This window comes from Bos indicus x Bos taurus, chromosome 18 (genome assembly GCF_003369695.1).
Source record: "Bos indicus x Bos taurus breed Angus x Brahman F1 hybrid chromosome 18, Bos_hybrid_MaternalHap_v2.0, whole genome shotgun sequence".
Lineage (NCBI taxonomy): Eukaryota > Metazoa > Chordata > Mammalia > Artiodactyla > Bovidae > Bos > Bos indicus x Bos taurus.
The window spans coordinates 61,319,506-61,390,315 of record NC_040093.1 but is presented as its reverse complement, the minus strand read 5'-3'; the positions used below and the strand labels follow the sequence as shown (position 1 = coordinate 61,390,315).

General features: G+C 46.3%; 2 protein-coding genes across 8 annotated transcripts; both read left to right on the top strand.

Moving 5' to 3' along the window:
* The first annotated feature begins 29,926 nt into the window (after positions 1-29,926).
* On the top strand, positions 29,927-41,586 carry MON1B (MON1 homolog B, secretory trafficking associated). 2 transcript variants are annotated; one of them, XM_027513973.1, is made up of 6 exons: positions 29,927-30,171; positions 30,586-30,743; positions 32,813-33,133; positions 33,670-34,489; positions 34,861-35,008; positions 37,615-41,586. In XM_027513973.1, exons 2-6 carry the CDS (start codon positions 30,596-30,598, stop codon positions 37,822-37,824), a joined length of 1,647 nt encoding a protein of 548 aa, XP_027369774.1. In that variant the 5' UTR covers positions 29,927-30,171; positions 30,586-30,595; the 3' UTR covers positions 37,825-41,586. The 2 variants fall into 2 exon arrangements, with proteins under 2 accessions (XP_027369774.1, XP_027369775.1); XM_027513974.1 differs by lacking the exon at positions 29,927-30,171 and adding an exon at positions 30,229-30,369.
* A 2,249-nt stretch (positions 41,587-43,835) lies between these two features.
* Positions 43,836-69,093, top strand: SYCE1L (synaptonemal complex central element protein 1 like). Of its 6 annotated transcripts, none has more exons than XR_003506273.1 (12): positions 43,836-45,326; positions 46,979-47,038; positions 47,228-47,302; positions 47,860-47,907; positions 48,157-48,211; positions 49,374-49,457; positions 49,716-49,779; positions 50,613-50,682; positions 50,768-50,855; positions 51,248-51,408; positions 62,347-62,500; positions 68,018-69,092. XR_003506273.1 is itself a non-coding variant. In XM_027513971.1 (11 exons), the coding sequence occupies exons 1-11, from the start codon at positions 45,305-45,307 to the stop codon at positions 51,323-51,325; spliced, it is 729 nt and encodes a 242-aa protein (XP_027369772.1). In that variant the 5' UTR covers positions 43,836-45,304; the 3' UTR covers positions 51,326-51,389. The 6 variants fall into 6 exon arrangements, 3 of the variants coding, with proteins under 3 accessions (XP_027369772.1, XP_027369773.1, XP_027369771.1); XR_003506272.1 differs by having other exon boundaries at positions 51,245-51,408; XR_003506274.1 differs by lacking the exon at positions 51,248-51,408 and having other exon boundaries at positions 68,018-69,093.
* Positions 69,094-70,810: the final 1,717 nt, after the last annotated feature.

Genomic DNA, 70,810 nt, shown 5'->3' with positions numbered 1-70,810 from the left:
AAATAAATAAATAAATGCTGTCAGTTACAGATTTGCCCTCATTTTGTTGCTGAAGTTTCTCATCTAGTATCCACTAAGTTAATGCAAAAAAATTAATCTCAAAAATTGACTACCGGAGTGTAACCTTCTGGTGTTTCAGGATGTTTGATGAGAATGTGACCAAATGAGGTTCTTCCCTATGAGACTGCAATTCACACTGTTAATGACAGGAGATGAAGAGGTCTGAACCTTCATGATGCATATACATGTTGAAAAATATTCTCAGTAATTTTCAGACTTTCTTATAAGCATGTTCCAAATTTCCTTCACATGCTCTGAGCTCAGTTTTCATTTTTGCAAGCTAAGGCAGGAGTCCCTAACCTTAGGGCCACAACTGGTACCTCCTGTCAGATCAGCAGCAGCATGAGCTTAGAAATAAGGTGCACAGTGGGCTTCCCTGGTGGCTCAGCAATGAAGAAGCTGCCTACCAATGCAGGAGATGCAAATTTCCGCTCCCTGGGTTGGGAAGATCCCCTGGAGAAGGAAATGACAACCCATTCCAGTATTCTTGAAATCCCAAGGACAGAAGAGCCTGGCGGGCTATCATCCATAAGGTCGCAAAGAGTCAGACCTGACTTAGCAACAAAACGACAATAACAAAGTGCACAATAAGTGTGATGCTCTCGAATCATCCTGAACCACCCGCCCCGCCTGGTCTGTGGAAAAACTGTCTTCCGTGGACCTGGTCCCTGGTGCCGAAAAGGTGGGGGACCTCTGGGCGAAGGAGGTTTTAGGAATCTGTGTAGCACTTGGTGCATATCACCGCTGCTTGTCAGGGAGGCGAGCGAGGCACGCAGAGGATCGGGATCAGATCTACTAACCTAAGCCATCTGGGGCTACAGCTCAGTCCTGCTCCTGCCAGCACAACACTTCTGTGTGGACGTAACTATCCCTTGTTTCCACCTATGGTTCTGTATTTATGCTTCAGGAATGCCTAACGTTAGAGTGAAAAAATAAAACACAACAACAACAAAAAAGAGTGAAAGAAGTTTAGTGGGCTTTCCCCTCAAGCTAGGCAATTGCCTTTCTAAAGATTATTTCATGATCTTGGCCCTAAATGATTCACTTAAGAGAAAACAGACAGCAAGACAGCATCACTAAACCTGTGAATTCATTCATGATGCTGCACCAAATGTCACTAATCCCAGCGCCAGATGTGCGGCTACTTTGAAGGGTGATGAAGGGTGACCTTCTGGGGCTCTGTGGCTGGTGAGTTAGATGCTCTTCTTTGAAGATCTTTACAGATAAAATAAACAACTATTAATGAAATGATTAAATAGGGCCCGTGAAGATCCTCAGAGCCTGGGGTCTGGGTTTGGGCAAACAAACCAGTCCATTAGATTGTAAGTGACAGAAAACTAACTCGATGTAACTTAAGCAAAAGAGGAAGAATTTATGGGATCTCCCAATTGGGAAATCTGACACTGTCTCTGGCTTGAGACCTGGCTTGATGCAGAGACTGAGCAGCTCCAGGGCTCTGGTCCACCTCTTCACCTCACACTCTTCTTGAGTCTTCTGGTATCTTTCCTTAGATGGGCTCCCTCCCCTCTGTCAGCTCAGCCACCCCACTGACAGAAGGCAGTCTTTGCTCTCTGTTGGCATAGAAAGTTCCAAGGAGACTGCCCCCCAGGGTCACATGCCTTTCACTGATCAATCACTAAGGTCTGGGCTGAGATGCTCTGATTGGACTGGTTTGGCCCAAGCCTTGGCTCCTCTGTCCAGGGGAAGGTGGGACCAGGTGATTCAGGGACCAGAGGGGCCACATGGGTGAGGGAGGAGAAGTTCCCGAAAAGAGAAGGGGAGCACCACCTTCAGAAGACAGGGGATGGAAATCACAGCCTGGACAGCTCTCTGAAGTGACAGTGTTGTCTGAGCAGAGAAACCCGTGACCACAGGACGGCCATCCGCCAGAGCCTAACAGAAGACCCCAGGGAGGCCTCCTGTGCCATCCGTGGCCATGGTAACATTCTGAGCAAGGTCTCCCCAGGCACAGTTATGCAGAGACGCCTCTCTGTCTGTTGGAGCCTTGTGGATCTGACCCCTCAACCTGGAGCTCCTCTCTCTCGCTCGGTGGGGACAGGCTTCCAGAAGTGATGCGTGTACGTGACCCAGCCCTACAGTTGATTGGTAAGAGACAAGTCTCAGAACTGAACTTGTCAGACATCAGATGAGGAACCTCGACCTGGGGCCACCAAGGCAGCTGTTCCTATGTGGCTGAACACAAAACATAGGAATTTGAGAGCTTGCTGTGGCTCGGGTTTTCATTCAGAAACAAGAAAAGCTGGGGGCTCAGAAGTAAGTAACAGAGATACAGAGAGAGGTGTGGAGAGAGGTATAGAGACGTTTGGGGAGAGATGTAGGCAGAGGGAAAAGAAGGAGATCTCGGGATCTTTCCGGTTTCTGATTCCATTCCTCTTGAAGTTCAGCTGTTCTCCATCTGATGTGCCATGAGGTACGCTCTGATGTCTCCCCTCTCTTTTTAATGAGCTCACCAGGGTTCTCTTACTTTCAACCAGCGTCCTAACCACCACAGCAAGTGTGAGGAGACGGGCCAGTGAGCAGGGAGGCTGTTTTCTAGGCACAGGACTATGACACAACACATCTCTGCAACACCCAGTCGGTCCCAGGGATGCTGAGGCTGAGCAGTTTCACAAAACCCTTGAGCACCAAGCCAGACCACCACAGAAACATGTCAGATTGGAAGAACTGAGTGATGTTCTCCCTGCACAGGTGGGAAAAGATGAACTCAAGATGGTCCTTGGCCGCTGGGATGTGGGACTTATCCACTCCATCAAGCTTAAAGAGGGCTGGGTAACCTGCAGGCAGCAGGACAGTCCAGGTGGTTTTGCAAATCATCTTCAGTATTTCTTCAGATCTGTCTGGGGGCTATCTGTAAAACTAATGCAAGTCCCTCATTTCTGTTTCATCTAACTTGGAAGCCAGCACAGCAGAGCAGAGCAGAAAAGTGACGGGCATCCCTCAAAACCACTGCAAGGCCTATTAACAACCCTCAGATGCCTGAGGCAAAAATACTACCTTCAAAACATTCAGTAGATTGCTCAACGCCAGACAGCATTTCTAGGGGCCATCCTAAAGACAGGCTGATACCACCTAAAACAGCTCCTGCCCTGGTCTTAAATCCTGGATCCTTGGTGCTCCCATCCAAGTGGAATCTTCAATACCACCTGGCCAGAAACCTCAGATTCTAGTTCTGCGTCCATTCCCTGGCTCTTGATAGCACGTGACATCTAGGCACCTGCCATTGTATTGAGATATTGTCTCTATTTTCCTAGCAGGCTCAACCTGCCCCTAACTGGGACACATTATGACCTTTTCACTGGTATTGACTGGTGGCTCAGAGGTTAAAGTGTCTGCCTGCAATGCGGGAGACCTGGGTTCGATCCCTGGGTCAGGAAGATCCCCTGGAGAAGGAAATGGCAACCCACTCCAGTATTCTTGCCAGGAGAATCCCATGGATGGAGGAGCCTAGTGGGCTTCAGTCCATGGGGTCACAAAGAGTTGGACATGACTGAGCGACTTCACTTTCACTTTCACTTGGAAGACTCTGGGTTAGGATAAATATTTGGTAGAATGTGACAAAAAGCATAGCACCAGGGGGAAATGGCTGATTCCAGGACTGAAGCAGGGAACATGAAAAATGATCCCAGGGCATCGTCTTGTGCCACAAACCAAGGATGTAGTTTCTTCCAGCTTTATTGAGGTATAATTGATAAAAATGAAATATATTTAAGGTGTCTGACATGATGGTTTGATCACTGTGAAATGATAACCAAGTCAAACTAAATTAATACATCTATCATCTCACATAGCTGCATTTTCTTTAAACAATGATTCTGGTGCTGTGAGAACACTTAATATGTACTCTCAAGCAAGTTTCGAGTATACAATACAGTCACCATGCTGCACACTCTATCCTTAGAACTTATAACTAAAGTTTGTTCTCTTTAATCCAACTCTTCCCCATTTTCTCCACCCCTAGTGACCATGGCTGAAAAGAATGTACAATTTTTAAATGAACACATTAAAGTTACAGATATACTAAGAGGATATAGGAGTTGATCTCAAAGAACACTCAGTGGCTCAGTTCAGTTCAGTTACTCAGTCGTGTCCAACTCTTTGTAACCCCATGGACTGCAGCATGCCAAGCCTCCTTGTCCATCATGAGCTCCTGGAATTTATTCAAACTCATGTCCATTGAGTCCGTGATGCCATCCAACCATCTCATCCTCTGTCGTCCCCTTCTCCTCCCACCTTCAATCTTTCCCAGCATCAGGGTCTTTTCAAATGAGTCAGATCTTTGCATCAGGTGGCCAAAATATTGGAGTTTCAGCTTCAACATCAGTCCTTCCAATGAATGCTCAGGACTGATTTCCTTTAGGATGGACTGGTTGGATCTCCTTGCAGTCCAACGGACTCTCAAGAGTCTTCTCCAACACCACAGTTCAAAAGCATCAATTCTTCTGGACTCAGCTTTCTTTATAGTCCAACTCTCACATCCATACATGACCACTGGAAAAACCATAGCCTTGAGTAGACAGACCATTGTTGGCAAAGTAATGTCTCTGCTTTTAATATGCTGTCTAGGTTGGTCATAACTTTCCTTCCAAGGAGTAAGCATCTTTTAATTTCATGGCTTCAGTCACCATCTGCAGTGATTTTGGAGCCCAAAAAAATAAAGTCTGTCACTGTTTCCACTGTTTCCCCATCTATTTGCCATGAAGTGATGGGACCAGCTGCCATGATCTTAGTTTTCTGAATGTTGAGCTTTAGGCCAACTTTTTCACTCTACTCTTTCACGTTCATCAAAAGGCTCTTTAGCTCTTCTTCACTTTCTGCCATAAGGGTAATGTCATATGCATATCTGAGGTTATAGAATAATTTGCCCAAAATATATTGTGATAGTACAGGATTATGCCCCCAAAGAACAAAACAAGTATCAATAACTATATGGATATAAATTAAAGATTAAATATAAAGAAATAGATGAGGAAAAGAGGCAAATCTTCCATACAAAAAAATTCCATGTAACACATATAGATACCGCAAGAGGATTTCGCTTCCTTCTTCAAGTGCAGGCTGGACTTAGTGACTCACTCATTTTCAAAGAATAAAGTATGGAAAGGTAAAAGTAGTGACCTTACAATGCAGAAACCTGGTGACACCTTTGTAACCACATGATCAAGGTGAATATCACCAGTGATGATTCAAGTTGATGTCATGTATCACCTGATACGATACAGTGAGAAGGGGGAGACACCTCCCTGGTATTCTCTCAAAAACCCATTACCCAAATCTAAACAAGAGAAAACACCAGACAGACAACAATGAGGGACATGCTACAAAATGCCTGACTAGTGCTCTTCAACACTCTCAAGGCTATGGAAAACTAGGAAAGGCTGAAAACTGCAACATACCCTGGAAGACTACCGGCGCACAAGGAGACAATGTCATCCGTTATCCAGGATTTGAGCAGGGAAGTGAAAAAAGATGTGCGTGGCAAGACTGAGTAAACATGAATAAAGTTTACAGTTTAGCTCATAAGTACCAGTATTAATTTCAAGTTTTGACAAATGTACCATGGTTAAGTGCCACGTACTTCCCTTGTATCTATGTACTTTCCTTGGGGAAACTGGATGAAAGGTATATAGAAACTCCATACTAAATTTCCAAAATTAAAGTTCATTTAAAAAATTAAAGTGTAAAACCAAAATTGTAAAAAAGGCCCTTTTTAGGGATAACCAAAATAAAGCAAAGGAGTCCAGGGCAGGTAGAACTGGTGACGTGTATCAAGTAACCTAAGAAGAATGACTGCAGTTAATTCGTGCACCATCATCAGCCTTTATTTCTCTCACAGACATGCCCAAAAGACGAAAATAAAATACAGTTGACTATTTATCTCCTAAGGATCTCGAGAGCCCTGCAGCAACTGTGGAATGTCTCAGACATGAACACCAAAGGGGAAGCACTCTAGAATGGTGGCCTCAGCTAGGCATATCTCATCCATAGTGTGCAGGAGTACTGCTGCTGTGCTTAACCTGTTCGGAATTTGTTGAACTTCTTAAATGCACATATTTTCCTCAAACCTGAGGAGCTTTCAGCCATCAAATTTCTACTTCCTTCCTCCTTTCCTCCCTCCTTCCCTTCCTCTTCTCTCTGGGATTAGCATTATGTGTTTAATGTAATTATGTTCAATGGTTTCCCCAGTGTCTCTTAGGATTCACTGATTTTTCTGCATTTTTTTATGTCTATCAATTGGACAATCTGTATTGATCTAGCAATAGATCTACAGACTCTTCCTTTTACAAGCTCACATTTGCTGTGGAACTTCTCTAGTGAATTATCCATACCAGTTACTGCATTGTACTTATTTACTCCAGATATTCCTATTCATTTATGTGTATTTATTCATATTTATCAATTTCCTGAGTCATATAATTGTGTTTTAATTCTTCAGTTTTTGAAGCATATTTATAATATCTGTTTTGATGTCCTTTTCTTCTAAGTTCAACATGCTAGCCCCCTCACAGAACACTTTTATTGACCGATTTTGTTCCTGTGTGTGAGAGTCTGACGTGACTGAGAGCATGCGCGTGTGCACACACAGGCATACTTTCCTGTTTCTTTGCATGCATTCTTGAAAACATGGCATTTTAGATAGTCTGCTGTACTGACTTTAGATCCTGTTGCTGCCGATTGGGTGGTTGTACTGGATGGATTTTTGTCTGTTTAGTGACTTCACTGGACTAATTCTGTAAGGTCTGTATGTAGGATTGCTGTCATCTTGTTGTCCAGAGCTTGAAATTCCATTCCTACATCCTCACTGCTTCCCTACAATAACAAAATGGCATTTCTCCCATCTCAACTAGAGAGTATGGGGAGCTTTATGGAAATGATGGTGCAGGAGAAAAGGATTCAGTAAATCTGCATTTGATGTCCTTAGGAAATGGCCAAGAAATGAAAATGTATGAAAATGAAAATGTATGAAAATGGCCAGAATCAACACAGAATAAGGTTTGAGAAGTGAATTACAATATAGAAACCAAACAGGTTTCCAATTGTTCTCTGCAAGCACACAAGTGAGGCAGACAAGAATCACACTGCAAAGCCTTTGAAAGCTAACCTCATAGCTGAGCCACGGTGCCTAAAAGTAGGCCAGAATGTGTGCTCCAAACTAAAACAGGTTGGTCACTTACTACAATGGAAGATTTTCATAGGAACCATGTCCAAACAGAAAAAACAAACTCATAGAAAGACAGACCAGATTTATGGTTACCAGAGATAGGCGTTGCGGGAAGGGGAAATTGGAAGAAGGCTGTCAAATGCACAAACTTCCAGTTATAAGACAAACACCTGAGATATGATGTATAATATAAGCAAATATGATTACAGTGTTTATATATGTTATATATTAAGGTTGTTGCAAGAGTAAACCTTAAGAATTCTCAACACAAGGGAAATTTCTTTTTCTATTTCTTTAATTTTGAAATTATGTCTGTATGAAATAATGGATGTTCACTAAAATTATTGTGGATATCACTTCATGATGCATGTAAGTCAAATCATTATGCTATACCTCTTAAACTTATACTGTGCATGTGTCCTAAGTCACTTCAGTCATATCTGACTCTATGCGACCCTATGGACTGTATCCCATGAGGTTCCTCTGTCCCTGGGATTCTCCAGGCAAGAATACTGGAGTGGATTGCCATTTCCTCCTCCAGGGGATGTTCCTGACCCAGGGATTGAACCCTCGTCTCAGGCATCTCCTGCACTGGCAGGCAGATTCTTTACCACTAGCACCACCTGGAAAGCCTTTATACTGTGCTGTACAGCAATTATATCTCAATACGATTGGAAGGAAAAAAGAAAGCAAATTCAGCACAGTGAAATAAACAAACCCATGTCATGTGATATTCAACATGTCCATGACACAGTCTAAAATAGCATAGCGCAGGAGTGGACATATGTATATCTGTGGCTGATTTATGCTCATGTATGGAAGAAACCACCACAATGTTGGAAAGCAATTATACTGCCATTTAAAATAAATATATTAAAAGTAAGTAAATCAATAAACTAGCATAGTCACAATCTCTCTTGATGACCCATAGTGTGACTTTTTGCTGCACCCAGCTAGAACTCTTTCCCAGAAATTTCTGCTGCATATATTCAGTCTTAATTCCTTATGATTCAGAAAGGTTTGTGGGAACAGAAGTCATAGCCTGGAGCCACCTTGGTGTGTGCAGATACCCACAGAAAAGAACACAATGTGGTTTCCAGGTAGTCTGTTCCAGAGGCTCAGGGCACCTTGGGGCAGGTTTAGAAGGGACGTGGCTGATCAGTCCTGGGAGGCTCATTAAGAATAATGTGCATGGAGGGGGGCCTTTGGTCCTGGGAAGATGGGTGGGGAACAATTTTGAGGAATTCCAAGGGTTAGCAGTAGGAGTCTGGACAAGAGTCAACTTACCCTTTATGAGGAACTAGGGCAAGTGCCTTCTGAGAAGTTCAATTTCTCCTGCAATGTTCACTTTTGATGTAAACAGTTAGCCTCCTTAAAAGTCACACAAATGAACTCAAATAGTCTTTCACTTGTCTTGATCATCTGTAATTAAAATAAAAAAACAGGACTGAGGCATGGGCTTGAAGAGTATGGAATGTTTTCGATGGCTCGAGGTGCTGTAATGAAACAGCACAGACTGGGTGGCTTAAACAGCAGGCGTTTATTTCTCACAGAGATGCAGCCTGGGAAGTCCAAAATCAAGGTGATGACAGATCTGGTTTCTGGTGAGGACTCACTTCCTGGCTTGCAGACCACTGCCTTTCTTTCTGTATTTTCACATGGTGGAGAGAGAGCAAGCTCTCTGGTATCCTCTTATGAGGCCACTAATTCCATCAGGAAGACTCATCCTTATAGCCGTCTAAACCTAATTACCTCCCAAAGGCCTCCATCTCCAAATACCATCATGCTGGGGGTTAAGGCTTCGACAGACAGATTTGGGTGTATGTTATAATTCAATCGATAGCAGGTGGGCAGAATAATGCTCTCCACAAAGATGTCCGTGTCCTAACCCCAAGAATCTGTGAATATGTTACCTTACATAGCAAAAGGGGCTGGCTTTGTTGGTGTGATTAAATTTAATGAGACTGAGTTGGGGCGGGGGTGGTTCTTCTGGATTATCTTGGTAGGCCCAATTTAATTGTGTAGATCTTGAAGTGTATAGAACCTTTCCTGGTTCTCAGTCAGAAAATCAATGTGGCTACAAAGGGAGATGAAACAGTGCCAGCTGTGGAGCTGAAGGCAGGGGATCATGATGCAAGGATTATAGGAAGATCACAGAAGCTAGAAAAAAACCAAGAAAATAGGTTCTCCTCTAAAACCTCCAGAAAAGAACACCAAATGATATCTTGATTTGTAGCCTGATGAGTGAAATCCATGTTGAATTTCTAACCTACAGAACTGTAATAAGACAACTCTGTATTGTTTTAAGCTACAAAAGTTGTGGTAAATTGTTAAAGAAGGAACAGGTGATTAATACAGGGAATTTGTGGGAGCCCAGAGTCTTACTATTTCAAGAGAATGTGTTCTGCTCCAGGAATTCACCCAAACCCATTCACTCAGAGCTGCTTTTTAAAGCCCTTGTATTTTGGTGGGGGCATGGAGGTGGGATAAGTTCATTCGTTTAAATGTTGACTTCATGAACCATCCAGTTTCATGGAAGGGACTCCACTACTGATGCAGCCACACACTGGGTCTTGGCAAGGCCCTGGCTGATCTTGTGGAAGGGCACACAGAGATCTAAGGTCAGTTGTGAAACTCTCAGGTCCTCCACTGGGCCAATTATCTGCAAACTTAATGGCTTCATCTTCATCCTAAGAATGCCCAAGAGCTGTCAGACCCTCATCGGAAGGTCAAGCACAAGTCAAGGCTTGATGCTCATGACTCCCACCCCAAACTACAGGGTTGGCCAAACCTGAGCCATTAGCAAGGCCAGTCCATGCCTCGTCATCGGATGGGGGAGAGAAGCAGGTTTCCTCTTATCTAAGCCTCTGAGGCCCTGACTAGCTCATCTGGTCTGCACTATGGCTTGCTGGCTTCCTAAAAGGTCTCAGGTCCCCCTAAGCCTGAAGGCCCTATGTCCAGGAGTCACAGGAGAGCACAAGTCAAGCAAGGAGACGGGCAGGTGGAATCAAGGACTTAGTTAGAGGGCAATTAGGGGTCAGAAAGCAGTTACCACATCTTCATAAATTCTGGATACACACTGGTCATAACCAGACCATTAGCTTCTTCCCAGGCCTAGGAAGGCTCAGGAACAAACAAGCATTTGGCTGGAGAGCACAAGCAGGTCAGGCACTGGTGGCCCTGTTCTCCTCCAGGGCTCTCCTCCTGGGGCGTGACCCCAGGTCATTACCATACCCCAAGCCCTTCTCTGTACACAGCAGGTTGATCACTCTCTTCAGAATTAAGTCCATTTGACCAGGCACACCCCTGGGCCTCTCAAAGCCCCCAGGGCGTTTTGGAGGAGATAGGGCTTGGCAGTCTAACTCCTCTAGTCTGCCAGTATTACTCCTGAACTCCCAAAGTGAGCGCTTCCTGTTTTGAGCAGTGTGGTCCCCACAGAGGCGCTCTGAGAACAGGAAACCAGGAAGAGGGAAATTGGGCCGTTCAGAGGAAAGCCAGATTCTAGACAAGAGGAGGAAACAGGCAACACAGGGCATTCTCCCCATGTGTCATGCCCTTCTCTACAGACTTGTCCGTTACTCCATGAGCCATAGCCCTGCCCCTGACTTGGATGGGGAGCCAAGCTTACAGGCCCATCAGAGAAAAAGAGTCAAGCTGCCAAGGGCATCCATGAGGCACAACCCTACTATTCACACCCTCACATTCCAAGACCATCTCTGGAATGTGGCTAAGACCCTGTGGGATTTAACAGTCAAACATAACACTCAACACTCCAAACAGGCCAGATGTTCCCCCTGTCTCCCTCTCGTAGATGATTCCTGGGCTCCACAGTCTTTAAGAGAGGTTCACAAGACGTAAGAAGGCTTCTCACCCCAGTGTGTTCTACATCTGGTGAGGTTTTATATGGGTAGAGACACAAACTGTACTGAGACTGAGGGAAAAACAGGGCCAGGAGTGTGACTTGTGGGTGAGGAAGAATTCAAACAGTAAAGTAAGCGGAATGAAGAGACGGAGGGGAGATGACAATCGGGGTACTTATTTACTCTATCATACTGATTTGTGATGAACTGTAACAAAAGAAATGCCCAAATGCAGATAGGAAATTCATGTGCTTATTGAGCTTTGAGGGCTTTGAGGAGGAGTGATGGGATTAGCAAGAATCTGTCTGGGATGACTGGTGAGCCTGGGAGTCCTAAGGTGTTTGGGAGTGTTGATGGGCTTGGGGAGTTATATGAGTGTGAGAGTGTATATGTGTGTGTGTTTTAGTTGCTCAGCTGTGTAAGACTTGGAGACCCCATGGACTATAGTCTGCTAGGCTCCTCTGCCCATGGGATTCTCTAGGCAAGAATACTGGAGTGGGTTGCCATTCCCTTCCCCAGGGGATCTTCCTGACCCAGGCATCGAATCCAGATCTGCTGCACTGAAGGCAGATTCTTTATCATCTGAGCCACCACGGAAGCCCTCATGAGCCTAGAGATGAGGACAACTCACTAGTCAAGTGATGTGGAGTGATAGGCAGGAGGCTCTTGCTTTATAGTTTCATTGACTACAAGTTTCATCTCTACCAGGTAGAGAGGGCAGCAGGAGCTGGTCATGGATAAGTGACTGAACTTAATGTTTTCAGACAAATGGGGCTTCTTCACGGGACAGGAATTCAGGGAAGCAGCAACCCGTGTCTGTTTTGGAAATCTATCTCTGAAGTTCAAAAGACAACAAAGTCTCTGTTTGCTCTCCATTACAGGAGGTTCCCAAAACAGAGAAACGAAGTGAATCAAATATTTGAGAAGAAGAAACGGAGTCTTGGTTCTTGGTAAAGTCACAGAACAGAGAGATGGAGACAGGATGAGAATGAGGCAGAAGGGAAAGGGAAGAAAAAACAGACAACAGATCACACAGAGAAGAGCAGTGGGATCAGAAAGCAGAGTGGGAACAGGAACAGGCATTGAGGAGGAGGAAGGAGCACAGGGTCAGGAAGCGAAGGCAGGAAGGAGAGAACGCAGAGAACAAGGACCATGGAGAAGCAGCAGGGAACACGGAGGGAAAGCAAGCCACAGTCCTGGAGCCACAGGCTCAGCTTTGGGGCTGCTCGTGATGCAGTTTTATCCTCCCTGCAGTCTACTAGGAAGCCTGGTTTTGCTCAAAAAGCAGCACCATCCAGGAATCCATGTGGCAAGAAAACTGGAGTGGGCAGCCATTTCCAGGAGGGTAGCCTCTAGGGGATCTTCCCCAACCCAGGGATTGAACCCGGGTCTCCTGCAAACCATCTGAGCCACCACTGGAGCCCAGGTACAAAGATTCAGATAATTTGCTATACCTGTAACTTTGGGGAAGCACACGGCACACTATTAGAGCCAGAATAGGTCCAGATGCTTCTGTAAAAGGATACACTGTAATTCATAAAGGCCAATTCTAGAAGCTCAGAGGACGCTCAGGCAGGTAAAGAATCCCCCAGAACTCCTAGTTTTTCAGCTCAGGGTCCTGGGGACAACACAGAGGGCATTAGACCCTACATGGGTGGTTCCGTGTGACCAGACCCATGTACGGGCCCCAACTAGAGAGTTGTGCAGGACAAGGAGGTCGGCATGGGTCCCGAAGCCCACGTGAGGAAATATTTGCTTGGGGCTCTGGCCTCATGGCTATTGTCACAATCAATGACACAGCTAATTAGAAGATAGCAAATGTCCTCCCAAAGCTTTTGATCATCTAGGAGAAGAAAAGGCATGAAATGGGACAGAGTGGCTTCTGTGGGAAGAGAGGAGTCTTGCTATTTCAACAGAACCAGGAGACTGGGGTGAATGGGGAGATAGAGGGTTGTGGGGCTGCAAGTAGGAGGAAACACTGAAGGATATATCTTTCTAATGCAGAACTCATGAAGTGTATTTTATCAGTGACGTTGCTGGCATCGCCACCAACACTGTATCATTATATTACGCAGATGATGCACAGATCCTAGAGGCTTTTAACAAGTTTTCACAAGGCACAGCATCCAAGAGAATGGAGCCAGATCCTAGAATGAAATCAATGATGTTTACCTTCTGACTGAAGAGTCTGGCTGGACGTTTATCTCCGGGCTTTAGGTCAGGTGACCAACTTTGCATCGCGCACCCAGCCCTTACCTGGGGTTTCTGGCTTTATTTCAGGTGCCCCCAGCTTTACTTCACATTCCCATCTTTGGTTCACACGCTCAGGCTGAACAGCCACGTGCCGGGCTTTATGGAACACACCTGGAACTGTGACGGTCCCAAGGCTTTTTACCTCAGTTTCCTGGCACTTACCTCACGTAGACCTGCTGTAAGTCATCTTGCTGCACTTATGGCACTGACCTTTCCCAGGGTTTGCGTCACTCTTCAACGCTTTACGGCACAGTTGAGGCTTCATTTACATTCCCTGTCTTTACATTACTTGGCCCAGCTTTACCTTGGTCTATACCAATTTCCAGCTTTACATATGCAGACCTGGCTTTACCTCATCTGACCCTGCTTTAGGGACCTTCCCCTAATTGGCCTGAACTCAGGTTTTCGGACTTTTCGGCCAGCGATCTGGCTTTCTCTCTCCCATCCTGGCTAAAATATTCTGACCCTGCTTTTCGCCAGGAGCCTGGCTTTATCTCATGTGCCCTACTTTATATCAGGACTTGTTATAGGGAAGAAAGGAAGAATGAATCTGACTTTAAATTACATTTTTCTTTTCTTCTTTTTTTTTTTTGACATTCCACAACATTGTTATGAAGTTTATTTTTTTTTTCCTTTAATTTCTTTTTTTTAATTTTATTTTATTTTTAAACTTTACATAATTGTATTAGTTTTGCTAAATATCAAAATGAATCCATCACAGGTATACATGTGCTCCCCATCCTGAACCCTCCTCCCTCCTCCCTCCCCATACCATCCCTCTGGGTCGTCCCAGTGCACTAGCCCCAAGCATCCAGTATCGTGCATTGAACCTGGACTGGCAACTCGTTTCATACATGATATTTTACATGTTTCAATGCCATTCTCCCAAATCTTCCCACCCTCTCCCTCTCCCACAGAGTCCATAAGACTGTTCCATACATCAGTGTCTCTTTTGCTGTCTCGAACACAGGGTTATTGTTATCATCTTTCTAAATTCCATATATATGCGTTAGTATACTGTATTGGTGTTTTTCCTTCTGGCTTACTTCACTCTGTATAATAGGCTCCAGTTTCATCCACCTCATTAGAACTGATTCAAATGAATTCTTTTTAATGGCTGAGTAATACTCCATTGTGTATATGTACCACTGCTTTCTTATCCATTCATCTGCTGATGGACATCTAGGTTGCTTCCATGTCCTGGCTATTATAAACAGTGCTGCGATGAACATTGGGGTACACGTGTCTCTTTCCCTTCTGGTTTCCTCAGTGTGTATGCCCAGCAGTGGGATTGCTGGATCATAAGGCAGTTCTATTTCCAGTTTTTTAAGGAATCTCCACACTGTTCTCCATAGTGGCTGTACTAGTTTGCATTCCCACCAACAGTGTAAGAGGGTTCCCTTTTCTCCACACCCTCTCCAACATTTATTATTTGTAGACTTTTGGATTGCAGCCATTCTGACTGGTGTGAAATGGTACCTCATAGTGGTCTTGATTTGCATTTCTCTGATAATGAGTGATGTTGAGCATCTTTTCATGTGTTTGTTAGCCATCTGTATGTCTTCTTTGGAGAAATGTCTATTTAGTTCTTTGGCCCATTTTTTGATTGGGTCGTTTATTTTTCTGGAGTTGAGCTGTAGGAGTTGCTTGTATATTTTTGAGATTAGTTGTTTGTCAGTTGCTTCATTTGCTATTATTTTCTCCCATTCTGAAGGCTGTCTTTTCACCTTGCTGATAGTTTCCTTTGATGTGCAGAAGCTTTTAAGTTTAATTAGGTCCCATTTGTTTATTTTTGCTTTTATTTCCGATATTCTGGGAGGTGGGTCATAGAGGATCCTGCTGTGATGTATGTCAGAGAGTGTTTTGCCTATGTTCTCCTCTAGGAGTTTTATAGTTTCTGGTCTTATGTTTAGATCATTAATCCATTTTGAGTTTATTTTTGTGTATGGTGTTAGAAAGTGGTCTAGTTTCATTCTTTTACAAGTGGTTGACCAGTTTTCCCAGCACCACTTGTTAAAGAGATTGTCTTTAATCCATTGTATATTCTTGCCTCCTTTGTCAAAGATAAGGTGTCCATATGTGCGTGGATTTATCTCTGGGCTTTCTATTTTGTTCCATTGATCTATATTTCTGTCTTTGTGCCAGTACCATACTGTCTTGATAACTGTGGCTTTGTAGTAGAGCCTGAAGTCAGGTAGGTTGATTCCTCCAGTTCCATTCTTCTTTCCCAAGATCGCTTTGGCTATTCGAGGTTTTTTGTATTTCCATACAAATTGTGAAATTATTTGTTCTAGCTCTGTGAAGAATACCGTTGGTAGCTTGATAGGGATTGCATTGAATCTATAAATTGCTTTGGGTAGTATACTCATTTTCACTATATTGATTCTTCCAATCCATGAACATGGTATATTTCTCCATCTATTAGTGTCCTCTTTTATTTCTTTCACTAGTGTTTTATAGTTTTCTATATATAGGTCTTTAGTTTCTTTAGGTAGATATATTCCTAAGTATTTTATTCTTTCCGTTGCAATGGTGAATGGAATTGTTTCCTTAATTTCTCTTTCTGTTTTCTCATTATTAGTGTATAGGAATGCAAGGGATTTCTGTGTGTTGATTTTATATCCTGCAATTTTACTATAGTCATTGATTAGTTCTAGTAATTTTCTGGTGGAGTCTTTAGGGTTTTCTATGTAGAGGATCATGTCATCTGCAAATAGTGAGAGTTTTACTTCTTCTTTTCCAATTTGGATTCCTTTTATTTCTTTTTCTGCTCTGATTGCTGTGGCCAAAACTTCCAAAACTATGTTGATAGTAATGGTGAAAGTGGGCACCCTTGTCTTGTTCCTGACTTTAGAGGAAATGCTTTCAATTTTTCACCATTGAGGATAATGTTTGCTGTGGGTTTGTCATATATAGCTTTTATTATGTTGAGGTATGTTCCTTCTATTCCTGCTTTCTGGAGAGTTTTTATCATAAATGGGTATTGAATTTTGTCAAAGGCTTTCTCTGCATCTATTGAGATAATCATATGGTTTTTATTTTTCAATTTGTTAATGTGGTGTATTACATTGATTGATTTGCAGATATTGAAGAATCCTTGCATCCCTGGGATAAAGCCCACTTGGTCATGGTGTATGATCTTTTTAATGTGTTGTTGGATTCTGATTGCTAGAATTTTGTTAAGGATTTTTGCATCTATGTTCATCAGTGATATTGGCCTGTAGTTTTCTTTTTTTGTGGGATCTTTGTCAGGTTTTGGTATTAGGGTGATGGTGGCCTCATAGAATGAGTTTGGAAGTTGACCTTCCTCTGCAATTTTCTGGAAGAGTTTGAGCAGGATAGGTGTTAGCTCTTCTCTAAATTTTTGGTAGAATTCAGCTGTGAAGCCATCTGGACCTGGGCTTTTGTTTGCTGGAATATTTTTGATTACAGTTTCAATCTCCGTGCTTGTGATGGGTCTGTTAAGATTTTCTATTTCTTCCTGGTCGAGTTTTGGAAAGTTGTACTTTTCTAAGAATTTGTCCATTTCTTCCACGTTGCCCATTTTATTGGCATATAATTGTTGATAATAGTCTCTTATGATCCTTTGTATTTCTGTGTTGTCTGTTGTGATCTCTCCATTTTCATTTCTAATTTTATTGATTTGATTTTTCTCCCTTTGTTTCTTGATGAGTCTGGCTAATGGTTTGTCAATTTTATTTATCCTTTCAAAGAACCAGCTTTTGGTTTTGTTAATTTTTGCTATGGTCTCTTTTGTTTCTTTTGCATTTATTTCTGCTCTAATTTTTAAGATTTCTTTCCTTCTACTAACCCTGGGGTTCTTCATTTCTTCCTTTTCTAGTTGCTTTAGGTGTAGAGTTAGGTTATTTATTTGACTTTTTTCTTGTTTCTTGAGGTGTGCCTGTATTGCTATGAACTTTCCCCTTAGGACTGCTTTTACCGTGTCCCACAGGTTTTGGGTTGTTGTGTTTTCATTTTCATTCGTTTCTATGCAAATTTTGATTTCTTTTTTGATTTCTTCTGTGATTTGTTGGTTATTCAGCAGCGTGTTGTTCAGCCTCCATATGTTGGAATTTTTAATCGTTTTTCTCCTGTAATTGAGATCTCATCTTACTGCATTATGGTCAGAAAAGATGCTTGGAATGATTTCTATTTTTTTGAATTTACCAAGGCTAGCTTTATGGCCCAGGATGTGATCTATCCTGGAGAAGGTTCCATGTGCGCTTGAGAAAAAGGTGAAATTCATTGTTTTGGGATGAAATGTCCTATAGATATCAATTAGGTCTAACTGGTCTATTGTATCATTTAAAGTTTGTGTTTCCTTGTTAATTTTCTGTTTAGTTGATCTATCCATAGGTGTGAGTGGGGTATTAAAGTCTCCCACTATTATTGTGTTATTGTTAATTTCTCCTTTCATACTTGTTAGCATTTGTCTTACATACTGCGGTGCTCCCGTGTTGGGTGCATATATATTTATAATTGTTATATCTTCTTCTTGGATTGATCCTTTGATCATTATGTAGTGACCTTCTTTGTCTCTTTTGACAGCCTTTGTTTTAAAGTCTATTTTATCTGATATGAGTATTGCTACTCCTGCTTTCTTTTGGTCCCTATTTGCATGGAAAATCTTTTTCCAGCCCTTCACTTTCAGTCTGTATGTGTCCCCTGTTTTGAGGTGGGTCTCTTGTAGACAACATATGTAGGGGTCTTGTTTTTGTATCCATTCAGCCAGTCTTTGTCTTTTGGTTGGGGCATTCAACCCATTTATGTTTAAGGTAATTACTGATAAGTATGACCCCGTTGCCATTTACTTTATTGTTTTGGGTTCAAACTTATACACCGTTTTTGTGTTTCCTGTCTAGAGAATATCCTTTAGTATTTGTTGGAGAGCTGGTTTGGTGGTGCTGAATTCTCTCAGCTTTTGCTTGTCTGAAAAGCTTTTGATTTCTCCTTCATACTTGAATGAAATCCTTGCTGGGTACAATAATCTGGGCTGTAGGTTATTTTCTTTCATCACTTTAAGTATGTCTTGCCATTCCCTCCTGGCTTGAAGAGTTTCTATTGAAAGATCAGCTGTTATCCTTATGGGAATTCCCCTGTGTGTTATTTGTTGTTTTTCCCTTGCTGCTTTTAATATTTGTTCTTTGTGTTTGATCTTTGTTAATTTGATTAATATGTGTCTTGGGGTGTTTCGCCTTGGGTTTATCCTGTTTGGGACTCTCTGGGTTTCTTGGACTTGGGTGATTATTTCCTTCCCCATTTTAGGGAAGTTTTCAACTATTATCTCCTCAAGTATTTTCTCATGGTCTTTCTTTTTGTCTTCTTCTTCTGGAACCCCTATGATTCGAATGTTGTAGCGTCTAATATTGTCCTGGAGGTCTCTGAGATTGTCCTCATTTCTTTTAATTCGTTTTTCTTTTATCCTCTCTGATTCATTTATTTCTACCATTCGATCTTCTAATTCACTAATCCTATCTTCTGCCTCTGTTATTCTACTATTTGTTGCCTCCAGAGTGTTTTTAATTTCATTTATTGCATTATTCATTATATATTGACTCTTTTTTATTTCTTCTAGGTCCCTGTTAAACCTTTCTTGCATCTTCTCAATCCTTGTCTCCAGGCTGTTTATCTGTGATTCCATTTTAATTTCAAGATTTTGGATCAATTTCACTATCATTATTTGGAATTCTTTATCAGGTAGATTCCCTATCTCTTCCTCTTTTGTTTGGTTTGGTGGGCATTTATCCTGTTCCTTTATCTGCTGGGTATTCCTCTGTCTCTTCATCTTGTTTAAATTGCTGAATTTGGGGTGTCCTTTCTATATTCTGGCAGTTTGTGGAGTTCTCTTGATTGTGGCTTTTCCTCGCTGTGTGTGGGTTTGTATAGGTGGCTTGTCAAGGTTTCCTGGTTAGGGAAGCTTGTTTTGGTGTTCTGGTGGGTGGAGCTGTATTTCTTCTCTCTGGAGTGCAATGAAATGTCCAGTAATGAGTTATGAGATGTCTATGGTTTTGGGGTGACTTTGGGCAGTTTGTATCTTGAAGCCCAGGGTTGTGCTCCTTTGTTGCTGGAGAATTTGCTTGGTATGTCTTGCCCTGGAACTTGTTGGCCCTTGTGTGGTGCTTGGTTTCAGTGTTGGTATGGAGGCGTTTGATGAGCTCCTGTCAATTAATGTTCCTTGGAGTCAGGAGTTCCCTGGAATCAGGGTTTGGACTTAAGCCTCCTGCTTCCAGTTATCAGTCTTATTTTTACAGTAGTTTCAAAACTTCTCCTTCTATACAGCACCATTGATAAAACATCTACATTAAAGATGAAAAGTTTCTCTACTATGAGGGTCACCCAGAGAGGTTCACAGCGTTACATGGAGAAGAGAAGAGGGAGGAGGGAGTTAGAGGTGACCTGAATGAGATGAGGTGGAATCAATAGTGGAGAGAGTGGGGTAGCCAGTAGTCACTTCCTTATGTGCACTCCACCACTGGACCACTCAGAGATGTTCACGGAGTTATACAGAGAAGAGAAGAAGGAGGAAGGAGACAGAGGTGGCCAGAGGGATAAAAGGGGAGAATGAAAAGGAGGGAGACAGATCCAGCCAGTAATCAGTTCCCTAAGTGTTCTCCACCATCTGGAACACACAGAAATTCACAGAGTTGGGTAGAGTAGAGAGGGGTTAGGGAGGAGACACAGGCGACCTGGTGGAGAAAAAGGAGAGTCCAAAGGGAGAGAGAGCAGTCAAGCCAGTAATCTCGCTCCCTAGTGAAAAATGGGTCCTGAAGATTGGGTTCTTAAAGGTACAAAATTGGTAACAAATACATAAAATCAAAAATTAAAAACCTAGAGTAGAGTTTGGAATTTCAAAAATACAATGTTAAAAAAAAGGAAGAAGAAACATAAAGAGAGAAAACAAACTAACAAAAACAATGTCCCAAAAATTATAAAGAAAATATAGGTACAAATTTGATATCAAATACAAAAAAGCATAAATTAAAAATCTAGAGTAGAGTTTGGAATTTCAGATATACAATGTTATATAAAAGAAGAAGAGAATGAAACAGAAAAAAAAAAAGTCACAGAAATTATAAAAAAAAACTGTAGGTACAAAATTGATAACATATACCAAAAAGCTAAAATTAAAAAACTAGAGTAGAGTTTGGAATTTCAAAAATACAATGTTAAAGAAAAGAAAGAAGAAAAAAAAAAAAAAAAAACAAGGTCAAAAAATTATAAAATATATATATATGAAGTTTGCTGAAGAAGAAAAAAATAGGGTCTTTTTTTTTTTTTTTGCAAAGTAATAGGTTATAAAAGTGAAAATTAAAGGAACAATAGAGGACTTAAAAATTTTTTTTTAATTAAAAAAAAAAGAAAGAAAGAAAGAATGGTCGTAAAAATAGTAAAAATATATCTAGGACTTTCTCTGGTTTTGTTGTATTGTGGGTTCAGTTCATTTTTGGCTAGTTCCTTGGTCCAACTTATATTTCTCAAGATCTATAGGCCCCTTCCTATGTAGTCCGTAGTAACCACGGGGTTTTAATCTATTGCCCGTAGCTTCCAAGGCGTTTCCCTCTGTTATAACTTCTTCTGTTTGCTGGTCTCTTCAGTGTCGGGCTTCCGCCCTGACACAAAGGCAGGGGAAACTTTTTTTTTTTTTTTTAGGCTCACTTGTTCAGTCGCGCTGTGGGGAGGGAGGGAGGGATGCTGCAAAAAAATAACACTGGGGTGCGCTCGCAGTGCCTCAGCCACACTGGGTCTGCCCCCACTAACGGCGCGTGTAGCCTCCCTGCCCACACTGCTCGGGCTCTAGGTTGTTCCACCGAGAACAATCCGAGGCCGGCCCTGGGCTGCATGTACCTCCCAGGTCCAAGCCGCTCAGGTTCAGGCACTCGGGTAGTCCTCAGAGGCACAGACTCAGTTGGGCCTGCATTTTGTGCTCTTCCCAGGTCCGAGCAGCTCAGGTGATGAGGTGTTTGGCGAACGCCAATGCTGCGACTTATCGCCTCCCCACCACTCAGTTATCTGGGCGTAAAACCGGCACACCTTCTCAGGCAGATGTTGACCGTCCAGACCCCCAAGAAGTTTTAGTTAGCAAAGAAGCCTGCTTACATTTTTATAGATAATGTCTCTCTGGGGCTGCGATTGTCCCCTTCTGGCTCTGGCTGCCTGTCACCGGAGGGGGAAGGTCTGCAGCCGGCTATCTCTGTTCCGTCCTTTGTTCCGTGCACGGGCCTGGCGGTGTCTTAGCTTGGGGTTGGCTTTTCGCGTGGTAGATATCCCACAGTCTGGTTTGCTAGCCCAAATTATTTCGCTCAGATAGTGCTCAGGGTATTCAGGCCAGATTCTTACTCTGAGCGATGCAGCCCGCGCCGCGCCTCCCTGCCCAGCCCCCGCTTGCTAATGGCGTGTGCAGGTGTCTGCGCTGCTTCTCCGCTGGGGGAGTTACTGTAGGGCTCGCAATCTGCGAGTTTTACTTGTTTATTTTTTCTCCCTGTTATGTTGCCCTCTGTGCTTCCAAAGCTCGGTGCAGATTCGGCAGTGAGAAGGTTTCCTGGTGTTTGGAAACTTCTCTCTTTTTAAGACTCCCTTCCCGGGACGGAACTCCGTCCCTCCCTCTTTTGTCTCCTTTTTTGTCTTTTATATCTTTTCCTACCTCCTTTCGAAGAGTTGGGTTGCTTTTCTGGGTGCCTGATGTCCTCTGCTGGCATTCAGAAGTTGTTTTGTGGAATTTACTCGATGTTTAAATGCTCTTTTGATGAATTTGTGGGGGAGAAAGTGTTCTCCCCGTCCTACTCCTCCGCCATCTTGGCTCCTCCCCCTTTTATTTTCTTTTTTAAAAAATATTTATTTACTTTTGGCTGCACTCATTTTTTGTTGCTGCACATAGGCTTTCTCTAGTTGCAGCGAGCAGGGGCTACTCTTCCTTGCGGAGCACAGGCATCTCATTGCCATGGCTTCTCTTGTTGCAGAGCATGGACTCTGTAGGCACACGGGTTTCAGTAGCTGTGGTGCAGGGATTAGTTGCCCTGAGGCATGTATCATCTTCCCCTGGCCAGGGATCGAACTGTCCCCTGCATTGGTAGATGGGGTCTTAACCACTGGCCCCCTGGGGAAACCTTGTTTCTTTTAACCTTTGCTTTCTACTGTTTTTACAAGGTAGTCACTAAAGGAATGTCGCCTATTGCCAAAAATATGCATAATGGCCTATCTCCAACCCTGTCCCCCCATGCCTGAATGTTAAACTAAAATACCTTTGTAAAGCTCCCAGGAAATATCCTGAACCAGCCCACCTGTGAATAGCTACAGGAAAGAAAAAATTAACGCATCCCTTCCCACAGTCTGGCCAAAACCAGATCTTTTGCAACAACTCATGGTCTTTTTATCCCCACCTCCCCTTTCTTTCGGAGAAGAAAGTACCCCACTCCAGTACTCTTGCCTGGAAAATCTCATGAACAGAGGAGCCTGGTAGGCTGCAGTCCATGGGGTTGCTAAGAGTCAGACACGACTGGGCAACTTCCCTTTCACTTTTCACTTTCATGCATTGGAGAAGGAAATGGCAACCCACTCCAGTGTTCTTGCCTGGAGAATCCCAGGGACGGGAGAGACTGGTGGGCTTCCGTCTATGGGGTTGCACAGAGTTGGACACGACTGAAGTGACTTAGCAGTAGCAGCAGCCCCTTTCTTTGTTCTTTAAAAGAAATTAGCTTCCAGGCCCTGGTAAGATGCTTTTCTAGGACACTGGCTCATCATCTTCTCGGAATCCCGGCATTATGAACAAAGTCCTTATTCCATGCCCCAACACCTGGCTCCTGATTTATTGGCCTATCGTGTGGCAAAGAGAATGAGCTTGGAGCTGGGCAGTTTCCCTTGTGCTGCTATTCCATGGGAAGTGTTACTGCAAATGGCCAACCAGCTGGGTTTCTATGGATGCACAATCCATTCTCTTAAGATGTGCTTATCTGGAGAGACCATAAACTTGCTTACTGAGCGGACCCTGCATGGCTGAACTTTTTATTTCTGTCTTTGCCACTCAACCTCCCAAGTGGGTGGACATTCATACTTTCTTGAATAGAAAGCTTGTGTGTATTAGTTTCTCAAGCTTATCTGACTCTTTGCAATCCTACAACCCTATGTATTGTAACCCGCCAGACTACTCTGTCCTTGGAATTCTCCTGGCAAAAATACTGGACTGGGTTATAATTCCCTTCTCCAGGGGTAGGATGCTTACCGGGAACAAAATATTTAAATAGTTCAGTCGCTCAGTGGTGTCCAACTCTTTGAAACCTCATGCACTGCAGCACACCAGGCTTCCCTGTACATCACCAACTCCCGAAGCTTGCTGAAACTCAAGTCCATCATCTCATCCTCTGTCATCCCCCTCTCCCACCTTCAATCTTTCCCAGCATCAGGGTCTTTTCCAATGAGTCAGTTCTTCACAGCAGGTGGCCAAAGTATTGGAGTTTCAGCTTCAGCACCAGTCCTTCCAATGAACAGTCAGGACTGATCTCCTTTAGGATGGACTGGTTGGATCTCCTTGCAGTCAAGGGACTCTCAAGAGTCTTCTCCAACACCACAGTTCAAAAGCATCAATTCCTCAGCAATAAATGGAGGATAAATGGAGGGTGGATAAATGGAGGATGGCTTTTGACAAGGCTACAGAGGAAGGCTTCCCTGGTGGCTCAGACAGTGAAGCATCTGCCTGCAATGTAGGAGACCTGGGTTCAATCCCTGGGTCGGGACAATACCCTGAAGAAGGAAGTGGCAACTCAATCCAGTACTCTTTTTTTTTTTTAATTGGAGGCTAATTACTTTACAATATTGTGGTGGTTTTTGTCATACATTGACATGAATCAGCCATGGGTGTACCTGTGTTCTCCATCCTGAACCCCCTCCCACATTCCTCCCCATCCCATCCCTCAGGGTCATCCCAGTGCACCAGCCCTGAGCACCCTGTCTCATGCATTGAACCTGGACTGACGATCTGTTTCACATATGGTAATATACATGATTCGATGCTATTCTGTCAAAGCATCTGACCCTCGCCTTCTCCCACAGAGTCCAAAAGACTGTTCTTTACATCTGTGTCTCTTTTGCTGTCTCGCATATAGGGTCATCATTACCATCTTTCTAAATTCCATATATATGCATTAATATACTGTATTGGTGTTTTTCTTTCTGACTTACTTCACTCTGTATAATAGGCTCCAGTTACATCCACCTCATTAGAACTGATTCAAACACCTGGAAAATTCCATGGACTGAGGAGCCTGGCAGGCTACAGTCCTGGGGTTGCAAAGAGTCGGACACATCTGAGTGACTTCACTTCCACTTTTCACAGAGGAAGCACACCAGCTCCATCTAGTGTGCTTCTGAAGATGGATCTTCAGAAGCAAATCTGGCAGTTTCTATTGCTGACCCTAGGGGCTTTCCAGGTGGCTCAGTCCACCTGCCATTGTTGGAGACTCGGGTTGGACCTCTGGGTTGGAAGTCCCTATGAAGGAGGAAATGGAAACCAACTCCAGGCCTTGCCTGCAAAATTCTATGAATAAAGGAGCCTGGTGGGCTACAGCACATGGGGTCCCAAAGAATCAGACATGACTGAGTACAACACAACAGAATTGCTGAGCCTAACTGAGATCCTAATAATGGAGGCATACCACACCTAGAGCATTATAGAAAGTGTATCTTAGCAGGTCCTAGGCAAAAGAGCTTAAACAAAATTCAGGAGATACAGCAAAAACTTAATGAGGCTCCATCAGAGTTATGGCTCAATTGGTAAAGAATCCACCTGCAATGCAGGAGACACAGGAGATGCAGATCCAATCCCTGGGTTGGGAAGATCCTCTGGAGGAGGGAAGGCAACCCACTCCAGTATTCTTGCCTGGGACATCTCATGACCAGAGGATTCTGGCGGGCTACAGTCCCTAGGGTAGCAAAAAGTCAGACACGACCGAGCATACACGCAAACACAGGCACACATGCACACACAGTCAAAGAATTAATCAAGCTCACAGGTGCTATAGGAACACAGACCCTGAGGCCCCTGAGAATGTCAGGACAGTAAATATGACCTTCATTGAACAAACTATCCCAGATATAAGAAGAAAATTACAAAATTCAGATGGTGCGTTTGGAATGAACACTTCTCAATTGGTAGATGTTGCTTTTAACATGTTCAACAACAGGGAACAATGACAGAAGAAAGAAGACGCAAAGTGGAACACCACTTTCCTGGCAGCAGTGTTGGATTCTGGAAAGTGTGTAACCCGAAGAGAGAAAAGTCACCACTGGGGAAGGAGTGATGCACTTACTGTAAGGAGGAAAGAAACTGGAAAACAGATTGCCCTGGGCTAAAACATAGTATTGGCAACATCCGCTGGATCATCGAAAAAGCAAAAGAGTTCCAGAAAAACATCTATTTCTGCTTTATTGACTATGCCAAAGCCTTTGACTGTGTGGATCACAATAAACTGTGGAAAATTCTGAAAGAGATGGAAATACCAGACCACCTGACCTGCCTCTTGAAAAACCTATATGCAGGTCAGGAAGCAACAGTTAAAACTGGACATGGAACAACAGACTGGTTCCAAATAGGAAAAGGAGTACATCCAGGCTGTATATTGTCACCGTGCTTATTTAACTTATATGCAGAGTACATCATGAGAAACTCTGGGCTGGAAGAAGCACAAGCTGGAATCAAGACTGCTGGGAGAAACATCAATAACCTCAGATATGCAGATGACACCACCCTTATGGCAGAAAGTGAAGAGGAACTAAAGACCCTCTTGATGAAGGTGAAAGTGGAGAGTGAAAAAGTTGGCCTAAAGCTCAACATTCAGAAAACTAAGATCATGGTATCTGGTCCCATCACTTCATGGGAAATAGATGGGGAAACAGTGGAAACAGTGTCAGACTTTATTTTTCTGGGCTCCAAAATCACTGCAGATGGTGACTGCAGCCATGAAATTAAAAGACGCTTACTCCTTGGAAGGAAAGTTATGACCAACTTAGATAGCATATTCAAAAGCAGAGACGTTACTTTGCCAACAAAGGTCCGTCTAGTCAAGGCTATGGTTTTTCCTGTGGTCATGTACGGATGTGAGAGTTGGACTGTAAAGAAAGCTGAGCGCCAAAGAATTGATGCTTTTGAACTGTGGTGTTGGAGAAGACTCTTGAGACTCTCTTGGACTGCAAGGAGATCCAACCAGTCCATTCTAAAGGAGATCAGTTCTGAGTGTTCATTGGAAGGACTGATGCTAAAGCTGAAACTCCAATACTTTGGCCACCTCATGCGAAGAGTTGACTCACTGGAAAAGACCCTGATGCTGGGAGGGATTGGGGGCAGGAGGAGAAGGGGACGACAGAGGATGTGATGGCTGGATGGCATCACCGACTTGATGGACATGAGTTTGAGTGAACTCCGGGAGTTGGTGATGGACAGGGAGGCCTGGTGTGCTGCGATTCATGGGATCCCAAAGAGTCAGACACGACTGAGCGACTGAACTGAACTGAACTGAAAACATAGGAACAAAAACAATTACAAGGAAGCCAGGAGCCTCTTGTACGGTCGAAAGAGAGGAACACTCAAGGTAAACCCAGAGATCTAGGGGGCTCCCTTTAACTAGAGTCATGCATGCATGAATGCATGCAATTCCAATTTCCCCACAGGAGCCCCGGGCTACTTCGACGGTGAGGAACAAGTTGATTGACTTCCTAATAGATACGGCACAACAGTCTGTGGTAAGCACCAAACTGACACAGAAAACATCTCAATTCACCCCAGTTACAGGAGTCCCTGAAGAAGCACAAAATCATTCCTTCTTACAATCTCCAGAATGTCAACTAGGGGACCCCCCCTGAACACAGTTTCTTAGGATATGCCAGAGTGTCCAATCCCTCTTTGGGGACAGAATCTCCTTTGTAAGTTAAAAGCTCAAGTAACATTTTTGCCAGAACAGCTTGACATCAGGGGCCCACCCACCAGAGCATGCTTTGAGCCTACAGATGGCGCTCATGGAAGCCCCAGAAAAGTAGATGGAGCTCTTTCTCCCCTGAGCTATTTGCTTTTACATGGCAGGGCCCAGAAACAGAGGTAACTCAACAGTGTGCTTGGACGGACCTCCATCAAGGATTTAAGAATTCCCCTACTGGAAGCAGCTCTTTGCAGGAAACTGCCCTCAGGAGGAAGCCACTGTCCTTGTCACCTTAGCAAAGCTATATTATAACTCACTTTCACAGGTACCCCCATGTTCTCAACTCCAACCCAAGCATACTTTTCAAATCTTGTAATCTCACAATCCTTGCCTAATTTGTTGGTTCTTTCCATAAATCAAAGCAGTAGACATGAAGAATAAGTAGTTAACAGGTGACCAGATCTCTTCTCTAGCTTCCCCTTCAGTAGTCTGAACACATTGTGTGAACAAGAGTAACATGGAGGGAAGATCATGAGGAGTCCACAAGCCTGCACACGGTGGAGAACGGCCACGACTCTCACTCCCTATCTCAGAGATGAACTGAGATTACTTCTGTTTCCCTTTCAAAACTTTCAGGGCTGAAGGGAATCTTCGGAAGTGGCTTCCCAGGGACGCTGAGTCCACCTTCTCCCCAGATTTCTGCCATTCTGATTAAAAGCATCTTTTCTCTCCACTGACATTTGTGGGCATTGATTTTGTAAGGAGTGAACAGCAGGACCCGATTCACTGGGTAACACTACTTTGGGGAAACCTTGGCTAGGAACCTTAGAAACTTAAGATTAGACAAAGGACTCTTACTCCAGTATGTGGACAATTTGCTCAGAGTGAGCTCTACATATGAGAAAAGTCTACAAAACACAATCAGAACTCTGAACTATTTGGCCAATTCTGGATATAAGGTCTCCCAGAAAGAGGCCCAGACATGTCAGCAACAAGTCATCTATCCAGGCTTTTTCCTTTCCTAAGGACAGTGGGATCTTTTGCCCAAGAGACAACAGGCAGTTCAGACTTAAGAACACCCAAGACCCACGGGCACCTGAGGGTCTTCCTGGGAATGGCAAGGTTCTGTCACATTTGGATCCCAAACTATGGGCTCAGAGGAAAACTCTTCAAGGAGGCTTTAAAGGGACATGATCTTGAGTCCCTTACTTAGACTAAAGAGTACCAGACAGCCTTTGAAACAATAAAAACAAAGTTAGCCTCAGCCTAACCTTTCAAATTGTATGTCCAGGAGAGACAAGGCCTGAGTAGGGGGTGGGGGTGGGGGGGTGTTAATTCAAGCTCTGGGGAATGACCCCCTGCCTACTTCTCAAAACAACTAGTATAGACTGTTAAGGGGTGGCTCCCTTTCCTTCCAGCTGTAACAGCTATTATGTGACAGGCTTCAGGAAGCTGAGAAGTTTACCCTGGAGCAATCCACCACTGTGTCTGTCCCTCCTCACATCTTTTCTTTACTGGAACAAAGAGGGAGCTATTAGCTGACTTCTGAGAGAATTCAGTATTCTCTTAGACAATCCCAACTTAAGACTTCAGGTCACTTCAGCCTGAAATCCAGCCACATTGTTCTTGACTGATGCTCCACACCCCTCAATACACAACTGCCTACACGTGGCAGATGGAACTTAAGGGACTTAAGGGACTCCACTAAGCCTCATGTGGGACTGATGACCGATGGAAGCAGCTTCATGGACCAGAAATCATTGCTCTGACAAGATCCCTACTAAGCACTGAAGACAAGGGAGTACATATACACACAGACTCTCACTATACATTTTCCCTGGTGCACACTCACGGGCACTCCGGAAAGAATAGGGGCTCCTCAGTCAAACCGTCAAGACAGAAAGCATGCTTCTGAAATCCTGTCACTATTAGAAGCGGTCCATAAGCCCTCCCAAGTGGCCATAAGGCCACCAAAAGGGTGAAACTCATACAACAGAGGGTGACTGGTTAGCTGCCCAAGCTGCAAAAAAGCCAGCAAAGAAGGTGATGATCAAGCCTTGCTGGGGTCAAGGAGGAATCCGGAGCCTACCAAGGGCACGCCCACAAGCGCCCCGGTTAGGCCTGGTCTCCTAACCTGCATAGCCTCGCCCACAGAGCCCCATCCTCAGAAATGAGGTCAGCTCCGCCTTTCGCGGGTTTGGGCAGGGACTAGTCAGCCTACACATTGCCTTCGCAAACTCACCCCTCTGCGCCATGAGGTTCCCTTTTGCCAGAGGCCACCAAGCCCTTAGGCTTCCTGAATCCCCAGACACCCACAAAAACTTCCTGCCTCTGAGAGGCCCGCCTCTCGCCTTAGTAACCGAATCCCTTAAGTTGGCCAGACTGCGCACAGTACTCCGACTGCGGGCGGCCCCTGTCGGTCAAGCATTTTCTTTCTGTCCAGTGTCCACTCCACCTTCCTGCTCCTGCCTTTCCTGGAGGATAACTGAGGATGAAGTTTCTTCCATTCTGGCGAGTCCCATCTCATCTATCAAGACTTAGGCTGCGAGCTTCCTCCAGGGCAGAGAGGAATAGGCCCCAAGCTTCCATTGGGTCCGGATAATGTCAGTCAAGGGATGGGCGGGTCCAACAGCGACCTGACGCAAGGTTTCTGTGGAGACACTACTCAGACGGAATGGGGCGGGACGACCCGAGGGGACCGGCTTCGCTATATTGGGCCAGAGGCGAGGCAGTCCGCCCTCCGTACTCCGGATTGGCTGAGCGCGAGCCGCGCCCCCCTCACGCCGGCGGCTTTCGCACGAGAAGTGGGCCCATTTCGCCCCAGTTGTAGCCACACGTGCCCTCGCTGAGGGAGTGAGTGCAGATCGGGACGGCCAGATCCGTCGTAGACCCGGGAGCAGCGCGGGCCATTTCAACGGTGAGGGAACACAAGTGGGCGGTGGGAAGGAGGGGTCTGGCGCCCGTAGGGCGACTAAAGCTCCGCAACCGGAAGTACCTTCAGAGCGGCGTCGCACCCGGAAGTGTGGCAGGACGGCAGCCACACCAGGAAGTGTGGTGCTTCCGGGGCTACGGGAACTGATGGTACCTAGCCAATTGAGATGCAGAGTTAAAACAGGTGTTTGTATATCTTTATTTGCTGAGGCTTGGCAGAGCCTTCCTTTGCGGGAAGTGTTGGAGGTTGCAAGTATGTGGTCGTGTTTTTGAATGTTTCATCTGTTGAAACGCCAGGAGAGAACGAGCCCCAGGAGTGTGTGCAAGGAGGCCAGGCTGAGTTAAAGCTTTTAAGAAGTTTCTTTTGCTGCGGGTCACCCTCCATCCCCGCTCCCCACAGGGATGTGCAGATGGAGGCCGGAGGAGACACTGCTGCCCCAGTCCCTGGGGATGCGGAGGACTTGGAGGAGATGCGGTTCCCCAGTGAGGAGGCTGAAGATGGTGGAGGGGTTCACAAGGACTTACCCGATCCTGGAGATGCAAGCTTGGAGAAAGCAGGTATACATTCCCTTCACGAGGGTCTTGGAATTCCTAGGGGATGTTATTCTTGGGGAAGATTCTTGCGGACCCAGAGAGGAGTCTTTGGGACTCAGGGAAGTAGTTTAAACCATACTTTGGGTCAGTGGGAAGTCATTGTGGACTCAAGTTGTAGTTTAAATCATTGAGGAGTGAAAAGGAAATCAGCGAGTATCAATGGATGTTCACTGGGGAGTGGTGTGAATATAGGCCCTTGAAGAATCAGAAAGGGATCAGTTGGGGTTAGAGAGGGACCCTGGGGGTTTAGGCTGTTTAGATCAATGATGACCAAAAGAAAGTTAATATGGTCAGTGAAAGTGAAAGTCACTCAGTCCTGTCGGACTCTTTGCGACCCCATGGACTATACAGTCCATGGAATTCTCCAGGCCAGAATACTGGAGTGGGTATCCTTTCCCTTCTCCAGGGGATCTTCCCAACCTAGGGATCGAACCCAGATCTCCCACGTTGCAGGCGGATTCTTTACCAGCTGAGCCACAAGGGAAGCCCTAATATGGTCTAAGGGGGACTATTTAGAAGTTAGTGTCTTTGGGGGCTTTAAATCACTGAAGTGGGAAAGGGGATCTGTGGAGGCCATTGGACACTCAGTATTTACATCTTTGAGGAGTTGATGGCAGTTGTTGGAGGGAATCTTTAAGGAGCCAGATCTTAGTGGATTTAATGGTGATCATTATTGGAGAGACAGTGGACATCAGTGAGACAATTAGAGAGTCAGAGGACCAGTAGGAAGATCTTTGAAGTCCCCAGTGTATATGTAGTGGTATAAAGTGGAGGATTAGCAGAAATCTTTGGGGAATGAGTGCTCATTGACCACTTTGGAATTAGTGGATGTTGATGGGGTCGTTGGAAAGGATCATTGAACATTACTGAAAATCAGTAACAGGGGTTGTCTTTGAGCACTTGGGAAGTATTGGGAGGAGGTAATTGGGGACTGTCAATGAGAGAGTGAGGAAATATGAGGTCATTGGGATTTTATGGGGAAAGTATTGATACATACTTGCCAGTGGATAATACTGGTTGTCAATGGGGATCAGTAGACATTGACTAAAATAAATGGGAGGGTAGTCAGTAGAGGGCAATGAAATTGTGGATTTCACTGTTGAATGTTAATAATGGTCATGGGGAAGGGCCATAGAGGTCATTAAAGTCCTGTGTGTTAGTGTATATTATGGTGGTTATTGTAGGCAGGGGGTGGATATCAGTGAGGATTAAGGAGAGTCATACCAATGAGAATAAAGGTCAGGGGAGTCAGTAGGGGTCATTGGAAGCCTTGGATGTTAATGGAGGTCAATGGTGGTCATTATTGGGAATGCAGTGGACATGGAGTAGATTAAATTGTGTGTTGGGGCAGTCGCTGAAGATCATTGAAGATCTAGGTATTAGTTATGTTAATGTGGGGGTCACTGAAATGTTACCGAGCAGCAGTGGGAACGAATAGGAAGTTGGGGGAATCCTAAAGATCTGGATGTTAGTGGATCATCATGGCAGTCTTTGGGAGAATTAGTGGTCTTCCCCAAGAATATAAATGGGTGACCAGGAGAGTCAATAGTGTCGTTAGGATCAGTGGACATCAGTGAGGATAAAAAGGGGTTAGGGTAAGGAGGGGTGCATAACTGCTGACACAGATGTTAGTAGATATAATGGTGGCCACTAAGTAATGAGCAGATATCAGAGTAAATGAGTGGTCAGATTAAATGGGAGTTCACTGAAGATGAAGATATCGATGATCATTCACAGGTGTTTGGGTGTTTTGCAAACTTGGGAATGGCAGTTATTGAAAAAGGGAAATAATTATTCAGCAGGGAAATAGAGGATTCGGTAATAAAAGTTAGATGGGCTTATTGGAGTTTTTGTGGGGGAGGACATTGAAACCTAAGTGTTAGTAGACGTCATTGAGGGGCAAAGGAGACACCTGGAGGTGTGTGTCAGTGGCAGGGATCACTGCAGGGCTGGTAGGGATTTGATGGTTCTGTGGACACATGGGGTTAGTGGGGGTCCACAGGCAGATGACTTACTGGGGGGCTCCCTTTCAGGATCTAAGACCAAGGACCAGTCACCTAGCCTGCTGCTCCAGTCAGAGGCTCCATCATGCACCTATGGGCTCTGGAGCCCCTCGGCCTCTGAGGGCAGTCCTCTGGGCGGCCCTGAGATTGGCTCCGGGGGCCCGGGCGGGGACCCGAGCGACGAGGATTGGCGCAGCAAGCGGAAGCACGTGTTTGTGCTGAGTGAGGCTGGCAAGCCCATCTACTCGAGGTACGGCAGTGTGGAAGCCTTGTCAACCACCATGGGTGTGATGACAGCCCTGGTGTCCTTCGTGCAGAGCGCAGGAGATGCCATTCGCGCCATCTATGCTGGTGAGCAAAGGGGCAGGAAGCAGAGTAGGCGACAGTGACTGGGATCTGGCAGGAGGTCTGGCTGGCTGGCTGGCTGCCTAGGGCACTATGGAGCTAGTTAGGAGTGAGTCAGTGTGTGTGGAAGCTGGCCAGGCATCTGTCCAGGGGGTCTATCTGTCCGTTTACCCTGCTGAGTTCTGATTGATCAACTCACTGGGATGTAACTGGCTGGTTACTTCCTTGTTGCCTGAGAGCCTGAGCGTGGGGGCTGTGTGAGTTGGGTGTTTTTCTAGCTCTGTTCGTTTTCCTTTCTCTCTCTTCCCCACTGCATGCTGTATGCCTGATTCTTGACCATCCCATCATATCTCTGCAAATGTCCCAACTCCCCCAGTTTGCCCTTACCCTAGTCTTGGTGTCCCTGGAGTGACAGTGGGCTTGGACCAATCGTGTGTGCCTTGTCGGGGGTGGGGGGCGGAATGTGGAAGAGCCCCATGTGACCCCCTCCTGTCACCACTGACCCATCTCCCTCCGACCGTCCCTTCCCTCCCCTCCCCCAGAGGACCACAAGCTGGTGTTCCTACAGCAGGGCCCGCTGCTGCTGGTGGCCGTGTCAAGGACTCCACAGTCAGCCGCCCAGCTACGTGGGGAGCTGCTGGCTGTGCACGCACAGATCGTGAGCACTCTGACGCGCGCCAGCGTGGCCCGAATCTTTGCGCGCAAGCAGAACTACGATCTCCGCCGCTTGCTGGCCGGCTCGGAGCGCACCCTGGACCGACTTCTGGACAGCGTGGAGCGGGACCCCGGGGCCCTGCTGCTGGGCGCCGTGCGCTGCGTGCCTCTGGCTCGCCCGCTGCGGGATGCGCTGGGCGCGCTGCTCCGACGCTGCACGGCACCCGGCCTGGCCCTCTCGGTGCTGGCGGTGGGCGGTCGCTTGGTGACAGCCGCTCAGGAGCGGACAGTGCTGGCTGAGTGCCGGCTGGACCCCGCCGACCTGCAGTTGCTGCTGGACTGGATGGGGGCACCGGCCTTCGCGGCGGGCGAGGCCTGGGCACCCGTGTGTCTGCCCCGCTTCAATCCTGATGGTTTCTTCTACGCCTACGTGGCCCGCCTGGACGCCATGCCCGTCTGCCTGCTGCTGCTGGGCACCGACCCCGAGGCCTTCCATGACATGGCCACCTGCCGACGCCTGGTCGAAGAGGGCATGCACTCGCTCGGAGCCATGCGTGCCCTCAGGGAGGCTGCCAGCTTCTCGAATGCTGCATCGGCCAGTGCCTCGGCCTACAGTGTGCAGGCTGTGGGTGCTCCTGGCCTCCGGCACTTCCTCTATAAGCCACTGGACATCCCTGACCACCACCGCCAGCTGCCCCAGTTTACCAGGTGGGCTCTGCCCCATGCGCATTTGGCTGGGTGGGGAGGCTTATCTAACTGGGAGGTTCAGCCGCTCAACAGGCAAGACTCTGGAGAGAGAGCCGGCCGTGCTCTCAAGACATGCAGTAGAATGGGTCTCTGCCTGATGCAGGAGTCAGCCTCCAGCCTCAAGAAGTCCCCTGTCCTGATGGAGAGGAACTCCCCAGGACTCCAGGAATCCCCATGTTTCAAGGGGAGGTTAGGCCCTAAGAAGCCTCCAGTCTAATGGGGGAGGAGGCTCAGCTCCCTTACTTTAATTGAACTCCCTAGACAGAGGGGAGATGGGCCAACCAAGAGAGCTCTAGACTGACCCTGTCCCTCACCCCCCTCTGTCACTGCAGCCCTGAGCTGGAGGCCCCCTACAGCAGAGAGGAGGAGCGACAGCGCCTGTCCGACCTGTACCACCGCCTGCATGCCCGGCTGCACAGCCCCTCCCGGCCGCTGCGCCTCATCTACCACGTGGCTGAGAAGGAGACCCTTCTGGCCTGGGTGAGTTGCACAGGGCTCTGAAGGAGTCGATTCCCACGCTGCAAGCCTTCTTTCCCTCCGCTATATCCCCTCCAGCCACAGCAGCCTCCTTCAAGCGGTTTTGTATCCATCACTGTCGCTATCGCTGCACGTGTCTTTGTTTTTAAATATTTATTTGGCTGTGCTGGGTCTTGTTGTGGCATGCAGAATCTTTCTTTAGTTGGGGCCTGTGGGATCTAGTTCCCTGACCCGGGACCCAGTCTGGGTCTCCAGCATGGGGGGCACAGGGTCTTAGCGGCTGGACCACCAGGAATTTTCCCATGTGTCTTTGAAACCCATCAGTCTCAGTGTCTGAAACCTCGTAGACTCATCCTTCTGTTGACCATTCCCTCATTAACGTCTTCCCCTCTCAAGAGGTCCCATTAACTAGGATCACTTTGCCTGTCAGTTTCACATCAGCCCCGCCCTCTGGCCGGGGCACCAGTTGAACTTTGATTCTGTCTGTCCCCAGCACTTGAGCACTGCAGGCTTGGTTCCATGCTGTGCTTTCCACTTGGGGTATCCTTCCCTGTGGTCTCTTCAGGACTGCTGTCCACACTTGTGTTAAAGGTCAGCTGTTCAGGGGGTTTGGTCAACGTGACTCCACTGGAGATGGCGCTTCCCTTAGATTCTGACATTTAGTGCACATTTTTTAACTCATCTATTCCATGTCTGTTATGTATCAGGTATTATTCTAGGCTGAGAATTGTATTAAAAAAATTTTTTTTTGTTTTCATTTTCAAGCAACTTTAAACTCACAAAGAAGTTGCAAAAAATTATATGAAGTAGGTCTTTGACTTTGTTTCTCCAGATGTTAACAGTTCGGAACTCATCAACATCAGGGAATTAACATCAGTGGAATCATATCTTATCCACAGGCTTCGTTCAGACTTCACCAGTCGTCCCATTCATGTCCTTTCACTGGCCCAGGATCCAGTCCAGGAGCACATGTTCAGATTGATTGTGTCATCCTAGTCTGGTTTATTCTGGAACATTCCCTTGGTCTTTTTTGTCTTTCACAACCTGGGAATTTTTAGGAAGTACCAGCCAGTTAGTCTGTAAGAATGCCCCTCAACTTGGTTTTTTCTAATAACATTTTGTCAGGTCACACCTCTTGAGCAAGCCTCTGGCAGAAGTGTCAGATGTCCTTCTCTGTGTTGTATCAGGAGGACCATGACATCACTGTGTCCCATTGTTGACATGACTCCTGTTCACTTCATTAAGGTGGTATCTGCCAGGTTTCTCCACTTTATAGTCAATCTTTTTGCCATTTGTAATTAGTATCTTGTGGTGATTAGGTCAGTGTGCTCTTTTTTACCATATTTTCATCCACTAATTTTAGTATCCATTAATGATTTTTGCCTGTGACAGCTGTTTCTCTGGCATTTACCATATGGTGATTTTTCTCATTTCATCCTAACGTCTATGTTTATTGGTTGAGATTCTGCTGTATGAAAGAGCTTTCCCTGCTCCTGTTTATTTGTTGAATTTTAAATTTCATATCATGGATTTTTCTTGAATTCAATGAGCTAAAATCTTTTCCTGTCTTTTATTTTTGTGCTCAAACTGTCTCTTATTTAGTCAGCAGAAGCCATGGATTTAGCCAGACTGGCCCGTATATCTTTTTATTTTTTTCTTCAAATAAGTTTTTTGACTGCTCTGTGTAGGCATGTGGGATCTTAGTTCCCTGAACAGGGATCAAACCTGTGTATCCTGTGGTGGAGTATGAACCATGGGACCACCAGGAAGTCCTCCCCCTATGTCTTTTTGACACATCTGTATCACTGCTTAAGTACTTCTTACTTTCTGGCAAAAGATAGTCCAAGCTTATTTTGTAATTTCTCTGTGCCTGTCCTGAAATCTACCATCTGTCCAGTGAGTCCTTGAACCTTTTAGTAGAGGACGGTATTTCAACACCAGGATCTGGTAGTCCCAGGATTTTAGATCGGGCGGTCAGGAAATGACATCTAAGTGGAAGGGGAGGTCACAGGGCATGTGGGTGTCTCAAGGAACAGTACACCTGGCAGAGGGAAAGGACTGTGCGAGTGCCACGAGGTGAGGCTGAGCCTGGCTGTGTCTGAGGAACAGCAGGCAGAGGCTCGTGGCTGGCACAGAGGAGTGAGGGGGAGAATAAAGGCGGTGTGGAAAGGTGCTGGTGACCGATCGGGTTAAGCCTCTCAGGTTGGTATGAAGATTAAGTTGAATTAATCCTCACATCACACCCAGGCTACAGATGGTAAAAACTTAAGTGTGTGGAACTTAGAACAGGACTTTGTATACGACAATTACTCATTAAATGTTAAGCACTCTTGTCGTTATCTCCAGTCCACAGATGAGTGAACTGAGGTCCAGAGAGTGTATACGCACACACACGTAGCACCCAGTTGAAATCACTAGTTGTAGCTGATCCCCGGGCCCACTCATGACACAGAAGCATCAGCTTACCTGCTTTAGCCCAGTGACCAGGTTGGAGCTGCTGCCAGGTGCATTTTCCAAACAGGAGACAGGTATGGGGCTAGGGTAGGATGGACAGCACTGAGCTTGGCCAGCTCGGGACCAACTGACCATGTCTCCTCTCAAACCCGCAGGTGACCTCCAAATTTGAGCTGTATACCTGCCTCAGCCCCCTGGTGACCAAGGCGGGTGCCATCCTCGCAGTGACCAAACTCCTGCGTTGGGTGAAGAAAGAGGAGGATCGGCTCTTCATTCGTTACCCACCCAAGTACTCCACACCCCCAGCAGCCCCAGCGGCCTCTACGGACCAAGCTTCCCACAATGGCTTGTTTACTGGCCCTTGAGAGGCAGAGCTTCCAGACTGGGCAATGTTGAGAACCACCACCTTGGGCTTTTACCTCTGTCTTCACCCTGGAAATGGGGCAGGGTTGGGGGGTTGGTGGTGGTAGTATGTCTGTGTGTGCTCAGTCGCTCAGTCAAGTCCGATTCTTTTGCAACCCCACAGACTGTAGCCCGAAAGGCTCCTCTGTCCATGGAGTTTCCCAGGCAAGGATACCAGGGTGGATTGCCGTGTCCTGTGGCTGGTCCCTATCTCCCTGGGCAGTGCAGCAGGATTTGGGGGCCTGCCCACCAAAGACACATGGGTGGCAGTGTGATTGCACACAGGTGAGCAGGCTGCCTGACCAGCCCTCTCATGCCCCTCTGCCTCTGGGAAAATCCTTGAGACTCCCTCTTCCCCTCCCTCTGCCTTCACCTCCTCCACTGGGATGGTGTTCCAGCCTCTGTCAGGGACCGTCTCCTCCATTCCTGGACACCACAGGCTCAGTCCTGCGTCAGGGGCCTGCCTCCTCCCTGGGATCTCAGCCCAGAGTGTCTAGGGCTGGCCAAGGTCTCCCTTGGTGGCCCACGGCAGTTCTGGAATTGGAAATGTAGGACTAAGTCTGTGCCCTGAAACAGCCTGAGGATATTTTTAAAGAAAAGAGAACTGCACATAAAAGGCCTAAAACCGATATCCACAAGGATGTTTCCTTCGCCCTTCATGTGCTTCATCTTTACCCAGTAAAAAATGACCCCATCCGTGCTGGCTGCTGCTAATATTAATAAGAAGGTGACCTCCAGCATCTACCTGCCTGTGTAACCCGGGGCAAAGTACCCGACTTCACACAGTGACTGAGATCCAGAATTTTTACACAGATCCACTTAGCTTTCACGGCCCATTCTATTCATTCGTGAGCTGGAGATAACTAACCGCTCATGGGCTGTTAAATGAGGATTTGTGGAAGAGGACTGCACCACTTGCTCACCACCGCACAGCACCTGCACAGTCGTCCCAGACTCACAAACCGCACAACCCAAGCAAAGACGAGAGAGAGAGAGCGAGGCCTGCCTGTAATTTCTGTGTGTGTGCAACACTCAACACCCCAACAACCAAGACCCTAGTCCTGCCTCGGGTTTCGCTAAGCTGGAGCTTGGAGCCTCGTGCTGCACGTGTGCGTGCTAACTGTCGCTCAGAGATCTCTGGGTGGTCCACTTTGGTGAGCTGATCACCCGTTGCTCTTCACCCTGGTCAACTGCTGCGCAGAGACGCACTGGACGCGTGCACGCTGTACCGCCTTTCTGCCGTCGCGTGGTTTTGTTTTGTTTTTGTTTAAACCAATCACCAAAGCGCACGCGTATCAGCTGCGTGCTGGAAGATGGCGGGGAAGCTGGAGCCTCTGGAAGTGAAGTCGCCGAAAGTCGTCATGGAGGATGGTGAAGGTAGTGAGGGCAAGGGGCCTCTGGCATCCAGGGTTGAAGGGAGGGAACCTTCGTCCCCTTGCCCTAGTGCAGTGCATAGTCACTCCGTCGTGTCCGAGTCTACAACCCCATGGACTGTAGCCCTCCAGACTCCTTCGTTCAGGGGATTTCCTGGCAAGAATACTGGAGTGGGTTGTCTTCTCTAAGGCATCTTCCCAATCCAGGGAAGAAACGGGGATCTGCATTGCAGGCGAATGCTTTGCCGTCTGAGCCACCAGGGAAGCCCTTTGTCTGCTACAATAATGAAATACTGGTACCAGTTCTAAAAATAAAAAAAAATTAAAAACTGCTGTTCAACAAAGATGAGAGAAAAACATGTATAATTCTCAGCATCTAGATTAACTTGTCAATTTTATTGATTATACGTGAGTTAAATAGATCGAATACGTCAGTATTCATCTTTTCAAACAATAAAGGGGTGGATCTCACAAAACCCACTCAAGTGCTGCCACATCTAATAAAACTTAACAGTAATTCCAATATTGTCATTTCACACCCAACACATGCCTCACTTTGCATGGACTCTTAAATCTTAATCGTGGATGGCCACTCTCAAGAGAGCTGCTTTTCTCCCGGGCATTTTGTTAATACTGATGCCCCCTACCCCAGTGAGAGGAAAGACAAAATTGTTCTAGAGGGAGTTGGAAATTGGGGTCTAGGCAAAAGAAGAAAATTGTCTAAGACAATGACCCCCCGCTATGCCTCTAGCACTTTGTTTTTAACTATAAAAATTTTCAAAGTGTACCTAAGCACAGAAAATAAAATGAATGCCCATGTACTGGTCACTGTGTATATACAGTTGTCAACTCTTTGCCCGCCTTTCATCTATCTCTGACCTTCCTACACACTCTTTCGACCACCTTATTGGTAATAAACACATTGGATTACATCTTTCCAAACACATCTATGCAGATGACAACAGTGATTATGGTTATGTACTTGTATATCGTCTGCCCTACGTTGTGAGCTTGAGAACAGACCATTCATTACCATTTCCCCAGCACCTAAAGCAGTGCCTACTTGGCAAAAGTAGGTGCTCAGTAATTTTCTTTTTTTATTGTATGAATAATGAAATAACACAGAGTTCTCTTAGATTATGGCCTCATGTTGAGTGCAAGCTTTCAACAAGAAGATGCCAATAAATTGCCCTTATTAAGCTCTTAATATAGCTGCTACTGTGGGGAGAAAAACTCTAGTATTATTACATTTTTTAAAAGAAGTTATGATTAACTTCACCAGCAATGGAGAAAATTGAAAAGCATATCAAGTTGCCCTTTCTAAACCATCCAAATTGGCTTTAGAACAGGAAGAATATCTGCTATTGATTACTCTGGCAGAACAGGACTTCTTTTGCCTTGATAGTAGAAGTGGCCAGCAAAGGCTTTGCTGGAGGCAGTTTGTCAGAATATGCATAGCATCTAAAACGCTATTTCTTATCTTTCGTTGCCATGCTTGAAAATCAGACTACACAGATGTGTGGACCAGGCAGGGTCATTGGAAAGTTGTTGATGGGAGCAAAACACAGAAACAGTCATGGAAATGGCTAACTTTAAGAACATTCACGCATTATGGAATGCCTATGTGGTGAACATTGTTTTCTGTTTTTTTTTAAGAAGCAGGAGGAAATAATTAAATTCCAATTTAATTCATTACAGTTAGGAATTCCTTGACAGTCCAGTGAATTAGGACTCAGCACTTTAACTGTTGTGGCCACGGTTCAATCCTTAGTTGGGGAACTAAGATACTGCAAGCCTTGCAGCACGGCCGAAAAAAAAGGGCGAACACCGTGATTCGTTTACACAGAGTAAGCTTCATAGGGATCATGTTCTTACGAGGGAAAGCAAGTTGGAATTAAGGAAAAGAGGCAGTTCAGTTATACAGTTATAGCTCTATGTGTGTTACATAGAAAAATGTCTGAAGGCTAAAGGCCTAACTGGTGACTCTGAACAAGGGTCTTGAATTTTGGAGGTTGTGCAGAAGTGAAAGCGTTTTTTTAAATTTTAAAGGAAAATGCCAGTAGTAATGAATAACTTTAAAATATAAGAGGAAAAACTGTTGAATGGCATCTGGGGATTGTACATTAATATTGGTCTAGTTATTAACATCTCTATTTTGATGGTTATACTAGTAGAGTTCCCTTAGAAATATGTACTGGAATATTAAGAAATAGTGGGTTATGATGCCTGCAATTTGTGTGCAGAAATGCTCCCAAATGTGGAATCTGATGCAGGGGCAAATAGCACTGTGGCCTATTTCTACAGTTTTCATGTATGTCTGAAATTATTTCAAAATAAAATGTTTCAAAGGGGCTCATACTCCATAGGCTGTTTTGTTTTGTCACGTTGATTTTTTAAAATTTTTGTCAAGATGTTACTTGAACTATTTAAAAGATTTACCGATCACTCATGATCTTACTTGGAGAAGGCAATGGCACTGCACTCCAGTACTCTTGCCTGGAAAATCCCATGGATGGAGGAGCACGGTAGGCTGCAGTTCATGGGGTCGCTGAGAGTTGGACATGACTCAGCGACTTCATTTTCATGCATTGGAGAAGGAAATGGCAACCCACTCCAGTATTCTTGCCTAGAGAATCCCAGGGACGGGGGAGCCTGGTGGGCTGCCGTCTATGGGGTCGCACAGAGTCAGACACGACTGAAGCCACTTAGCAGCAGCAGCAGCATGATCTTACTGCGTGACTAGGACTTGAAATGCAGTGGAGAGGAAAAACTGAGCTTTCACAGAAATGGTTGAACAAGCCAGCTCTAAGAGACATATGGGGACAATCAGGGGAAACCGCATGTGTTGTGGATATTTGGTGATATAAATGATCCAATGATTAGTGATGATTGTTAATCTTGGTGAGACTCTAGAACTGCAGTCATCTAAGAAAATGTCTTCTAGTAGTTGAGACTTTTTTTTTTTTTGAGATTCTTAATGAATTTCATCTAGGGATGAAGTGTCATGAAGTCTGGGACCTACTTGAAAATATTGCAGCACACACACACACACAATAGCTGAAGCAAATATCAGTGGATATTAATGATTGTTAGATCTGGTAAACCAGAGTTCATCACGGTATCCTGTCTAATTTCATGTGCATTTGGAAATCCTCATAATATTAAAAACAAAACAAGTAATCACAAACACCTCTCTTTATTATTAAAGTAGATTTATTTTTTTTTATTCCAAATACTAAGGGTATTTGAAGAACTTAAAAGTATCCAGAGGAGACATACCAACCAATGATACCAGAGAAAGACTAAGATTTAGAGCTAAGAAGAGAAGGGAGTTGCATTTTACTTTACCTATTTCTGTAGTGCTTGAGTGTTTTTAGGATGTTACTTGGGTAAGTGAAAATTAAAGCAGTACATGTGATACATCTTACCAAGTTCTAAGTGTCTTCCCCAGACTTGGAGTGACTTGGTTAAGGGACTGTACATGTGATACATCTTACCAAGTTCTAAGTGTCTTCCCCAAACTTGGAGTGACTTGGTTAAGGGACTGTTGGTGAGAGGAGACTTTTACTTTTTACTTCTTGTTCTTCGACAGTTGTTTATTAAGTAATTTAAAAATTCAAATGCAAAATTAAATGAATACATACTAATTTAAGGAAAAAAGATGTAAAGAAAGTGAACATAATACCAAATATTTTAGCAAAATTTAATAAGCTCGAGTTAAGAGTCCCTGATTTACAGCATGAGTTTTAATGGCTGCAAAGAATTTTAGCCTATGAAGGTGCCGTAATCAACTAAGGTATCTTTAAGTTGCTTCCATATTTTAAGATTATGGACAATGAAACAGTCTTGCCGACCATCCTTAATTATTTCCTAAAATAGATGCCTTGAGGTGGAATTTCTGATCCAGAGGAGTTAAGTAAGTTTTTGGTATTTACTACCAGAAAGTTTGAAATGAAATACTGTTTTTGCCTATATGATTGGCAAAAGTGACAAAGGTTGAAAAAATATTTGAATGATAAGAGTGTGAGGAAGGAGTCTTCCATGGGCCTCTAGGGGGAGGGCAACTTCCAAATACCAAATTTAGTAACATACATGCCCCTTGATCCAGCCAGTAGTCTTCTAGGAATTCATTCAGTAACATTCCCATGCATGCATAAAGAAGAATGTACCAGGATCTTATATTAGATTGAATTGTGTCCCCTTAAAATTCTTGTCCACTCGAACCTCAGTATGTGACCTTATTTGGAAACAGAGTTTTCGAGACTGTTTCATGCAGAATAAGGTGTACCCTAATCTAATAACTGGTGTCATATAAGAAGAGGGAAATTTGGACATACAAAGATAGAATTTAAGGTGAAAGACCCAAAAGAAGGACCCACATAGAGGTATTGTTATGGCTTCTCAAGAAAACTAATGCAGATAGTCACTGTGGCATTATTTGTAACAGCAAAAGCAGCAACCTAAATGTCCATCAATAGAGGACAACTTTAAAAGATCATTAGTATATATATTAGCAAATGGAAGAATGCAGGGACTTCACTGGCAGTCTACTGGCTAAGTCTGCACGTTCCCAATGCAGGGGGCCCGGGTTCAGTCAATCCCTAGTCAGGGAACTAGACCCCAGTGCCACAGCTAAGAGTTGACAAGCTGCAACTAAAGATCCTGAGTGCCACAACTTAAAAAGCAGACGGCGCATGCCGTAACGAGAGACCGCAAATGCTGCAAGGAAGATTGAAGACCCTGCGTGCCACAAGACCCAATGCAGTCAGACAAATAAATATTTTTTAAATAAGGAAAAATATAAACTGTGAAATGCCATTTAGGACATGACACCATCTTTATCAGAAAATGCTTGTATGTGATTTGAATGATCACTGAGTACACACAGACAGCCTGTCACACAGGTGGCCTTGCAGAGGGTAAGTGAGGAACTTAGGTCTTGAGGGAGGGACTTTGCATTGTATACCAAGGTGGGTAAGCATTTCTTTGTTTACTCTTTGGCTGTCATATGTGTTTTGTGAGCTTCTTTTCATCTTCTCTGCCTAATTTTTCTTAGAGAGCAAGCAATGGGTCACTAGGAGTTGCCCTTTTCTCACTGATTTTACAAGAGTTTAAGATGTTGGTATTTTTTTCTGTTTTTGTTGTTGCTATAAGTAACACAGGCTCACTTTAAAAAGTACCTAGAAATATATGTGGCAAAATTACATTTGAATCAAGACCTAAATAAAGTCTGTCCATTAGAGTTGATTGCTCTACGTCTCATCTCTTAATCTAGAGTTTCCTCTTCCCCTCTTTTCCTTCTTTGCAGTTTATTTGTTGAAGAAACCAGGTTGTCCTATGTGTGGAATTTCCCAGCATCTGGATGATGCTGACTTCATCCCCATTGTGTCCTGTTTTCCTTTTCCTCATATTTCCTCTGAATTGGTATTTAGAAATGGAAACCTGATAGTATCCCATCCCTTTTTCTTTTTTTCTTGGTTGGGGTTGGGGGACGAGGAGCAGAGCCCTTCACAGGTGGTGTTTGTTCTTCCATCAGGAGGCTCACAATATCCAGGTGTCTTTTGTGGATGTTAGCAGCCATTGCTAAACCATGCCCTAAACCCGTCACTTCTTTCAGAATTTGCAAATAGTGGCCTACAATTATTGGAAAGAAATTCCTATGAAATCATTCTGGCCTGTCGCATTGCCTGCAACTTCATACTGATTGAGAACAGCAGCAATAAAAGTGCCTCATCTTCTCTCACCCCTGAATTTTGCTAAGGGTGGTGTCCTGCGACCTCCTGGGAAGAACTGACCAGTACAGGTTCTGATTCACCCACCATACTCCCTCGGCCTCAGGGACAAAAGACGGGGTCCTGTAGGGACCCTGCTCCGGCTGGGGGGCTGCCCCTCGGCCGATCCTTGGCTCAGCCCGGGGTGTTCTCAGAACCTGCTGAGACTTTCTTCCTCCCTTCCCAGACAACTGTGGACCTTTCCTCAGTCCCCTCTCACTCTCACTGCATGCTGTAATTCTGGTTTTCATTCCACAGGTCAGACCGAGTCATCAGAGAAGACCGAAGACTTGCTGGAAATGGTGAAAAAGTTGCAGAAAGGTCATGTGTCTCCTTGTGTCTGAGGCTTAGCTCGAAGAGGTTTTAAGACAGGAAGATGTGGTTCAATTCCCGACCCCTCAACTCACAACCTTGGGGAATTATCCCATTGCACTTTCTTCCTCTTATACCGTTTAGTTCTTTCAACCAAAAGCACAGCTTCGAAATTCAAGACATATAAGCTCCTCCCCAACACACAAATGCATGTGTATACACACACACACACACACACACACACACACCAGCCATCCATTTTCTTGACCCATAGGCCAGCAGCAACTATTTTTAAATTTTCTGGTATTTTTCTGGAGATTTAAAAAAATTCCATTTTGGGTGTATATTCTTTGTCCGTTTTTATATACAAATAGCAGATGGCAACACAAGAAGCTTTGCACCTGGCTTTGCTTGTTGATGGGAAACTGGGAGCCAGCCTGCATCCAGTATCTACGTCAGGGCTGGGGCAAAGTACTGGCTGGGTTTGAGGTTGGATCTCCCTCTCCCCTAGTCCATCAGCAGCTTAAAATACTACAGTCCACTGGTCTGTTCCAAATAAAACCTTCCCTTCCCTGACTCTGTGGCTACAGCATTGGAGCTGCTGCCTAGGCTAAAATTAGGTAGAGGAATTGGGGGATTGAAAATGAAGAGTGACCCTGACCATCCCCGGAAAAACAAAGACCTCAGGGAGTCACGTCCTAATTAGCACCTCGGAGAGCACTCAGTCTCCAAGAAGTCACAGGAGCTGGGGTTGGTGGCCTCCGGAAAATCCAGAAACTGAACTTCAGGATGTCTTGGGGTGGTAGTGACACCCAGCAAAGGTTGGGCAGAATTTCCCCTCAATTTTGCGCTTTCAACATTGAAGCCAGAGAGGACGAGAAGGGCTTCTGCATTCGGAGCACTGAAATTTGGACTGTGCGAAGTTAGAGATGACTCCCTAAAGAGGCAGTGATCTCCCTGTCATTGGAGAATTTGATAGCTGTCAAAATGCAAGTGGCATCTTCCTCATATTTCAACACCAGAGTCCAGATATGCAGAAGCCACAACCCACCCTGCCAGGCTTTCCATGCGGTGGGGGTTTTCAGGAGGTGTCCACTGTCTCCCACCTCATTCAGAATGACATGCACAAGCCTCTGCCATGGCCCAGAAGGCCCTGAGCCATCTGCCACCCCCAAGTCTCCACCTTGCCTCCTGTTGCTGTCTGCTAGCTCACTAGACTCACGCCAGCCCTCCCAGGCCCCTTAGCCGTATGTTTTAGGCATATGTCTCGGTCACTGCAGGGGCTTTACATTCATGGTCCTTCTGGCTGGCATGTTCCCCTCTCCACGCTCCCTAAGCCCCACACCCCAGAATCACAGGCTTCCTTCCTCCACATCATCTGGGGCCTCTCCATATCTCAAGAGGCATCTTCTTTGATTCTTCAACCCCCTGTTCCACTTTATTTCCTTTCGCAGCATCCCTGCCACCAGCATTGACATCACGAATCTTTGCTCAGTGTCCATCTTTCCCACCCAGAACGTCCTGCAAGGGTTTCTCTTGCACGCTCCATAAATGCTGATCGACAGCAGCAGAGACACAGTGCCAACACCCACCCCGCTCCTTCTGCCCAGGACAGCCAGGCACCTGCCGTCTCTGGCTCAGTCTTCTATTTCCTTCTGCAGAGGGAAGCCTGGAGCCACAGATTGAAGATCTGATTAACCGGATTCATGAGCTTCAGCAAGGTAAACTCTGGGATCTAAGATCCACTGGCCAAGAGGGGCGTGGGCTGGGGAAGGCCCCGCTGCATCACCTGTAAGATCCAGGCCCCTCTGGACTGTCTGAAGGTGGGTGTGTAGCGTCCCGGGCTGCAGGAGAACACAGCAAGGCTGGAGGCCGCCTCACACTGTGTCTTCGTCCTTTCTCTGGCCCAGCGAAGGAGAAATCCAGCGAGGAACTGGGAGAAGCCCAAGCTCTTTGGGAGGCCCTGCGTAGGGACCTGGACTCCTGTAAGTGCGAACAGCAGAAGGGTGCAGAGAGCTCGTGGCCAGTGCTGACCTCAGGGTCTTTGCACAGGCTGTTCCCTCCACCTTTGATGCTTTCGTCCTACATAACCCACATCACCTCACACTGTTTTGAGTCACCTTTCAGCTGAAATTTCACCCCAACAGGTCTACCTTGGTGGCCCCCTCTAAACACCGAATACTACCTCATCTCGCACACCGCTCCCTTGCCCAGTTTGATTTATTTCTTCACAGCCTTTATTCCTGCTTGTCATGGTGTACTTTTGCATTTCTCATCCTCTCCACATTCTACTGTGCACGTGCTACACAAGGGAGCCCTGCAGTCCTTCACCCCTTCTTACAGGGCGTGTGGGCTCCCAGGGGGAAAAAGCTGGATCAAGATGGTCCCTAGCGGGAGATGGTGCAGGGCCAGCAAGAAGACACCGCCCTCCCCTGAGGTTGTTGTACCTTCTGTGTGACCTGGGGCCTTCCCTTTGCATGAAGTTGCAGTCTGGGCATAGGGTGAGGCCCCTGGAGACTCAAAGTGCCCCTGTGTTTTCCAGTGAATGGAGAGAAAGTGCACCTAGAGGAGGTTTTGAGCAGAAAGCAAGGTATTTACCAGCCCCTTCGTCCTCATTATTCTACCTGGTCCCCCTACAAAAGCCTGAAGTTCCCAGGCAGCCAGAGGAATCCCCCTGAGATCAGAGGCGAGGTGCTTCCCTCCCTGCTCAGACCCGCCCCTCAGCTGCCGTCTAACTTGGAGTAAACACTGAAGTCCCATCAGTGCCCTGGCCAGTGTGCTGTGAGGCCTCTTCTGCCCCATCTGACTCCTCAGAGCCCCCTGGTCCCTCTCCCCCCAGAGGCACTGCGGACCCTCCAGCTGTACTGCCAGAGGAAGGCGGAGGAGGTACAGAGGTAAGAGGTCCCCCCTGGTTCTTCCCCGCCTCGTTTCCAGGCCGGAAGGAGGAGGGGGCAAGAGCTAGGGGAAAGAAATCTTGGACACACACTCATTTTCCCTTTGTATAAAATCGAGTGGCTAGATGAGAGCCTCTCCTGCTCACCTTTGATAAGAGGTAGTGTTCAGATGAACTCATTTAATCATTCATTGCTAGTTTCTTTATCAAGTGGATACTAAATTCCATCCACTGGTATTATTTTAGGTCTTCCCCTATCCAGCTCTTCTGCCATCCAAAACATTTGTTTATCTGTCTGCTCATGTATGCCCCCAGCCACCCATTTACACACCCATCCATCTACCGACCCATCCATCCACTCTCCCATACATCCAACCAACTATCCAACTCTCCAGCCAGCCAGACAGCCATTAATCTCTCCAGCCTTCCATCTAATCGTCTTTCATCCATCCAGCCATTCTTTCTTTTCTCCACGTTTCCAGTCATCCATGTAGCCATTCATTTCTTTACTCAGCCATCCATCCAGCCAGCTATCTGTCAGTCTTCCCTGTATTTCTCCATCCATCCATTATCCTTCCACTCATCATTTCTCTAACCAGACATCATCTCTCCAGCCTATCACCTATTTTCCATCTATCTCTCCATCCTTTGAACCTTTGCTTAACACATTCTTGTGACCAGAGGTCTCACACTCTGGGGCATCAAGATTTTAATAATGTGGGAAAACCTGACGACAGATAGTGAAAGTGTATATATGCTTAATCACACCACATCTACCACTGTCCGAGAAGCAGATAGTGTTCAGTTATCAACCAGTCCTCACAATGACAGTCCCACCATTTTACATGTGAGGAAATAGATCCACAGAGGTTGAATAACTTGTATAAGATTATAATGGAATAGCAGATCCAGGCTTCAACCCTGGACTTTAGAATGTATGAAACTAAACCAATGTACCCTTCACAGGGATTTCTTGGAAAGGCATGGCTTGATGGGAGACAGAATGGACAGGGTGAGAGTGTCAAGAAAGGCTTATAAGGTCACATTTGATTTAAAAAAAGGAGAATGATAAAGATTCTGAACAGACTCCCAGCCCCACTCTGGCTAGAAGGCTTGGTGGCTCGTTCAGAGACTATAACTGAGGGTTTTCTTTCCTTTCCCAGGAACTACATGTTGGCGGAGCACACAGAGCAAATTTCTATCCAAAAGTCTCAGATCACAGAGACTCAAGGACAGAGGAAGTTGGGGTAACCCTGGGGTGACCCTGGGTCTAGGGCTTGGAGTGGGCTGGTGTGGGGGATGGGAGTCGGGCTTGCCTGAGGGAGAGCTCGTTGGAAGGCAAGCTTGTTGCAAGGCGAGCTGTTGGATGCAAGGCTTGGAGGACAAAACCCATGAAGGGGCTCCTAGCAGAGGGAGCCCTAGGTACAGATCTGAAGCCCCAGACTGGGTCTGGCTCGGTGTCAGTCCTACCCTGTGCTTGCTTATTCCTGGATGTCGGCCCCTAGGTTGCCCATGGAAGAACAGCTGGAGGATTTGATAGGCCCGCACAAGGACCTCTGGGAATTCCACGTGAGCCATTATCATCGCCTCTGTTGAAGCCCCTCCTCCCCTGGCTCCAGCATGTCTGCTGATGGGCCCAGGGTCCTCCTCCTGCTCAGGCCCAACGCCAAGGGGTGGTCCTTGACTCCTTTCTTCCTGACACCCGCTCAGCTCAGTCCACCCAGCCACCTCTCACCAACCCCCACTGCCGCACTCAGCCTCTGGTGCCCAGACTGTTGCCCTGGTCTTTGCTAACCTCGCTCCCCTCCTGCTCGCCTAGAGTACACATCCTGCAGTAGCAAGTGGGAACTCTGACCTAGACATGGCCAGACCATCTCTTCATTCAGCCAGTGTCTCTGGATGTGTCCAGCGGCACTCCAGAGGGGCCAAGTCTTTGCTGTCCCCAAGCTGGTTAGCGGCACGGGGTGGGCATGCCCAGAGTCTAAACAGGAAAATAAGTCGATAGATCCTGTAACGCCAGTGGGGAAGTCCTCTGTGAGCAGGTGTCATCTGAACACAGACACGGATTAATAAGCAAGGAAGCCATGCAGTTGTCAGAGTGCCAGTGTCCCTGAGAGGGAACCTGCCTGGTATACTTGAGGAAGAGCAAACCGTGGGGCTGGAGGATGAAAGAGTGGGAAGAGGTGAGGTTTAAGAGGTACACGGGGACCTGGCGAGTGACTGAGGGGGAAAGCGTCTCTCCCCGAGCCCCCCAGGCCCCAGCAGAAGCTGCACACCGAATGAATCGGTAGCTGAATGAAGGCATGAACCCACTAATTCAGATAAGGACTTCCCGAGAGGCGCGGAGGAGGAGGGGACCAGGAGGAGAGCTGCAGGGACAGGGCTCCTCTCTCCCTTCGCAGATGCTGAAGCGGCGACTGGCCTGGGAGATCCGTGCCCTGCAGAGCAGCCAGGAGCAGCTGCTCACCGAAGGTGGGACCTGGGCCCGGGGCGGGGGCGGGGCCGGGGCGGCCGGCGGGAGCCCCGGTGCCGCCCACGACGCCCCGCCCGCCCCCAGAGAGGCAGGCGCTGGCCCGGCTGGAGGACTTGGAGCGGCAGCTGCTTGCGCCGCCCGAGGCCCCCGCCGCCCGGGCGGCGATCTGCAGGTGAGAGGGCCGGGGAGGTGGGGAAGGGCCGAGGCCTGCCCCCAGCGCTGGCTCCCTGGAGGGCGGGCCCCCGGGGGTCCTCAGCGCCCCTTCCCTGCAGGCTGAAGGCGGAGCCGGAGAAACTCCAGGGGGAGGCCCCCGCCCAGACCCAGAGCACTCCAGAGGACCGGGCCGGCTCTGGAGAGGTAGAGGGCCGGCAGGCGCACCGAGACAGAGCGGGCAGCGAGGGCCCGGGGTCCCTGCGGGAGGCGCGCGTGCGGGTGCAGGGCGTCCTCGGGGGGTGGAGAACGGGCCTGCCCCAGCAGGCCAGACGCCCGCCCCCCAACCCCAGCAGGCCAGCCCCCCGCTCCCCCTCCCAGCAGGCCTGACTCCCGCCCCCCGCACCCCAGCAGGCCGGCCCCCAGCTCTCCAGTGAGGGCGACCTGGCGCCACCGATGGAGCTGGTCCCGACGGCACCCCCAGGCCAGTAGGACCCACCCGGCCCCACCTTCCTTCAAGCTCGCCCGGAAATAAAGGCCACGTTTGCGGACCGTGCTTCTCGTCTGCGGGCTGAGTCTGTGCTCTGGGGTCTTTGAGGGTCGGGGTCGGGGTCGGGGTAGTGCCCCACTCCTCTCTTCGCCCGAAGGGGTGGGGCGGCCAGGCACCCTGGGCAGGGCCTCGGCCGGGCTCCGCCCACCAGCCCCTTGGCGGGCTCGGGACGTCTCAGTGTCCGTTTGAGTGTCTAGGCGACTCCATTTCCTTGGCCTCATCCCGGATTCCTGAATTTTATCAGTAAGGGCTAAGATGTGTGCTCAGTTATGTCCGACTCTGCAACCCAGGAGCTGTAGCCCGCCAGGCTCCTGTCCATGAAATTCTCCCAATAATACTGAAGTGGGTTGCCGTTGCCTTCTCCAGGGGATCTCAACTAGGGATCCAGGGAGTCTTTTGCGTCTCTCGCTTTGGCAGTCGCATTCTTTACCACCACGCCACGTGGGGAAGCCTCAAGGGCTAAAGGGGACGTGGCAAGAACCCACTGCAGGTCCTGTCAGTCTGCTGGGGTTCAGAGCAAAATCTCAGCCTGCAGAGCCCCTGCATTCCCCGCCAGCTCCCTCCCAGGCCTCACCTCTCATATCCTCATGTGCGCTTCTAGCCGCAAAGATGATTTTCCACCCTTCTCCCAGCACTTTGTCATCTCAGGGCCTCTGCCCTGCTGTGTCCTCATCTGGGTTGCCGTTTCCCCAGGCTTCCCAGACCGCAGAGCCCGTTAAGGATATCAGCTGCTCAGGAGAGTGGCCTCGGGGACCCAGTTGCTACTTACCAAGCACGTGTGGGTTTAATAAGCATTTGCTGAACATCGGCTTGTGCCCCAGGCACTGCTGTAGGCCCTGGAGTTTAAAAGGCAGGTGGGGGAAGATCTCAGTGAGGAAGTGGGCCAGATGAGGGAGGGTACCTTGGACAGCAGGGTCGGGTGGGCACAGGCTGAGTGTGTAGGGGGAGTGGAGGAGGGTAGCTGAGTTTGCTCTGTTTGGGGAGTATCTGGAGGAGGCCAGCGTGGTGACACAGAGGGAGGTGAAGAGGGATGGGAGATAATGTCAGAGAATCCCTGGGGGGCCAGTGCAGATGGCTCTCATCTCTCCAGTCTGTTCTGAGCACAATACCTGGTGCACAGCAAGTGTCAGTGAATGTTGGCGATCACTTATGACGATGACGAGTCATTATATCCCAGTCCACCTACGTCACACGAATGGGGACAGCCCGGATAGTCCACTGACATCCCTTTCCTCCTAAGATTTGAATCCTGGCTCCCCTGGTCACTGAGTGACCTCAGGCAAAGTGTTTAATGTCTACAAAACTCAGTCACCATAGTTGCAAAATGGTGACACCAAGTGCACAGAACTTATTATAAACTTGGTCAACTCCTCCTTCCAAAATCTCCTGAACCCTTAGCTAAGTGAAATTGCCCCTCATGTGAATGCAGTGCAATACACAAGGAGAAGGTTGGCACGTGGGACTTCCTCTCTCAGACTGAACTCTGAAAGTGGAGACTCACTCGACCCAACTGGAGGAAACTCACATCTCAAAAGGCACAGAGAAAAATGCAAGTACCACCACAAATGGCTTTTGTTTAGTAAGTTCAGAGGTTTTACAAATATCTGCAAGGTTTTTGAGATGAATAGGTAATGTTTGCTGCTGCTAAGTCGCTTCAGTCGTGTCCGACTCTGCGACCCCATGGACAGCAGCCCACCAGGCTCCTCTGTCCACGGGATTCTCTAGGCAAGGATACTGGAGTGGGTTGCCATTTCCCTCTCCCAGGGAATGTTTGGGACTTGGTAAAAAAGAATAGGTGGGCTTTGAATTATTTCTGGAGGCACATGTCTGATGTTGTGAAGATTTGTAAGAAAAGTACAGTTGTTAATTCCTCAAAGGATTGGGCCCACCTGAATGATATGGAAGTTGCCCTACTCACCCAACTACGTTATCCTCAGTTTGCTTCTGTATATCAGGGAGAAGATTTTCAACTAAGATGGAAGTCAGAAGATTCCCTTGTCCTAGGTTTAGACTTATGTGTCTTGGGAATGTTTTAGTAATCCTTCCACGAAGGCTTCAGAAGGTTTTTCCCTGCTCTGGGTACATGGTTTCATTTTAGCTTAAAGGAGAAAGCCTTGGGGAAAAAAACTCATGTCAGGCTCTGAATATCAGCTTCCAAGTTGGTCAGCTTCTGACCATTCTTTAAAAAGAATTCTCTCAAATACCTTGTCAGGTTTCAGCCGAGACAAAGCAAATATTCTTGGCAGTATTGCACAGTTGCTTGGGTGTGTAGGGCTGGAAATTTTTCCACCTTCTTCCCTTCTAGGTTCTTTGGCTGGCCTAATAATTAAATTGATGTGAGAGAGTAATAGGAGAAACAAATTTATGGAGCCCCATAAAGATATGAAGGCTTAAAAGACAGCCAGGTAACAACATCCTATGTAACACCAGAGCTAAGGAGAGCGGTAGGGGTCTGATGATACAAAGGGGAAGAAGGTAATTCACAGGAAAGCAGAGGAGACGTTGCAGAAACAAAGATTGCCTGGTTAGCACATACGTTTCTTAGGTAAAACTGAAACCACACATCTCAGATGGAACTCAGTTCAGTTCAGTTCAGTCGCTCAGTCCTGTCCGACTCTTTGCGACCCCATGAATCACAGCACGCCAGGCCTCCCTGCAGACCCAGCCAAAACTCAGATTAGGTCTTGAACCCACAGGCTAGGACTCAAACCCACTGTCTGTCAATTGAAATCCCACACCGGTCTTAAGACAAGCTTGAGTTCTTCATGTCTCATCACAGAAAGAATTCAGTGAGAGGCAAAGTGATAGATAAGAAATGAATTTATTTAGAGAGATACACATTCCACAGACAGAATGTAGTCTATCTCAAAGGTCGAGAGTGGCTCCGAAATACGGGTGGTTAGTTTCTGTGGCCTGGGTAATTTCATAGGCTAATAAGTGGGAGGATTATTCCAACAATTTGGGGGAAGGGATGGGGATTTCCAGGAATTGGGCCTCCACTCTGGCTTTTTATGATCGGCCTCTGAATGGTCATGGGACCTGTGGCTGTATCATTCAGCATATGCTAATATGTACAATGAACACATGCTGCTGCTGCTGCTAAGTCGCTTCAGTCATGTCCGACTCCATTCGATCCCATAGACGGCAGCCCACCAGGCTCTGCAGTCCCTAGGATTCTCCAGGCAAGAACACTGGAGTGGGCTGCCATTTCCTTCTCCAATGCATGAAAGTGAAAAGTGAAAGTGAAGTCACTGAGTCGTGTCTGACTCTTATCGACCCCATGGACTGCAGCCCACCAGGCTCCTCTGTCCATGGGATTTTCCAGGCAAGAGTACTGGAGTGGGTTGCCTTTGCCTTCTCCAAATGAACACATAATGAGGTGCAAAGTCCACTGAAAGTCACATCTCCCACCGTCTTGTACCTCACTGGTTCTGAACAGTTTATGTTGTATCCTCACCAGCTTTGTCATTCTTTTGAAAGTTGTGCCCAGCCCTTTCCCTCCTGTTTCAAAATGCTATCTTTGATAATACTTTTCTTTCTGGTACAGGCCTTCTTTCCGATGTAAATTAGGCAGTGGAAGGGAAGGTAAAGAGCTTTTCCTGAATCTACTGAGTTCTTGGTTGCCTTTAGCTAAAAAAAATAATCCTGATATGTAACTGGCATATTTTGGGGTGGCAAAATCCACCCCCTTCAGCTCCAAAAGATATTCCTAAGGAGAGTGCAAAAGATACTACCCTCCCAAGACCGAAACCATTCCCAAAACACAGCTGAGAGATAGATGTAGACATTTGCCTTGAAAGCTGGCAACAATCAGTAGAACTTTAGTTGCCACTGGCGTTTCTTTCTGCATTTCTACCCTGCATTTCTTTCTGGTCACATCTTGGGGCCCCCAACTTGACTGTTCCAAAGCTAAAGTCTCAGGACACAAAATCAGACAAACAAGAAAAGCAAAAGCTATTCTTGGAGAGAAAGGTTCAACAACCAATAAGTACTAACAAAATGAAGGATAAAAATCATGATCATTTCAATAGACACAGAAAAAGCATTTGATAAATTTCAACATCCATTTATGATAAAAATTCTCAACAGAGTGGGTATAGATTGAATGTACCTCAATATAGTAAAGTCCATATATGACAAGACAAGAGCTAAAATTATACTCAGTGGTAAAAAGCTGCAAGCTTTTCCTTTAAGATCAGGAACAAGACAAGGATGCCCACTCTAGGCAATTTTATTCAACACAGTATTGAAAATCTTGGCTAGAGCAATTAGTCAGGAAGAAAAAAATAAAAAGCAATGAAATTGGAAAGGAAGAGGTAAAACTATTATTGTGGACAACATGATTTTGTATATGGAAAACCCTAAAGACTCTACCAGAAAACCGTTAGAACTAATACACATATTTAGTAAAGGTGCAGGGTTAAGCAAAACCAATGTACAAAACCTGTTATGTTCTTAAATACTATCAACAAACTATTTGAGAAATCAAGAAAATAATCTTGCTTATAATTGCATCAGAAAGAAGAAAATGCATAGGAATAGATTTAACCAAGGCAGGTGGCAAAAGATCCATACACTGAGAACTGTGAGACATTGATGAAAGAAATTGAAGAAGACACAATGGATTGGAAAAAATAATATTGTAAAAATGTCCATGTTACTCAAAATGATCTACAGATTCAATGCAATCCTCATTGAAATCTCAGTGGCATTTTCACAGAAATATTTAGAACACATAATACTAAAATCTGTATGGAACCGCAAAATATCCTAAATATTGAGATATTGAGCCAAAGCAGTATTGAGAAAGAGGAATGATGCTGAACGCATTATACTTTCTGATTTCAAACTGTACTACAAAGCTATAGTAATCATGGCACTGGCATAAAAACAGACACATAAATCAGTGAAATGAACAAAGAGCTCAGAGATAGACCCAAGCATATATAGTCAATTTATGCCAAGAATATACAGTGGGGAAGGGACAGTCTCTTTAATAAATTGTGTTAGGAAAACTGGACCACTATTTCATACCATACACAAAAGCTAACTCAAAATGGATTAAGGATTTGAATGCAACACCAGAAACTGTGAAACTCCTAGAAGACAACATAGGCAGTAAGGTGTTTGACATTGCTCTTTGTGATGTTTTTTTGGATCTGACTCCAAAGGCAGTGACAACCACAACAACAACAAACATAAATGAATGCAACTTCATTAAGCCAAAGAACTTCTGCACTGTGAAGGAAACCACCAACAAAGTAAAAAGGCAACCTACTGAATGGCAGAAGACATTGTAGATCACATATCCAGTAAGGGGTTAATATCCAAAATAAAGAGCTCATAGAACTCAATAACAATCCAACTAAAAAACGGACAGAACATCTGAACAGACATTTTTTTCAAAGCCATTCACATGGCCAACAGGCACATGAAATGATGCTCAACATTCCGAATCACTAGGAACATATAAATGAAAACCACAATGAGCTATGATCTCACAACTGTCAGAATGGCTGTCATAAAAGGAAAAGAAGTATTGGTGAGAATGTGCATCTGTGCAGCCACTGTGGAAACAGTGGAGCGTCCTAAAAAAAAGTTAAAAATAGAACTACCTTATGATCCAGCAACTCCACCTCCAGGTATTTATCTGAAGAAAATGAAACCCTGACTAGAAAGAATCTATGCACCTGTATGTTCACTGCAGTGTTATTCACAATATCCAAGATGTGGAAACAACCCAAGTGTCCAGATCATTGGGCAAGAGATCCTGTAGGTTGGGGACCCCTACCCTAGAGAACGAGTGAGCCAAGGACTCAGTGTAAAGGGTAGAAGAAAAATTCCTCTTCCTTCTCTCCAGAACCTGCAGAAGGGAACTTGGGAAAATTAGCAGAAGCCACCAAAGGGTGGAAATTGTTACCAGGGTCAGCTTTCCCAGGTCTCTATCTGTGGTGCCTAGTCAAGTGAGGGAGGTAAAATTTTACATTGCCCTTTTCTTTGCAAACTCAGAGTCATTAATTTGGTTCTGGGATTCAACTGTGAGTGGATAGAAATAAAGTGCACAATAAATGTAATCCGATTGCATCATCCCCAAACCATCCCCCTCCTCCCTCATCAGTGGAAAAACTGTCTTCCATGAAACCAGTGCCTGATGCCAAAAAGGTTGGGGACCGCTGCTTCAGGGCATCTTGTAAAGGGATAAGCTTCAGATCAGATCAGATCAGTCGCTCAGTCGTGTCCGACTCTTTTCGACCCCATGAATCGCAGCACGCCAGGCCTCCCTAAGTTAAAAAGTTCCCCATGGATTATGTTTGATAGGTTTAACCTGCTATTTCAGCTGTAAAACACAATTGTATTCACCTGAGACCTCAGCCCCACCCTAAGTCAGATCCACTCTGATGCCAGACACTCTCCTTCCTGCATCAGAGCCGGCAGCCTCTAGCAGGTTTCCTGACCCAGAGCAGAAAAAGAAATGCTCAGATGGCCTGGAAGCTCAGGAAGCAAAAGCTGGGGATCCAGGACCAAGTGGACTCACCCAGCACCTCCAGGGACAGCGAGAGAACAGCAGATACCGGCCCGGGTTGCTCTGGGCGCCTGGTGGCTTTCGGGAGAGGGGACATTTGGGGCATTGTAAAACCTTTAGAGTTTGAGCAAAAATTGATTTCAATCAGGCAGTATCCAGTCAAGTAGGTGGAAAGAAACTCTGAGAAGCTGTACAAAATGAAAGACTTTTATAGACAGAAAGGAGCAGGAACTGGGGAGTTTTATTAGTCAAAAAAGCTAGTTGGTTATTGCACAATTATTTCCTTTAGGGCAGCAGTCCCCAGCTTTTTTGGCTCTGGGGACTGGTTTTGTGGAAGGCGGTTTTTCCATGGATGGTGGGGAGGGGCGTTGGTGGTTCAGGCGGTAAGGCCAGCGATGGGGAGCCGCTCACCTCCCACTGGGTGGCCCAGCTCCTAACAGACCATGGACTGGTACTGGCCCCAGGCCTGGGGGCTGGGGACCCCTGGTTTAGAGGCTAGCAGGGGCCAGTCAGGCAGATACCCTGACTGGTGCTGGTCAGGGGGTTTCTGGTGGACTTACTGAAGATGCTGTCTCTGGGAAAGCTGAAACGGTCTCAGTTTGGTGACGCGGGACTTAGGATAAGCGACTCTCTTCTGGGCCTGATGTCTTGTTTTTAACAAAGGCTCGGGGCACTGTTTATATCTTTGTTGAAAACATGGGGTGGAGGTGACACCCCGGGCTTTGAAATGGCAGATCCAAGTTTGGTTTCCAAGTCCTCTTTGTGCGTGTGGGTTCCCAGTGCTTCAGCCGACTTTGCAAGAAATACAGCTGGTTGGTTTTGCTTTATGTCCGCACCTGAAGTCAGTTCTTGTTAACCGTCAATACCGAAAATACTGCTTTCAGTTAAAAAGAAGCTCAAATCAACTGTTGTAACTCTTTCTGTTGAAAGAAGCTGCAAAGATTCTTCTGCTCCTGTGCACATACGGCTGGGTTCCACTGGGAGTGAGAATCTGTTTCATTTGCCTTCTCATTTTCCTTAGAAAATTTAGGAGTAGCTTCTGAATAGATAGGGTGGGCAGCAGATGTATGTCATAAAAATGAATTTTAATTCTCATGTTCTGGCCAGGGCAGCAGTGCCTGGGAGCCAACTCTAGGTGTGAGCTAACTCCCTGTTGCAGAACCCTAGATGGCTGGCTTTGTTTTTTATACACTTGCTTAATGTGTTAGTGAAATAAATAGAAGGAAAGAAAAAAAGAGGAAAGGGGAGAGGGAGAAGAAGGAATAGGGAGAGGGAAGGAAGGATGGAAGACCTTGATTTCTCGTTTCCTAAGGAGGGATTATTCAGTAAATAGTGAACTTGCTAGACAGACCATGAGGGGGTTGTGTATTTCTCACCGTCTCAGACCCCATCCTGTGTCTAGGTGTAATGAGGTCTTCAGGGGGATGTGGAAGAAGTTACGAAACCAAAGCAGGGTCAGAGAGGGACCTCCATCCTGGATTCTGAGCTAGGAAAGGAGCTGTGTGTTATCAGACAGTCAGATACGCGAATTTGAGGAAGAGCAGAGGTCAGTAAGGATAACTTCAGAACTAATACCACTTGTAACTTTTTACAGAGTACTTCTTAACACTATAGATTTTATATATATCCATGATCTCATTAAACTCTCAAAATAATAGTGTAAATAAAAGGGGTACATGTGGCAACCACAATGAGGTTCCCCCCTTGCAGTAGGGAGAATTCTAGCCCGAGTCAATTATCCAAGGCTGCCTGGAATCCAGCCTTCTGATTGGGGGGTGGGGCCTGTAACCATAGAGACGCACGTGGGGCGGGGCCTTCTTGGGTGGGGAGGTTCGGACGGTGGCCCAGATAGTCCCAGGGAGGTTGAGTATCCTTGTGCTTCTCAGCTGAGCGCCACTGGGTGCTTCCTGGTGAAAGAGGTTCAGATCCTGAGAGGGGTTCTGTACTGTTAGGGTTCACGAGGGGCTCATAGCTATAGTTAAAATATGGCCCATTGTGGCGACCCGACAAACAAGAGATGAAGTCACAGCGGCCACCTGGCCCTGGTGGGCATCCTGTTTCTTCTTTGAGGCGATATCCTGTTTTTCTCTGCTGGTGCCAGTTTCTCAAGACTATGTGACCACCCGACCATGAGACCCTTTCGACTATGTGACCACAAGACCTCAGCTGCGGGCTAAAGATAAACTGAGGCCCCCTCCCTCCAGGGCTCAATTCCCCATTAATAGGGTATAAGAAGGGTTGGCTGTAAAAGGAGAGCGCTGGTTTCTCTCTAAAGCCAGTCAGTTTCTCTCTCTCTCCCTGTAATAAATCTTTCTCTGCCTGACTGCCTGGCTTGCTCTCTTTTTCTCCGCGCTCGCCTTCCGTTTCTGGGGCTGAAACCCGGGAGGGAAGACCCACCGCGGCTAGGGGGGCTCCTCTCCTGAGCCCACCTTGGGGAATTCCCTCCCTTGGACCTCACGAGAAAGTGGGCAGAGCCCCCGGGATGGGACTCTCCACTTGCCTTGCTGGATTGACGTCCACACACCGGCTCTCATTTCATGGGCTGCAGGGGTGAGTGAATTCCTGCTCTCTCGGATCCTCTTTCTCGTCTGGTTTTTGAAGCCCTAGCGCTAGGCGGAGGGCACCCTCGGCCCTTGGGCCCTGGTCTCACTTTGGAATAGGGGGCGCCCATTTCACAGTGGACCCTGTCGCTGACGAGAAGGCCGTGAGAACGGGACGCCTTTTTTCTCGGGCCTTTCTGGTTTTTTCACTCACCCTTGTTTGCCTTCCCTCCCTATTCAACTAGAACTGGAAATTCTCAGTCTAACCTGCAAAATCTACCCCTTTAGGCTGCCTTCTCCAAAACCAAAATACCTTGGCTTTTCAAGAAGTAAGCCCAAAGGGACTCACTCATTACTCCAACACGTTCTGGCCACAATATCGACTGGATGTGAGGTCCCAGTGGCCAGAAAACGGAGCCCCCGATTGCCGCCACAATGGCGAGTGGTCAGAGGTCCCTTCTGCCCAGGCTTTCTTTGCTCTCGGCTCTCTGGCCCTCTCTCTGTACTCAGTGTTCTACTTCTCAGATTCGTTCAGCCCATTCTGGACCACATCCCCCTACTACTATATCTTCTGATCCCTGTTTGGATTTTTCCTCGTCTTTTGACCCTTCTGACCACAGTGCACCTCCAATCGCCTCTCATCCTATCATAGCAGAGCCGGTCCCACAACCTCCACCTTACATTCCACCCCCACCTTCCTCCCCGCACCCCCTACTACCGAGTCTCAAGTCCCCATCTGACCTCCCTAAACCCCCTCCTCATACCCGGCTGAGAGCAGCCTTAAAGAAACAGGACCCCAATCCCTCCCCACTCCCCTCCTTCCCTTAGGAGAGATGGCTGGTACAGAAGGCATTGTTCGGGTACACGTCCCATTCTCCCTCTCTGATTTATCTCAAATCGAAAAATGTCTTGGCCCTTTTCCCTCTGACCCTGACACTTATTTAAAAGAATTTAAATACCTCACCGAGTCTTATGACTTGACCTGGCATGATATTTACATTATACTCTCCTCTGCCCTCCTCCCAGAAGGAGGAGGAGGAGTCTGGCAAGCCGCTCAGGCTCAAGTCGATGAAATATATCAAACTGATGATACTAAGCCTGTAGGCTCAGCTGCCGTTCCCAGGGACGACCCTAATTGGGAATACCAGGCAGGGCGTCCAGGGAGAACAGCCCGTAATCACGTTTATATTCATCTAAAAGACTCAACAAAGTTTCCCAATCAACCTTAATAACCTTATTGCAGGCCTCCAAAAAGCAGGACTTAACTTTCACTTTTCACTTTCATGCATAGAGAAGGAAATGGCAACCCACTCCAGTGTTCTTGCCTGGAGAATCCCAGGGATGGGGGAGCCTGGTGGGCTGCCATCTACGGGGTCACACAGAGTCAGACACGACTGAAGCGACTTAGCAGCAGCAGCAGCAAAAAGCAGGACATAAAGGTATTAACTTTGATAAACTCAGAGAAATAACTCAAAGACCAGATGAAAATCCAGCACAATTTCTAGCTAGATTAACAGAAGCCCTACAAAAATATACAAAACTAGATCCAACTTCAGCAGAGGGTTCTATTGTCCTTAATACCCATTTTATTTCCCAGTCCCCAGACATTCAAAAAAAAGCTAAAAAAGGCAGAGGAAGGCCCTCAAACCTCTCAATGAGATCTTTTAAATTTGGTTTTTAAAGTTTTCAGTAACTGGGAAGAACAGGCAAAACTAGAAAAGGCTCGAAGAGAGAACCACTGCCCTGCATGGCTCCAAACCTCAATCCTCTGGGAGAGAAAAGAAATCATCTAAGCCCTGCTATAAGTGCAGTAAAGAACGGCACTGGGCCCCTTCAGGTCCATGTCCTTACTGTGGCATAAAGGGACACTGGAAGGTAGACTGCTCTAATCCCCCTCTAGAGATCCGGACATCTCCTCCTGGTCCTGAGCAGAAGTCCTCAGACCCAGCTCTGCCGAGACCCCTGAGACTTGCCACCAAAGGCTGAAGGTGCCCAGGGCCCCAGGCCCCAACTCTCCTCATCTCTACAGAGCCCAGGGTAACTCACAGTGGCAGGTAAGCTGATCTCTTTTTTTTATCTACACGGCCACCTATTCTGCCATGCCTGCTTATTCTGGAAAAACTAGTCTCAGATCTCTGTTGTGGGGGTTGATGGTTTGGTGTCTATACCACAGATTACTGAGCCTCTGCACACTTCGGAATACCCCGTTCTCTCATTCTTTCCTCACACTCCCAGAATGCCCCACTCCAATCCTTGGAAGGGATCTACTCTCCAAATTCAAGGCTTTCCTCTCTATTCCAAATCTTTTTCCTGACCTGGCCTGGCTACTGCTTCTCGAACCTACTATGTCCTAGCCCCCCTCATTATCCTCCTCCTCTGTAAGCTGTATAGTCTGGGAAACTGATCACCCCTCCATATTCTGTTTATATTCATCTAAAAGACTCAACAAAGTTTCCCAATCAACTTTAATACCCTGTTTCCCAGATACATCAACAGGGGTTTAAACTCATCATCTCTAAGCTGCTGTGCTTAGGATCTCTTGTGCCCTACTCACTTTCCTTATAACACGCCTATCCTACCTGTTGAAAAGCCAAATGGCTCCTACGGCCTGGGTCGAGACCTGAGACATTAATGCTGCCGTCGTCCCCGCTGACCCAGTAGTCCCCACTCACTGGTAGTCCCAAATCCCTGTACTCTTCTTGCCCTTATTTCTCCTCCTACTGCCTATTTCACTGTCCTGGACCTCAAGGATGCATTTTTTGCCCTCCTTTGACACCCAGACTCTCAAGATCTTTTTGCTTTTACCTGAACAGATCCAGACCCTCATCTCTCCCAACAATTAACACGTTCTGTCCTTCCCCAAGGGTTTCGTGATGGTCCTCATTTCTTTGGCCAAGCCCTGGCCTCAGACTTAACCTCCCTCAATCTTGCCCCAAGCTCTATCCTCCAATATGTAGATGATCTCCTCCGTTGTAGCCCCTCACTCTTACACTCTCAGCGACATACAACTCCTCAACTTCCTAGTTGATCAGGGCTATTGCGTATCTTCTATTAAGGTTCAACTTTCCCTTTTTGAGGTCACCTCCAACACCTACGTGTTGGAGTTCTCCTGACACCAACAAAGAGACATATAACTACTGATAGAAAGTCCCTTATATCTGCCCTACCACTCCCTGTATCAAAAAGAGAGATCTGTCCATCTGGGGCTTGCCTGGGTATCTATACCTCTGGATCCCCAATTTTGCCCTCCTAGCACAACTCCTATACCAGGCTACCCGGGGGATCTTTTGGACTTCTTGAGCCTAAGTCAGACATCCGATCAGCCTTTAATGCTCTAAAGCAAGCTATCTTCTCGGCCCCAGCTTTAACACTGCCTGATCTCTCTCGCCCTTTTATACTCTATACTACTGAGAGACATAAAGTTGCCCTAGGAGTCTTAGGACAGGTGCAGGACCTTTCCCTTGGCCCCATTGCTTATCTGTCAAAACAACTGGATACCACCACACATAAGGATGGCCAGCCTGCCTGCGTGCTCTGCCTGCAGCTGCGCTTCTTGCTCAAGAAAGCAAAAAACTTACTTTTGGGATACCCACGGTCATTTACTCTCTTACTCTTAGTAAGTGGGTCATTTTCCCACTTACTCTCACACAAGACCATGGCTCTTCTATCCCCTTCTTGTATCCAACTACTCCACATCACCCTCCTAGAATCACCCGAGTTCTCTTCTGAACGCTGCCCTACTCTTAACCCTGCCACCCTTATCCCTAATTCTTCTGAGCCTCCAACTCACACTTGTAATGAGATGTTAGAAAGACTTGATACCTCATTTCTCCCATATCTCCTCAGTCCCTTTAAATAACCCTGATCTTACTTGGTATATTGATGGTAGCTCCTATACAATCCCAAAAGGAAAAAGAGTAGCTGGATATGCAATTGTTTCTGACACTGAGGTTATTGAATCTCAACCTCTCCCTGCAGGAACCTCCTCCCAAAAGGCAGAACTTATTCACTAACCAGGGCACTTACACTTGCAGCTAACAAATGAATAAATATATACACTGACTCTAAATATCTTTCACACCATACACTCACATGCAGCCATCCAGAAAGAACAAGGGCTCCTTTCTACAAAAGGACCCCCCATAACTAAAAGCCCAACTTATACTTCAACTCCTAAAGGTAGCCAATATGCCAACCAAAGCTGGCATCATACATTGTTGAGGTCACCAAGTGGCATCAGACCTCATCTCACGGCGTAACAATGCTGCTGACAGGGAGGCAAAGCAAGCCTCACTCCGAACACCTGCTCATCAGCTCATAGTAATCCCTAACATAAATCCTCTCTATCACCCCGAGGAAAAGACATAGTTATTACAGAGGGAGCCCAACTTTAAGGAGACTGGTTGCAAAAGCAAGGCCGCTGCCATAGAAATTCTTACAGACATTCACTGAGCTTTATGTATAGGCACTAAACCTCTCTACCACCTTTTAAGACCTCTTATCACTTATCCTAACCTCCTTTCACTCCTACAGCAAACCATTCACTACTGTGCGTTCCTCTGTCTCACCCCAGGGAGCTCCAAGCCCATTCCCGCGTTCCGCACACATTAGGCACAAGGTCACATACAGGGAAAAGACTAGCAAATCGACTTCACTCACATGCCTCCTACACATAAAACTCATACTAAAGTTATCACTAAAGTGGATACCTTCTTGGGGTGGGTTGAAGCTTTTCCTACAAGGTCAGAAACTGCCTCAGAGGTAACACAAGTTCTTATTCGAGAAATCATCCCTCGCTTTGGTCTCCTGCTTTCTCTCCAGTCTGACAATGGACTGGCTTTTGTCTCACAAATCACTCAACAAGTAGCCCAATCTCTTGGCATAACCTGGAGGCTACATAGTCCTCATAGACCTCAATCCTCAGGGCAAGTAGAAAAGGCAAATTCAATTCTCACAACGCAACTGACTGAACTTTCTCTTGAACTACAGAAGCCACGGGCTGAATGCCTTCCTGTGGCTTTGGCTCGCATTAGGGCCACTCCACGGGCTCCGTCTTTCTAGTCCTTTTGAACTCATGTGTGGACACCCTTTTCTCTTAGGTCAGTTTCCTACTACAAGTCCCTTAATGGGAGGTTGTCTCCCCTCCCTTATCCTTATTAGACACCTCATGAGACAACATGCAAATTGCTGTCTCCCAAAGCCTCCTCAAACAAATCCTACTGACCTGACACTCATATACCTGGGGATCGAGTTTTACTTCAGACCTTACACCATAAAGATTTACAGCCTCAGTGGACCGGCCCTTTTGAGGTCATCTTAACCGTACCGGCAGCCCCTAAACTGGCAGGTCATCCTTGGTTTCATATCTCCAGGTTAAAGTGGGCCCAGGAGACTCTCCATCTCCACCAAAAATTACTCCCCATTCGGACATCCCTTGCTACTCCAGCACGATCCCGGGCCCCGACAGGCTCCGACTGGATCAAATCCCTAAAGAAGCAGAACAGCCAAAAATAACCAATATTGATAAGTAAAAGGGACGATTAGATGTATTGGTTACTGGTTGGAAAGGGACTCCTTTACTCACCTTGTTTGGAATAGGACTTTATTCTGTATCCGCCTTGAGTGGACTCCTGTTAAGATATTCCTCTTTTGTTTCATTTATTTCTTTATGGTTTCCATCCTTTGGGGTCTTCTTTTACTGTAAATTTAAATGAACTCATTGCCCACTTTTCTACATGTAATATCACAAAACCTCACTTTTTCACAAAATCTCATAATCACTGATCTTTTCACATCTCTTGATTTTATTACTGACCTATGGTTACAGGGAGACTTAATAGACTTTACACCTGTCCAAATTTACTTTCACACCTGGGTCCTTATCCTCCTCATTTACTCCCCTTAAATACGAGCCACCACATTGTGGTACTGATCTCATTTTCCCTTCTTCTATACATCCATCACACCCTACCTAATTCTCACTCTACCCAGGTTTAACTTACCTTTTTAAAACTTAACCTACCGTTTACTCAATACCTCAAATCCAACCCTGTCTAGTGATTGTTGGATCTGTTTGTCCATCTCCTCGCCATGTGGATCGGCCCTACCTGTCTCCACAGATCAGTGGAACCACATAAACACTTCCCTCTATCACACCTACAGGGGAGAACCCCTCTTTTTGTCCTATATGTGCTATTTATATTCACTAGATCAGATCAACAATCCTGATAAAATGTTGTCCTCCCTTCTTGCTGACCTCACTTCCATCCATATCAACCAGCTATGGGAGGACCTCCTACCTCTGATGTCTGCTTACAACAAAAGGTTCCCTTCTGTTTTTCTAGACACGACTCTCTAAATAACTCACAGCCACATCTAGGCTCTATGCCGTGGTACCTCTGTAATCACACCTCACATCTTTCCTTTGGGTTGCGCTATTTAATGTGTCTTGGGAGCTAGAGGACCTTCTATTGCTTTCTCAGGAAGGTTTCCTTCAGCCTCTGAAGACACCAGCCCGGTTTGGGGGTCAGCTAACAAATACCAAGAGAGACTCTTGTTTGCTATTGATTCCCGTTGCTGCCTCCTTACTCCTGGAATATTTTTCTTATGTGGAACCACCACATACACCACAATTAGTCTTCCCACTAACTGGACTGGGACATGCACCCTGGTATATCTAGCCCCAGATACCTCTGTTGCTCCTAACAACCATACTCTCCCTATCCCACTAATCTACAACCCACCCAAATGAGCAATTCAATTCATTCCCTTATTGATAAGCTCAGCAGGGATTGGAATAGGGACTGCAGGACTCATGACCTTTTTAAACTACTCTCTGTGGTGTTGGAGAAGACTCTTGAGAGTCCCTTGGACTGCAAGGAGATCCAACCAGTCCATCCTAAAGGAGATCAGTCCTGAATATTCACTGGAAGGACTGATGTCAAAGCTGAAACTCCAATACTTTGGCCACCTGATGTGAAGAGCTGACTCATTTGAAAAGACCCTGATGCTGGGAAAGATTGAGGGCAGGAGGAGAAGGGGACGATAGAGGATGAGATGGTTGAATGGCATCACCGACTCAATGAACATGAGTTTGAGTAAACTGTGGGAGTTGGTGATGGACGGGGAGGCCTGGTGTGCTGCGGTTCATGGGGTCTCAAAGAGTCGGACACAACTGAGTGACTGAACTGAACTGAGTCTCTCTAAGGTTCTTACTGAAAGCCTGGAAGTAGCTGCCAGCCTTATCACTCTCCAGGGCCAACTAGATTCCCTGGCAGCTGTGGTCCTTCAAAACAGAAGAGGGTTAGACCTTCTCACAACAGAAAAAGGAGGCCTCTGTCTTTTTCTAGACGAAGACTGCTATTTCTACACCAATAAATTGGGTGTTGTAAAGGAGGCAGCAAAGAATCTGACAAATAGGGCCTCAAGAAAGTGTCAACATTTCAGTAATTCATGGGAAAACTGGTTAAGCAATTGGGATTGGATGCCATGGGTCCTACCTTTACTGGGCTCCCTTCTCATATTAACCCTCATTCTAACTTTCGGCCCCTGTCTAATGCATGTTTTCAAAGCTTCTCCACGATTGCCTACGAGCCTTCACCAACCAGACTGTTCATGAGTGCCGGAGCCAGCCAGCAAAATCGATCAGGTCCTGAGAATGTGCACGACGCGGCTGAGAAAGAATACTACAGCAGAAGAATACTACAGCAAAGATGGGGTTGAGAGGATCAGACATGTCTCCACAAAGGGAAGCAGTCTGACCACGACTTTATTCAGCATCTTATATTTATACAGGAGAGCGTGAGAAAGACAAGACAGTTAACATTTTTTCTTGGTTGACCTATACATCTTACAAAAAGTCACAAGAAATCTTGAGAGCATGGGAATGGCACCCTGTTATTATTTCTTACACCAGATAACATTTCCCTGTGCATGAGAAGTTTGCCCAGAACTCCAGGTGTCTGCAGTAAATAATCGCCTAATCTCTGGGGTGGCGGGACAGAGAGCTATGTTTGCAAGCAAACCCTCAAGGACTGAGGCAGCTCCCAGAGCTGTGTCCTTTAGATAAAGGACCCCGTTCTCACAGGCAGCTCCCTGCACATGAGCTACTTCTAACTTGCTCCAATTATCAAAAGCTTTGACTCCACTCAGACTTCCTTTAACCCATGTTCCAGCCTTTTCTTATCTTACCCCATGATGTCACCCCAGACTAGTGTGAAGCAGATACAGATGACTGACCTTTGGCCCTTAGCCTATATCAAAAAGGCTGGAATGTTAGGGTTCACGAGGGGCTCATAGCTATAGTTAAAATATGGCCCATTGTGGCGACCCGACAAACAAGGGATGAAGTCACAGCGGCCACCTGGCCCTGGTGGGCATCCTGTTTCTTCTTTAAGGCGATATCCTGTTTTTCTCTGCTGGTGCCAGTTTCTCAAGACTATGTGACCACCCGACCGTGAGACCCCTTCGACTATGTGACCACAAGACCCCAGCTGCGGGCTAAAGATAAACTGAGGCCCCCCCCTCCAGGGCTCAATTCCCCATTAATAGGGTATAAGAAGGGTTGGCTGTAAAAGGAGAGCGCTGGTTTCTCTCTAAAGCCAGTCAGTTTCTCTCTCTTCCTGTAATAAATCTTTCTCTGCCTGACTGCCTGGCTTGCTCTCTTTTTCTCCACATTCGCCTTACAAGCACAGTGGGTCGTCTTCATCCCTGGCTTAGAAGCTCAAGGGGCCACGATGACAAGGAAGGAGGCTGTTTCCATCCCCTGGGGGTGACAGCCAGTGAGGAGGCCTCTCAGTTTCATTTGCATTGTTAAATGCTCTCCATCAGGTTCAGAAACATTTCTTGCAGAAGTCATACTGGTAAATACTTAAGGCTTTGCAGTCACACGTAGTCTGCCTCTGGCACGTTTTCTTTCTTGCTTTCATATTTTTGTTCTCCCTCCCTCATTTCCTTCCTTCCATACTTTAAAATGTTAAAAAAAAAAAAAATCACTCTAAAAGATTGAACCAAAACAGATTCTGGGTGGTTTTCTAGCTCTTGGTCTTAAATAATCAGTAGAACAATAAGTTTAGGCCTGAATTGGTGTTTGCCTTCATATCAGGCTTCCCTGATAGCTCAAAGAATCTGCTTACAATGCAAGAGCCCTGGGTTCAATCCTGGGTTGGGAAGATCCCCTGGAGAAGGGAAAGGATAACCACTCCAGTATTCTGGCCTGGAGAATTCCATGGGCTGTACAGTCCATTGGGTTGCAAAGAGTCAGACATGACTGAGCGAGTTTCACTTCACTTCACTTTTTACATTGAGGATGTGGCCGTGTCCTCACTGGTGGGAGAACAAGGCGGAGCCTGAGCTCTGTGACATGGGTGGGTCAGGCGTGGTGTCTCCGGAGTCTCCCACAGGCACAGGGGAAGTCATTTCTTCCTTGCTTACCCTTCTGTTTAGAGTTCTGTTACAACAGTCGTCTCTGTGTTCTAACGAATGTTAGAATTCCCTGAGTAAGGTAACTGATGCTTGGGTAAAACGACTTCCCTGACATCACAGGGCTGAACATCGCTGACTCAGCATTGAAACCGCATCTTGAATGCCAAGTCCACTGGGGTTTCCATGATGTCCTGTTGCAGCTGAAGTCAGTCACTAGTCTGTTCAGGCCCCTGGCTGGGGATTGAGCAGACCTACGGCTTCTCTGGACGGACTGACTGCAGCCTTGTCTCTGGAAGTGCTTCACCAGTGAGAGGTGTGGTTTGGAGAAGGCTCCCGTGAGGGGTGAGAGCAGGGCCCCCCCTGGGCCGTCAGGGGGATGGAGGTGGCCGGGGCACCTCCCGCATCTGAGACAGTTGAGCACAAAAACGGGACTCGTTCCTGCGCTGTGAGCTACAGGGATTGCAGACCTAGAGAGGGGAGGGGGTCTAGGATCCGATACTCGCATGTCCCACATGAATCAGCTTTAACGTGCTCTTATCAGCATGCTTCAGGACCGCTTCTGATCATGGTAGTCTGGCAAGACCCCAGGTGCCCCGGGACCCAATTCATTCACAGCTCAAACGAACACATAGACGTGCTTTGTGAGAAATCATTAAGTCCTTTTAAAACAAATACATCATAAAATATTAATGTCAGTATTTTTTATGGAGTTAAACAGTTGAAAACATTGTGATGTCTCATTTAGCATGGTTTTCTCTTGAATAAATGTTCTTTCCCTATTGTAGGACTATGTTTATTCATCAAAGGTAATAGTAACCTTTCCCCTCAAAATAACTTTTCTCAGCCATTCAAAATGTCTTATGTCCTCTTTATATTTTGTCTTGGACATCTTAAATTAATCCTTAATCTCAGGGCTTCCCAGGTGGTTTAATAGTAAAGAA

Coding starts and splice junctions, on each gene's coding strand:
- SYCE1L (XM_027513970.1), top strand. CDS start 45,305: ATGGTGAAAAAGTTGCAGAAAG. Junction 50,683..50,767: donor GGAGCAGCTGCTCACCGAAG/GTGGGACCTGGG, acceptor GCCCGCCCCCAG/AGAGGCAGGCGCTGGCCCGG. Junction 51,041..51,244: donor ACCGGGCCGGCTCTGGAGAG/GTAGAGGGCCGG, acceptor CCCGCACCCCAG/CAGGCCGGCCCCCAGCTCTC.
- MON1B (XM_027513973.1), top strand. CDS start 30,596: ATGGAGGCCGGAGGAGACACTGCTGCCCCAGTCCCTGGGGATGCGGAG. Junction 33,134..33,669: donor CATTCGCGCCATCTATGCTG/GTGAGCAAAGGG, acceptor CCCCTCCCCCAG/AGGACCACAAGCTGGTGTTC. Junction 34,490..34,860: donor CAGCTGCCCCAGTTTACCAG/GTGGGCTCTGCC, acceptor CTGTCACTGCAG/CCCTGAGCTGGAGGCCCCCT.